General features: G+C 54.1%; 5 protein-coding genes across 7 annotated transcripts; 3 read left to right on the top strand and 2 right to left on the bottom strand.

Moving 5' to 3' along the window:
* The first annotated feature begins 1136 nt into the window (after positions 1–1136).
* On the top strand, positions 1137–13302 carry CCDC142 (coiled-coil domain containing 142). 3 transcript variants are annotated; one of them, XM_035134519.2, is made up of 11 exons: positions 1137–1193; positions 5396–5564; positions 6086–7498; positions 8279–8365; positions 9380–9544; positions 9654–9811; positions 10195–10335; positions 10572–10686; positions 10886–11063; positions 11152–11360; positions 12118–13302. In XM_035134519.2, the coding sequence occupies exons 2-11, from the start codon at positions 5444–5446 to the stop codon at positions 12378–12380; spliced, it is 2850 nt and encodes a 949-aa protein (XP_034990410.2). In that variant the 5' UTR covers positions 1137–1193; positions 5396–5443; the 3' UTR covers positions 12381–13302. The 3 variants fall into 3 exon arrangements, with proteins under 3 accessions (XP_034990410.2, XP_034990408.2, XP_034990409.2); XM_035134517.2 differs by lacking the exon at positions 1137–1193 and having other exon boundaries at positions 3047–5564; XM_035134518.2 differs by lacking the exon at positions 1137–1193 and having other exon boundaries at positions 3047–5558.
* Positions 13303–14866: 1564 nt separating this feature from the next.
* On the top strand, positions 14867–28315 carry LOC118094300 (programmed cell death protein 4). The gene is made up of 11 exons (XM_035134554.2): positions 14867–15025; positions 16616–16886; positions 17017–17114; positions 17947–18060; positions 19849–20070; positions 20195–20292; positions 21619–21733; positions 25988–26095; positions 26270–26380; positions 27001–27140; positions 27758–28315. The coding sequence occupies exons 1-11, from the start codon at positions 14954–14956 to the stop codon at positions 27807–27809; spliced, it is 1401 nt and encodes a 466-aa protein (XP_034990445.1). The 5' UTR covers positions 14867–14953; the 3' UTR covers positions 27810–28315.
* Positions 28316–30996: 2681 nt separating this feature from the next.
* On the top strand, positions 30997–36923 carry MOGS (mannosyl-oligosaccharide glucosidase). The gene is made up of 3 exons (XM_035134535.2): positions 30997–32334; positions 33219–33415; positions 34569–36923. The coding sequence occupies exons 1-3, from the start codon at positions 32119–32121 to the stop codon at positions 36292–36294; spliced, it is 2139 nt and encodes a 712-aa protein (XP_034990426.2). The 5' UTR covers positions 30997–32118; the 3' UTR covers positions 36295–36923.
* A 675-nt stretch (positions 36924–37598) lies between these two features.
* On the bottom strand, positions 37599–45944 carry WBP1 (WW domain binding protein 1). The gene is made up of 4 exons (XM_035136772.2): positions 45666–45944; positions 43395–43497; positions 42460–42621; positions 37599–41102 (listed from the first exon to the last, which is right to left on the bottom strand). The coding sequence occupies exons 1-4, from the start codon at positions 45738–45740 to the stop codon at positions 40450–40452; spliced, it is 993 nt and encodes a 330-aa protein (XP_034992663.2). The 5' UTR covers positions 45741–45944; the 3' UTR covers positions 37599–40449.
* A 2964-nt stretch (positions 45945–48908) lies between these two features.
* Positions 48909–54308, bottom strand: INO80B (INO80 complex subunit B). The gene is made up of 5 exons (XM_035134572.2): positions 54191–54308; positions 53038–53221; positions 52486–52604; positions 51566–51711; positions 48909–50801 (listed from the first exon to the last, which is right to left on the bottom strand). The coding sequence occupies exons 1-5, from the start codon at positions 54246–54248 to the stop codon at positions 50337–50339; spliced, it is 972 nt and encodes a 323-aa protein (XP_034990463.2). The 5' UTR covers positions 54249–54308; the 3' UTR covers positions 48909–50336.
* Positions 54309–62883: the final 8575 nt, after the last annotated feature.

Genomic DNA, 62883 nt, shown 5'->3' on the forward strand with positions numbered 1-62883 from the left:
TGTCCAACCATCTTGTCCTCTGTCGTCCCCTTCTCCTAGTGCCCTCAATCTTTCCCAACATCAGGGTCTTTTCCAAGGATTCTTCTCTTCTCATGAGGTGGCCAAAGTATTGGAGCCTCAGCTTCACGATCTGTCCTTCCAGGGAGCACTCAGGGCTGATTTCCTTCAGAATGGATAGGTTTGATCTTCTTGCAGTCCATGGGACTCTCAAGAGTCTCCTCTAGCACCACAATTCAAAAGCATCAATTCTTCGGCGATCAGCCTTCTTTATGGTCCAGCTCTCACTTCCATACATCACTACTGGGAAAACCATAGCTTTAACTATACAGACCTTTGTCGGCAAGGTGATGTCTCTGCTTTTTAAGATGCTGTCTAGGTTTGTCATTGCTTTTCTCCCAAGAAGCAGGCGTCTTTTAATTTCGTGACTGCTGTCACCATCTGCAGTGATCAAGGAGCCCAAGAAGGTAAAATCTCTCACTGCCTCCATTTCTTCCCCTTCTATTTGCCAGGAGGTGATGGGACCAGTGGCCATGATCTTGGTTTTTTTGATGTTGAGCTTCAGACCATATTTTGCGCTCTCCTCTTTCACCCTCATTAAAAGGTTCTTTCATTCCTCCTCACTTTCTGCCATCAAGGTTGTGTCATCTGCACAGTGACAATTTGTTGTTGACAAAGGACAGCTGGACATAGAAAGGGCCCCACTACCTACAGTAGCTGAGGGCCGCATCAAACCTAAATACGGCCCTGCTCACAACTACCCTGTGAGGTAGGCAAGCCTAAGCGAGGGTCAGGGTTTTTTTCGAACCCAGGCCTCTTAGCTGCTGCTCCACACTTTGCTGCCTCTACATGCTCCCCCCCCAGGAAAAAAAGAAGTGGGGGGCTTAGGACCCGCAGCATCTTCTTGGTTTTCTCTGTGCCCCCCCCCCCGCCTGCCATGGTACAGCCCGTTCCTTCTCCCCCCCCCGCCTGCTGCTTGGGTGGAGCAGGCCTCCCTTTCGCGCTGCGCCTCCTGCTGGCGGCTTGGAGAACGGCAGGGCTCGGTGGAGAACGGTCCCCCTTCCACGTGACTCCTGCGCTCGCTCCCATTGGTCGCCCGCTCGGTCCCTCAGGGCCGCTCCGTTGCCGGGCGCTGAGGCAGCGGCTCCAACGGCGGCGGCGGCGAGCGGAGCGGCTTCTTGGCGGGAGGCAGGCCGGTAGTGAGCGGAGAGGGCCGTGGGGGCGGGCAGGGGGCTGCTCCGGGGCCGTGGCGGCGACGAGCGGTCGGCCCCGCGCGTTGAGCTGGCTGTGCACGTGTGAACGCAGACAACCTTGCGTGTCAGAGGCCGCCCGCTGCTCTGGGCCTTGGCGGAACTCGTGCGGGGCTGAGCCTCCCCTGGAGGAGAGAAGCGGCCGCGAGGGGCGCCACGGCGGCGGCGGCGGCGGCATCAGGGCAGAGCAGAGTTGACCCGCGGAACTCCCTGCCACAGGAATAGCCGCGAAGCTGGATGGCTTTGAAAGAGGACAGGACAATGCAGAATTGGTTTTATAACTGGCATATATTGCAATATGAGTTGTAATTAGAGATTGACAAAATGTGGATTTTGTTGGATTTTAGTCACGGAAAATTTATTTAAAAAGTACAAAAAGAAAGAAAGAGGCTTCTGAATCCCAGTGACAGGGAAGCGCAGGAGGGGAGACAGCTGCTCTTTCTTGGGCTCGGATCCTGGCGCGGGTTTCCCCCAAGGGGCACCTGGAAACCCAGAATAGGAGGCTGGACCCCTTTGGCCTCATCCTGCAGGCTCTTCTGAGGTCCTCCTCTGCTGGGCATGGAGCAGAGGGAAGCCTTGGCAGCCACTTGCGGGGGCCCAAGCAGGCAGTCTTGGGGGGACAGAGGAGAAATGGGGGGGAGCCCCATTGGGGGCTGGATGAAGAGCAGGGTCCTGCAAGGGGGCGGGAAGAGGAAGAGGGGCTGCTAAGAAAGAGCCCCCCCTTCCTCAGAGCAGCAGGTCCGTCAGGAGGCTCAGCATCAAGGTGTCTTAAAAAAGTAAGCCTGGTTTTGTAATTCATTTCAAGTTCCAGTAGACTGCTCATGGCCAAACTTGGCCCTCCCGCTGTTTGGGGACTACAATTCCCATCATCCCTGACCACTGGTCCTGTTAGCTAGGGATGATGGGAGTTGTAGTCCCCAAACAGCTGGAGGGCCGAGTTTGGCTATGCCTGGTTAAAGAAATGAAAGTGGTGTACAACAAAAACCAGCAATGTAAACTATCAGTGAAATTTCACATGCAGTTTGAGACGGCTACAGTGGTACCTTGGTTCTCAAACACCGAAAACCCGGAAGTAAGTGTCTGGTTTCCGAACGTTTTTTTGGAAGCCAAACATCTGATGCGGCTGTCGGCTACTGTTTACGGGCGCCTGCACCAATAAGTAGTTCATAGAATCATAGAATCATAGAGTTGGAAGAGACCACAAGGGCCATCCAGTCCAACCCCCTGCCAAGCAGGAAACACCATCAAAGCATTCCTGACAGATGGCTGTCAAGCCTCTGCTTAAAGACCTCCAAAGAAGGAGACTCCACCACACTCCTTGGTAGCAAATCCCACTGCCGAACAGCTCTTACTGTCAGGAAGTTATTCCTAATGTTTAGGTGGAATTTTCTTTCTTGTAGTTTGAATCCGTTGCTCCGTGTCCGCTTCTCTGGAGCAGCAGAAAACAACCGTTCTCCCTCCTCTATATGACATCCTTTTATATATTTGAACATGGCTATCATATCACCCCTTAACCTTCTCTTCTCCAGGCTAAACATACCCAGCTCCCTAAGCCGTTCCTCATAAGGCATTGTTTCCAGGCCTTTGACCATTTTGGTTGCCCTCTTCTGGACACGTTCCAGCTTGTCAGTATCCTTCTTGAACTGTGGTGCCCAGAACTGGACACAGTACTCCAGGTAAGGTCTGATCAGAGCAGAATACAGTGGTACTATTACTTCCCTTGATCTAGATGCTATACTCCTATTGATGCAGCCCAGAATTGCATTGGCTTTTTTAGCTGCTGCATCACACTGCTGACTCATGTCAAGTTTGTGGTCTACCAAAACTCCTAGATCCTTTTCACATGTACTGCTCTCAAGCCAGGTGTCTCCCATCCTGTATTTGTGCCTTTCATTTTTTTTGCCCAAGTGTAGTACTTTACATTGTAAGTAGTTGGGCCTTGGTTTCCGAACATTTCGGAAGTCAAACGGACTTCTGGAATGGATTAAGTTTGAGAACCAAGGTACCACTGTCTTTGGCACTTTGGTTTTTGCTATTCATTTTGCGTTTTTGATTTTGAGGCTTTTTCGGTTAATTTGTTTTTGTGACTGTGTTTTTTATCATCTGCAATACTGTCTTATTCATTTTATAGTACAGTACATTGATTCTTGCCTTCATTTTATGGATCAATCGTCTCGTTAGAGAGTAAAATTCATGTTAACTTGCTGTTTTAGGGGTTGTTTTTAAAAGTCTGGAATGGATTAATCCGTTTTGCTTTACTTTCTATGGGAAAGCGCGCCTTGATTTTGAAACGATTTGGTTTGGGAACGGACTTCCGGAACGGATTAAGCTTGAGAACCAAGGTACCACTGTATAGGAACAGAGTGAATGATGAAATAGCAAGAACTACGGCCAGGTCACTAATCCAGTGAGGCTTTAACATCCCAATTTCACAGATGTGCTTGTGGGGTCTGAAGTGGTGGTGACTGGCTGGGACCTCGAGGTGGGCAGCTCAGGGAAGATGTTGAGCCAGCGTGTGGCAACTGTGCAAAGGGCAAATTCCATGCTAGGCATCATTAGGAAAGGGATTGCAAATGAAGCTGCCAATATTGTAATGCCATTTATACAAATCAGTTGTGCAACCTGTGTACAGTACAGTTCTGGTCGCCTCCCCTCCAAAAGGCTATTCTCGAGCTGGGAAAGTTTCAGAAAAGGGCAACCAAAATGACCAAGGGGGTGGAGTGACTTTTCTGAGAATAAAGGCTGCAGCATATTGCCAATGAACACATGACAAAGGTGTATAAATTTATGCACATTTTGGAGAAAGCAGATAGGAGAAGTTTCTCTCTCTCATACTAGAAGGGAGGGCCAGCCAAAGAAACTGAATGTTGGAAGGTTCAAGACAGACTTTGCCACACTGTGCAGAGTTAAAGCTCTTCTTCTTCTTCTTTGGCGATCCCTCGTAGCAGAGTAAGATTGTCTTCCGTGAACACAGTCTTAACAATGAGTCCGTACGTGACTGTGGAGGCCAATTCTGGATCCACACGTCCTTCCGCAGTGGGGACATTGGTTTCCAGGCGAGAGTTGATTTGCCAAGCGTGCCTTCCTCTTAGCACGTTTCTCCCTTGCGTCCTGAGTTCGAGTTTCTTCAAAGCCCACGACACCTTTGGTAAAAGCTGTTCTCCAGTTGGAGCGCTCATAGGCAAGTGATGATAGCTATCAAGATTATACCTCAACACAGGCTTCAAGGAAGGAAACCAAAGCATAGAATGAACACTCAAGCTCTTTAAGATCCCATTAAGCGGAATTGCTTCTGAATGACTCTTAAGGACCATCTGCCTTCAGTTAAAACTATGGAATTTGCAAGATTTAATGCTACCGGTAGCTACCCATTTTGGTATAGGGACGCGGGTGGCGCTGTCTAAGCCACTGAGCCTAGGGCTTGCTGATCGGAAAGTCGGCGGTTCGAATCCCTGCAACAGGGTGAGCTCTCATTGATCAGTCCCAGCTCCTGCCAACCTAGCAGTTCAAGAGCACGTCAAAGTGCAAGTAGATAAATAGGTACGGCTCCGGCGGGAAGGTAAACGGCGTTTCCCTGCGCTGCTCTGGTTTCACCAGAAGGAGCTTTGTCATGCTGGCCACATGACCTGGAAAAACTGTCTGCGGACAAACGTCGGCTCCCTCGTCTGTAAAGCGAGATGAGCGCCGCAACCCCAGAGTTGTTTGCGACTGGACTCAACTGTCGGGGGTCCTTTACCTTTACCCATTTTGGTAGCCACCAGCCACAATGGCCAGGCTCTGCCTATGTTGTGGGAATGGCAGGAAAGAGCCTCCATCTTGCTACTTTGAGAGCAGGTTGCTGCACGAGATGGGCACCCTTTGGCCTGATCCTGTGGCTGAGCTCTGAAGGGCTGCGCACACACTCTGGAAGATTCTCAGAGCCAAAGTCTGGAAGCAAATGGCAGCCCGTGAAAGGCCTCTGTTCTGAAAAGGCCCCTCTAGCTGCTCCTGGCCACGGGGGCTCAGACTCTCCCAGCGTGGCTGGTCCTGGATTGTGGCTTGAGGAAGCATTGCCCAAAGTTGGGGGGATCCGGGTGCAGTGGGGCTGCCTCTCTTTTGAGGCAGGGGTGGGTGCCGTTTCCGTGCTGACCCTCCTTTTCTTTCCCCAGGTGATTGGGGCTGAGACCGTGGGCTTGAACGCCATCTTTCTGCTCCTCATGTCCCGCGTATCACAGGCCTCGGGGGGCATCTTGCCACCGCTCAGCTCCCTGGTGGGGCCCAGGAAGGTGTTGCCAGCTGATGGAGGAGAACCCCTGGAGGCAGCGGACACAGGTACCGGTAGGTAGGGGAGAACATTTGGTTCCTGTCAGCCAGAGGCTTCCAGTTGCTTCTTGCTCTGCCCACTGCCCATAGCAGAGATGGTGCCCCATGGCAGCTCTGCTCAGGAGGACTGGAGAGCTCCCAGTCCTGCTTCCCACCCCTCGCTTGAGTGAAGGAAAGGGACTGGTGCTTTTGCACTGGAATGTCCTTGTCACAGAAGCGCTTCTGGAAAGCGGGGTGGTGGGTGGGGAGGAGCCAGCTGCCTCTCTCCTGTGCTGCCCCCCTCCTGCCTGCTTCTGGGAGATCCCTTAATTGCATTTGTCCTTCCTTCCTGCTGCTCGGCTGCTCCAGGCCGGGCAACTTAATCCTCAGCATTAGCAGCCTGCTGCAGGCAGACCAGGTCCCAGCAGGGGCAGCAGAGGTGACTGACCTGCTGGCACACCTTGGCAGGGCAGAGGGGAAGGGCATGGCATGGATGTGGCTGCCCAGGTGATGCCAGCCTGCTGAAGGGTTGGCACCAGACTCCTGTCTCTTTGCAGCTTCCAGATCGCTGACGCCGCTGGCCAAGTCCTTCCAGAAGGCGGAGGCTCTCCTGCGCCACTGCGTCAACCCCAGCCTGTGGCGCCTGCTGCCCCCGCGCACCAGCGAGAGCGCTTACGACAGCGAGGAGGAGGACTCTCCCGGAGGCCTGGCCCGCCTGGCCCAGGTGGAGCGCAGCTTCTTGGGGCTCAGCCGCTGCCTGTGCGTGATGGAGAACCCTCGGACGGAGACCTTCCAGGCCCATGTGCGCCCAGCCCTCCCGGACACGCCCCGGGGCGCCTTCACTTACCACGCAGCCCGGAGCAGCGTGGCTCGCCAGGGTGCCACTCTCCACGCTCTGCTGCAGCACCGCCACCGCCTTCGCCTCTCCCGCCACTACACCCGCCGCCTCAAGGCGGCTTCCGGCTTCGTGCAGCACCTGATGGCCGCCGAGCGCTGCCTGCCGACCCTGCAGCCGCTGGCCGGCCAGCCAAACGCCACCTGGGGCCGCCAGCTGCGGGGGCTGTGCGAGGAGCTGCGCACCCACGCCACGCACTGGGAGGGGCTGCAGCGGCGCATCCGCAGCGACCCCTGGCTGCGCCACATGCTGCTGCAGCGCCACGAGGTGGTCCAGCACATGAGGCGCTCCCTCTGCCTGCTGGCCCTCCACGCCGTCTGCCTCCTGGACCGCCACATCGAGGCCTTGCTCCGCAGCTTGGCCCATGCCCTCCCTGTGCCCGCTGCCCCACTGTCCGACTTCTTCCAGGGGCTGGAGATCTACAACCAGGTGGTGAACGACCCGGCACTGCAGCAGGCCTTCCTGGAGCAGCCGGGCCTGCGGAGAACAGCAAGCAGCTCTCCAGCCTTCCCCCTGGAGAGGATCCTGGGCATCCTGGCAGCAGAGAGGGGCAAGCGGGCCGCCCAGAGGCTGCACCCGCTGCTCCTCCGAGTGGGGGGTCTGGAGCCTGCGCCTTGGGGTGGGGACGCCAAGCCTGGGCTCCTGGAAAGGGCCTCCCAGGCATCTCCGTCAGGCGAGGGTCTTCCCAGCCTCTCGGTGGAGCTGCAGGCCTTGTGCCACGAGGAGGAAGAGGGCCTTCTGGTTGTCCTGGGGGAGCTGGTGGCTTCCACCGACAGCCTGTGGCATCACGTCCTGAACCGCCCCAAGCAGGAGAAGCCCCTCGAATGCTTGGAGCCGACTGACCTGCCTCCGGGGCTGGACTCTGCCTCGCTGCCCAGCTGGAAGTCTGTGCGCTGGCTGGACACCTCCTTCAGAGAGGCAGCGGCAGCGCTCTATGCCCAGTACTGCCCGCTGCTGTGGAGAGCGGCTTCCTCTTCCTTGGCCCACCGGCTGGAGCTCCACCCGCCCCTGGCGCACTTCCAACTGGGGGCAGCGGCTGCCTTGGCCCGGCGGCTGAGCCATGGCCTGGCACAGGGTAAGTCACACTGCTGAACTCCCTGCCACAGGAGGCAGGGAGGGCCGCCAACTTGGATGGGAGGAGAGGGCTCTCCATGGCCACTTGCCAAGATGGTTGTGTTGTGCCTCCCCAATCGGAGGCGGCAGCAGCAGCGTTTCTGAAGACCAGTTTCTGTGAAAACCACAGGAGGAGAGAGGGCTCCTGCTTGTGGGTATCTGGCTGGCCCCTGGGAGGGCAGGATGCTGTGCTCGATGGGGCCCCCCTTGGCCATATCTAAAAGGCTCTTATTAAGTGCAGGTTCTTGGCTGACGGTGGGGTTGAGACAATGCCCACGGGACCTGCTGGGATGGCGTTCCAGCCCCTTGCCTCCCTCCCTGCCTCTGCTTGGCATCTCCAAGGGGCTTTTGCCTTCTGTTCAACCCATTTCCCACCGCGGTGCCCCTCCTGGACTGCTGGAGCCTTGCCCGTGTGTGCTCTGACTCACCCACAAATGGGCTGCCCTGCTAGTTTGGCGTGGGGAGGGAGGCAGGGGAGCAGCTAGGGCTCCTGCCCCTCTGCATCTGGGGTGCTGAAAGGACAGCCATGGCCCACCCCTACCTGGGGCTGCAGTTTGGGAGCTCAAAGGAGAAATGGGGATCCTTGGATTTTCTCTTCTCATCACCTAAACCCCTTGGCATGGCCTCTAGGAGACTCCCATTCCTGCTCAGGATCTACGGCCTCCTCCCATTGGGCTGGGGGTCCCTGCCTGCCCCTTTGGGTGGGAACTCATGCTCTCTTGCCCCCTCTGTGCCTCCGCAGCCTGCGTGCCTCAGGAGAGCAAGGAGGAACTGAAGGATTTGGTGCTCCAGCTGCTGACGCGTGATGTCCTCCAGCACTGGGACCAAGGTAGGGCAGTCCCTGTTGGCGGGAGTGGGGGCTGTGGGGCAAGTGCTGAGTGAAGGGCCAGCCTTGTGGCAGGAGATAGAAGCCAAGAGATGCTGAGTTGGGAGGGACTCCCGAGGGTCATCTAGTCCAGCCCCCTGCAATGCAGGAATCTGAACTAAAGCATCGGTGAGTGATGACCACTCAACCTCCGTGTGGAAGCCTCCAGGAGCGTCCTCCACCTTCTGAGGGAGTCTCTTCCATGGTAGAACAGATGGTTTTTCCCCATTCATTTTAAATACATACATAAACGCAACAAAAAATAATAAATTATAAAATGATATAAAAGTAGTGTAGAAGGGGGATATCTGGATATCTAAAGCCAAACAGATAGCAACTGTTTTCCATGACAAAATTGAACATCATAATATCACAGAGTTTCAAGTAACAGAAATGGGTTTACATTCTCCTGTACCTTCTTCCTCCTGTGTGTTTGGAGGTCTTTAAGCAGAGGCTTGACAGGCGTATGTCAAGAATGCTTTGATGGTGTTTCCTGCTTGGCAGGGGGTTGGACTGGATGGCCCTTGGGGTCTCTTCCAACTCTACGATTCTATGATTCTATGAAAAGGCTCCATCTCTCAATGAAGACATTGGGTTGCCTGCCCTCTCTGGTTCTCACCATCTTTGTAAGCTCCATCCTACGCACTGTGCCCAGGTTTTAGTTTTCCATTCTCTCTCGGGTGATGCTCTCATTCCCCCCCCCTTCAATTCTGACAAATAATAACTCTGGCAGTCCTTAAGAGATGTTGCCTTGATTCCATATCATGTTAGTACAATTTCTGTAACCTACCAAGTAATACAGTTAGAGGATCCACAGGCGAAGTCTAGCCAGTTATTACTTCCAGTTCTGGGTGCAAGGGAAGTGGCAGGCAGCTGGGAGGCAGCTCCTCAGTCCTGTCCCTGCTCAGTGCTAGCCATGTGCCTTGCGCATGTGAGTCTTTGGGGATCCCATCAGGCCTTGTTCCCTTTTCGTCCCAGGTTTCTGCCAGGCTCTGGGCTCCAGCCTCACCGACAAATGCTTGGCCAAGCCCGCCCAGAGCACAGAGGTGGCCTGCAGCCGGACGGCTCAACTCCTGCAGGGCCTCTACCTGCCCTTGGCCTTCAGCCTGCAGTGCCTGGACTCCCAGCTCACGGAGAGCACAGGTGAGTGGGGGCTGCACTCCGTGGGGCAGCTTGGAGTCCCTTTGCCCTGGCCAGCAGCTGGGCCTCGACTCCCTCCTTGACCTCCACTGACCCCCTTTCCCCCTTGCAGCCGGCAACCTTGTCCCATCCGGCCTCCACCTGCGGCTGCTGTCCCTCTCGCTGGCTACCGCTCACTCCTCCTGCTACTGGGTCATGAGCAAGGCCTACCAGTACTTGGCTTCCTGGTCCCTCAACCAGTTCCTCCTTGTGACCCAGGGAGACTTGCAGGCAAGTAGAACCAGGAGTGGGGGACGGGGAGAGGGTTCCTTTCTGAGGTCAGCCAGGCACTGCAAGGGAGCAAAAGGCCCAGGATCCATCCCCAAAGCCAGTCCAGCTGTGGGCATGGCGTGTGTCTCTCTCGGCCAGAGAAAGGGGGAGAAGTCCTGGCCGGTGCAGAGAGAGGACTGGGGCAGAACAAGCTCCTGCCCTCCCTGCTCCTCGAAGGCAGGCTTCCTGAACCTCGGCCCTCCAGGGGTTTGGAGACTACAATGCCCATCATCCCTGGCCACTGTTCCTGCTAGCTAGGGATGATGGGAGTTGTAGGCCAAGGATAATCTGGAGGGCTGAGGTTGAGGAAGCCTGCTCTAAGGCCTCCTGACTCCTTCCTGCAGCTGCTGAAGGCAGAGTCCAGCAGGATGTCCACGCTGGTGAGCACAGCTTTTCCTGAGGGCAGGAGGAAGCAGAGCCCCCTCCTCTCTGGCCAGGAGCAGGAGCTGAGCCAGCAGATCCACTCCACAGCTTCCAGCGTCCAAGTAAGTGCCGGGGCTCCCAGCATGCCTTACCGCGTCCTCATCCCAGCAGCCTCCGGGAGAGATCCTCCTGGCTGACCTTGAGGCTGGCTTTGAGTACCTTTGAAAGGTACCTCTGCTTGCCCCCTGGCAGCCCTCCAGCCTCTTCAGTGGGGCTTGCACAGGAGAAATTGCTGGGGGCGCCTAGGTGCCTTGTCTCCCACCCCACCCCATCGCCCCTTTCCTCCTCTCTTGCACAGCTGTTTGCGAACAAAGTCCTGACGCTGTTTTCCTCGGACTGCAAACGCATGGCGGCGGAGATCTTCAGCCAAACCATGCCCCTGGGCAAGCACTGGCGCCTCGCCCTCCGAACAGGTAGGCCTGCAGGGCAGGGAGCAGAGCCCCCCAGCTCCTAGTAGTCCTCCACCGCTCTGCTCTTGCCACTGCTGCACTTCTTCTGTTTGTGGGCTCCCCACTGGGGCACCTGGTTGGCCCTGTGGGGCCAGCCAGCAGGCCTTGCTTGGGTCTGATCCTGCCGGGCTTCCCCCCTGAAGTTCTCCCATTGCCCTAGCAGAGCTGCCGCCCTCCCCCAGCGAATATGCCTCAGCTGCTGCTCAGAGCGTCCTGGGTCAGGTCTTGCTGGGCATCCAGCTCCTGCCGCAAGATGCCCAGGGGCCAGCCCTCAGCCAGGTGACGACGGCCTTCTTGGAAGCCTGGATGGACCACATCCTGGCCCAGAAGATCAAGTTCAGGTGAGCCTTGGTCCGGGAGGGAGGGGGCTCTGGCAGGGCTGCTCGTTCTCCCCTCTGACAGCCCGCCTTGCCTTCTGCGTCCCCTCAGCCTCCAGGGCGCCCTTCAGCTGAAGCAGGACTTTGACCTGGTGCGGGAGCTGCTGCAGTCGGAGGATTATGGCCTCTCCCCGCAGATCAAGGAGCTGGTGCTCTCCCTCCGGGTCTTCCAGCAAGTGGACAATGCCATCGCCTGCCTCTTGCAGCAGCCCCCCAAGACCTCCTTGCCCTCACCCACCTGGGATGCCTTCCACAAGTGCTGTGAGTGGGCCTTTGGGGGTCTGGGGGGGCCGCTCTGCGCTAGATGGCCCTTGGGGGTCCCTTCCAACAATCCAGTGGGTCTATGGGTGAAGGTGGGGGAAACCTCTGCCCCTTGAGGCCAGGACGTGATGGGGCAGGAAACTGAAAATGGAGTCTCTGCGCTCAGTGGCAGTCTACCTCTGAGCCGCCAGCAGAACTGGGGCGTCCGTAGAGTCCGAGGGAGACCCAGGAGGTCAAATTGAACCTCAGCTGCCCCCCCCCAAAGGAGACTGGCTTGTTTGAGAGGGTTGTTTGGAAGTCTTGGGGAACGCAAGCGAGGCATTTTGAGCGCTCTGAAAGGGTGCCTTGTGCTGACTACTGCGGCCTCGGGTTGGCTGCTGTCGGAGGTGGACTCTGCTCATTCCGATCCCGTCAGGCCTTTGCAAAGTGGCTCTCTGAGCAGATCTCCTCCAAGAGATCCGGGTGGGAGGGGGGTTCTGTCCTAAACTGCTGCAGAGCCCAGCACTGAGCTTGGTTTTCAGGGCAGAGACTCTGTCCTGGAGCATACGGAGAAGTTGCAAAGGAAAGAGTGCCTCTGAGCCTGCAGAGGTGCCTTTGACTTGCCACTGAGCAGCCACGGATTGGGACGTTTCAGGAGAGAAGGGCCATAGCTCAGTGGTCTGGGAGTGAGGGTCCTGAGGTGGAGCTGTCCCTGGCCAGCGGCTCCTCTCCCCGGCAGGCCCTGTCTCCTCCCTCAGCTGCTTGTCTTCCTCCCCAGGCTCCCATGATGGGATTCGCACGCAGGACGGCGGCCCAGGCAGCCTGAACAGCCTGGAGAGCCTGGAAGGGCTGCCCACGCAGGCGAGGGCCGCGCTGGAGAGCCAGGCGGGTGACCTGCTGAGCCGCATGCAAGGGGGAGGCTGCAGCCCCGAGACCTACCTCAGCCCCATGCAGCAGGAGTGGCTGGCGCTGCGGCTGCACGGGGGCCGCCGCTGGAAAGTCCCTGCCCTGCCCTGCATGAACAGGACCTCTGAGCCTTGACTGGGCCAGGTGGGGCAGCTCCAGCCTCGGCAGGATGAGTACCTGCGAGGCGCCACTTGCAGCGCGGACTCCTCAGGGCTCCCTCCGCCTGCCGCATGTGCCTCAGGCCCTGCACAGCAGCAGCCGTGGCGTGACTCTCCTCCCTGGGGGCTGGGGGGGGAGCCTCAGTTGCCTCCCGCCAGGCCTTGGCTGCTTCCGGGCAGCAACTCTCTGGCCGTAGACATTTTGGCTAAGGGGAGAAGCTGCTGGAGGAAGAGAAAGCAGCTTGTTGAGCGGCAGGGCCTGAAATCGCAAAAGGCGCTTCAGCACTCCCAGGCCGCCTCGGGGTGGTCAGCGTCACAAGGAAGTTGGAGAAGCACACAGAAGATCTCTGATCCACATTAAAGTCTCCTGATGTTGCAGCCGCTTGGCGTGTCTCTTGATTTGGGAATAAATCCATGAGAATCTCTCTGACCCACTTTCTCTGACCCTTTGGGGGAAGGGCTGCAGCTCAGGGGCAGAACATCTGCTTTCCTCCCAGCTGGCCCTCCCAGGCTCGGCCCCCAATGGCATCCGCACAGGGCAGGGAGCTCAGAAAGACCTGCCTGAAAGCCTGGGCAGCCGCTGCCTGTCAGTGCAGGCAGAACTGAGCTTAGATGGACCAGCGGTCGAGCCGGCAGCTTCTGAGCTTTCTGGGCGTCCTGATGTTTGGCCACAAAGTCCCTAGCTTGGCAGAAGTCGGGCTGAGGAGCGAGTAGGAGAACCTCGAGTTCCCTGCGAGTCAAATCCTGCCCCAGAGAGCAGCTCGCTGCTTTCCTGCCTGCCTGCATTACTCAAACGAATCCTGACAAGTCACAACAGACATGCATTCTGACGATATCCGCTGGGCTTCGAATGCTGAGCGCAGCCAGGTCCCACCCCTCCCTTCCCTGCCAAGTTGAAAGTGGCCCAGTCTGGCTCTGTTGTTTAACTTCATCAGGTGGATATTTTAGTTCTAAAAAGGTTTGCTGTAGATCTCTTAGGTGAGAGTCTCTGTCTGTAGAGTTGGAACAGATGTGGTTGTAACGTAGGGCCTGGTTTCAAAACCAACTGACCGACAAACATATCTACATGCTTCTAGCTACCATCCCAAACATACCAAACAATCCATCGTATACAGCCAGGCCCAATTTGGAAAGGGGTCACAGGAGGGTAATGAAGGGGGCCAGTAGTATGGGAAAGAAGGAGGGGGGCATGTTTAGCTGGGGAGAGGGGCTGCCTATGCAGTAGTGCATTTCAGAAGACAAATGGGCCGTTGGGAGATTCAGGGTGGCAGCACGTGGTTAAACTCTGGCCCTGCCACAGCATGCCAGGATGGCCACCAACTGGCTGGCATCCGTCTGTTTCCGGAGACAATGGAGGAGGGGGCCTTTTTTTGGTGGGGGAGAGTGAAGTCAACACTAGGAAGGTTGCAGTGCCAGCTGGGGCTGTAGAGGCCGGTAGGGGAGAGCCATGTTTTGTTGCAGCCGGGGCAGAGGAGGGTTGTCTCCTGAGGATCGGGCAAATCCAAAGAGGGCTCATCTTCATCCTGGAGAGTAGTGACTAGTGGGGTGCCACAGGGTTCTGTCTTGGGCCCAGTCTTACTCAACATCTTTATCAATGACTTGGATGATGGGCTTGAGGGCATCCTGAGCAAGTTTGCAGATGACACCAAATTGGGAGGGGTGGCTAATATCCCAGAGGACAGGATCACACTTCAAAATGACCTTAACAGATTAGACAACTTGGCCAAAGCAAACAAGATGAATTTTAACAAGGAGAAATGTAAAGTACTACACTTGGGCAAAAAAAATATGAAAGGCACAAATACAGGATGGGACGCTGGGCCCAAGGCATTTTCCATGAAACCTGCCTGGTCCTTTGAGAAAACTTGAAAAGTGCAGCGTTCGTTGCTGCTCTTGATACAACTTAAAATACGAGGCAGAAAGCAGGGAAGAGCCTGACTGCTGGATGAAGCCCCCTGTGTGATCCAGCCTGGGAGGCAGTTTGAGGATAGCGCAGCTGCCCTGCCGCTGCTGAAATTGGAGAGCCCAAAGTCGGCCCCCAGCATCCTGCCCCCCAGTTAGTGGCCATGCAGCTGCCTCTGGGGTGACCCCAGACGGGATCGAGGGGCGGGGCGGGCGCATTGCAGCCTTTTCGTGCTGTCCCTGACATTGAAAGGTACACTGCCTCTGAGCCGGGAGGTTCCATTTCGCCGCCCGGGGGTGAGACGGCTCGCCTGCCAAGCTTGGCCCATCGGTTGTCGGGACCTCGACTTCGGGGTCCACCGACCCGAAGGAAGCTGGAGCACCTGCCGCCCAGCCCCGCCGCCTTTCCCTGCGCTTCCTTGCGACGGGGCGGCTCCCCTTCGCGGCGCCGCCTCTGCCGGTCCTGCCTCCGGGGCGGGGCGAGCGGGGACTACGAGTCCCATCACGCCCGGCCCCGTCCGCCCCGCTCACTTCCTCCGCAGCCGAGGAGCCGAGCGCCGCGCCAAAGCCACGCCAAGCGCACGGACGGACGGGCTGCTCGACGGGGCCGCCGCACTCCCAGCCAGCGGGCTGCCTCCTTCCTCCGCAATGTCCGCCGCCTCGGCCGTCGCGGCCAGCTCGGCAGAGCTCCTGCGGGGCGACCGCGCCCCCTCCCTGCTGGCAAGTAGCGCGCGCGCCCCCGTCCCCGCCGCCGCCGCCGCTCCGGAGGGTCCCTGCGCCAGGGGTGAGGGACAAGACACGTGTCGGGGGGCGCGCACCCGCCTGCGAGCCGAAAGGACCCCTGGTGCCGAGACTCCCGACCCCACCCCGGCATCGGGGGGGCTCCGTGATCCTTGACAGCCGTCGGGGGGCCAGGCTGGCCTTGCCGCTGCCCGTCGGGGGCCGCGCGCCACGGTGCCAGCTGCCCCGCCCCTCGCGGCCTCGGGAGGAGGCTCCTCTGCCCGGGCGCGCCCTGGCGCAGTTCCCCAGGCCGAGTTCCCCAGGCATGGCAAGCCTCCGCCCGTCGGGGCCCGACGGACAGTGTGGAAAGACGGACTCGGACCTGGAAAGGCCTGGGTTCCCCTCGCCCCCGGGCCATGAAGCTTGCTGGGTGCCCTGGGGCTAGACGCTGGCTTCCCAGCCTGGCCAACCCCGCAGGGTTGTTGGGAGGGTAAAATGAGGAGAACCACTCGGCCGCCGCCTTGGGCGGGATATCAATGCAAGTAATAGTAACAACAACAACAGCATCAAGTTGGAGCAGGGTGCATGTTAAAGGCTGAGCCAAGGAGCCCCCTTGAGCTGGGGCTGCAAAGTCTGGCGGAGGTGCACCCCTCGGGTATGCCCCCCCCCTCTGAGCAGGAGGCAGCCCTGGGCGGCAGGGCTAGGGTGCAAACAGACGCCCTCCCTTCAGGGCAGGCCGCTGCCCTGCACCAGGAACCTTTTAATGCCAATGGATCTCTCTGGAGCAGCTGGCATTACAACAGGACCTGACTTTGGGCTTAGAGAGCAGCTTGGGGCAGGGGAGGAGCTTCGAAGCAGCTTTTCGTACAGACCCAAATGAAATGAAAAAGATGAAAAATGAAAAATACATTTTTGAAAAAACCAGAGGCTTTTTTACATGGAGTAGTGGGGGAAGAAATCCCCCCAAAAGATGTTAACTTGTTTATGTATGCCACCACAGCTGCGAGGATTTTAATTGCCAAATATTGGAAAAAAGAGGAACTGCCCTCTCTACAGGAATGGCAAATGAAAATGTTGGGACTTTATGGAACTGGCATCTAGGGTAATACAGAAGTTAAGGCAATAGGGAGAAAAGAGGAGAGTAAAAAGTAGGAAAAGTGAGATACAAGTAAAAGGATGGGATTAAAGGGAATTAAGAAAAATACAGGATGATGAAAATTAAAAGTAATGAAATAGAAACTGTTACAGCTGAATCTAAAAGGAAAATCAGATAGAGGGGAGTTGGGGAAGCAAAAGGGACAATGAGTTAAAAAGATGATATAAGATGATGTATGTGTTTTTTGTTTGTATTGTTGTGTTTTTGTTTTATTTTTGGTTATGTCTTTGATGCTATAAAAACTTTCTAATAAAAATATTTATAAAAAAACAAAAACAAATCCCGTTTGGGCATCGGGGGGGGGGCTCCTTGCCTCTAGGGCACCATGAGGCCAGGAGGCTGGGCCCCCTTTGGCCTGATCCCGCCACCGCCGCTGCAAGGCTCCTGTGTGGTTCTCAGCCTGCCTTCTTCCCCCCCCCACCCCCCCACTGCAGGGGGCGGACTATGAGGACGAGGACCTGGCGGGGGAGCTGATGGACGGGGGCGAGGAGGAGCCCCGGGCGTGGACCCTGCAGGAGAAGGCTCTGCACGAGGCCCGGCTGAAGGCCAAGGCCAAGCGGCGCCTGCGGAGAACGTCCTCCCGCGACTCCAACCGCGAGTCCCTCTCCGAAGGCGGGGAGCCGCTCCCCGACCCCAGCAGCCCCAAGGGCAAAAGCCACGACCGCAAATCCCGCATGGGCAAAGGCCGGGGGCTGCCCAAGAAAGGTAGGGCTCCCCCTCCGGCCTCCTTCGTTCCTGGCTCTGCCAACGTCTGAAGTGGCTGCAGCCCTCTTGGTGGGGGGGGGGGTTGTATGGGTGACAGTACTACTCAGCCCACCTCTCTCTGTGTGTCTAGGTGGCGCAGGGGGCAAGGGGGTGTGGGGGGCCCCCGGGGTGGTCTACAGCTACCAGGAGCCTGATGCCCGGGATCCCAACTACGACGAAGTCGCACAGGTACCCTGCGCCAGAGAAGGGGGGGCCGGGGGGGTCTTCCCAGGCAGATGTCCTTTCTCCCCACCCCGAGGCCACGTGACGGGAGCCACATGCCCCATTGTCCTGGGAGACCTTGTCCCTCCTGCCCCACAGCTTGCAGGCAGACCTGGGCTCCTTTGAGACCCCTCGGTGGCATAGAACTTGAACCATCAAACGCATGATGAAGGACCCCAGCCCCATTGCCAGGCAGCGGGCACGGAGATGGCCCAGGGTCCTGGGTTCAATCCCTGCCGAGATCTCCAGGCCTGGCTGGGAAAGAGCCCCATTTGGAAGCCCGGAGAGCCATTGCTGCCAGTCAGAGTAGGCAATAGTGAGCAAGGTGGATGCAGTGGGGGGGGGGGGAGGCGGTCTGACTCGGTGGCTTCCTATGTCCCTATGCAACCCCTTCCCTTCATATGCCAGGCGCAGCTGTTGCAGTGGATCTGGGAGGGGAGTGGGGAGTGCCGATTGGCAGGAGATATTCTGGGTGCTGCAGGCGAGGCGGGGGGGACAGGCACCCTCCCTTCAGTGCAGGCCTGGGACCCGAGCCAGGGGAGGAGGAGGAGGAGGGGGCAAGCCAGCCTCTTGAGCCTCTGGTGCTCCCCACCCAAAGCAAAGGCAAAGTTGCAATGAGGGTCCTTTAACTGGAGGGCCCCTCTGCCCCTTGGGAGGGGGGTCTTCGGAAGGCTTGAGGCTGCTCTGGCTTGGCTCCCTGCCCCGGAGCCTCCACCTTTCCGGGGGTCTTCTCTGGGTCCCCCAGGGTGAGGGGGTGGGCGCTTGGCAAGCCTGACCCTTGCCCTCTGGGTCTCCTCAGGGGGATACGGTCTACGCCACGGTGGTGCCTGAGCTGGAAGAGGAGGAGCTGGAGAAGGCAGTGCAGCCCATGATGAAGGAATACTTTGAGCACGGAGACACTCTGGAGGTGGTGGTGCGTATTCTCAGGGCCGGAAGCCGGATCCTGCACTGGAGGGGCGGCCGAGGCCGGGATTGGGGGGGGGCCCTCAGATTTGCCCCCTCGGTCACCAGGGAATTCTGTTGTGAGCCAGAGTGGGCTCTTTGGGGGGAAGGGAGGGATCATAGAATCATAGAGTTGGAAGAGACCACAAGGGCCATCCAGTCCAACCCCCTGCCAAGCAGGAAACACCATCAAAGCATTCTTGACATGTGCCTGTCAAGCCTCTGCTTAAAGACCTCCAAAGAAGGAGACTCCACCACACTCCTTGGCAGCAAATTCCACTGTTGAACAGCTCTTACTGTCAGGAAGTTCTTCCTAATGTTGAGGTGGAATCTTCTTTCTTGTAGTTTGAATCCATTGCTCCGTGTCCGCTTCTCTGGAGCAGCAGAAAACAACCTTTCTCCCTCCTCTATGTGACATCCTTTTATATATTTGAACATGGCTATCATGGATGTCGTCAAGGTGGACCATGGAAGAGGAATCCTAGAATAGTAGAGTTGGGCAGGGACCCCCAGGAATCATCCAGTCCAACCCCTTGCAGTGCAGGCGTTGCAGCTAAAGAATCCCAGGCTGGCAGCCATCTGACCTCTGCTTCAAAACCTCCATCAAAGGAGAGGCCACCCCCCCCCCCCGAGGCGAAAGAACGGATCCAGGGACAGGGTCACTTCTTCCTTGTTCAGGGGAGGAATCCGACACTGGATCTGGGCTCTGGCTGGGGAGGAAGGGGGGCATTTGTGAGGCCAGGGGGCCTTTGTTTGAAATGGCAGCTGGGGGAGGCTGGCCAGGATAGTCGGTTCTTGAAATAAACAGGGGGTGAGACCCTCCAGAGAGTGTGGGTGGCCTGGATGAATCCACTGCCAGGGGTGATTCCTGCACCACAGGACAGGACTAGATGCCCCTATGGGGTCCCTATGGGGGTGTGAGAGGAGCAGCTTGCCAAGTTCCTGTCTGCTGGGCAAAAGGGAGTCCCATTTGCAAAGGAGGCCGCCAGCCCCCCTTCTATCCTGCCCACCTGAATCCCCCACTGAATAATATAATAATTTATTATTACTACACTGCCCATCTGGCTGGGTTTCCGCAGCTACTCTGGGCGGCTTCCAACAAAATATTAAAATACAATAGTCCGTCAAACTTTAAAGCTTCCCTAACCAGGGCTGCCTTCAGATGTCTTCTTAAAAAAGCCTGGTAGTTGTTTTTCTCTTTGACATCTGGTAGGAGGGCGTTGTTCCACAGGGCGGGCGCCACCACCGAGAAGGCCCTCTGCCTGGTTCCCTGCAACTTGGCTCCTTGCAACGAGGGAACCGCCAGAAGGCCCTCAGCGCTGGACCTCAGTGTCCGGGCTGCATGATGGGGGTGGAGACGCTCCTTCCGGTCTACCCCACTGGGAGGGCAGCAAGGGCGTCTCCATGGGGCCTCCACCATGGACTAGCAGGTAGTGTTGACTACTAGGCAGGACGGCCCGCTCTGGAAGGAGGCAGTCGTATTTCCGAATATCCCTTGTCAAGAGGGGAGAGGTTGTGCTTGTGATCAAATCCTACTTGTGGGGTTCCCATCATGGGCATCTGGTTGGCTACTGGGAGAGAAGGATGCCAGGCTGGGTGGGCCGTTGGCCGGATCCAGCAGGCCCTCCTTACATCCTGCCCCCAGTGTGGCTGCAGACAGATCCTGCCTCCTTGCCCGTCTTGCTCAGAGCGGCCGGGGGGCCGCAGTGAGATGGGTGGGGTGCAAATAATAAAATGATTGTTCTTCTTCGTATTGTAGGAGCTTCTCCGCGAGCTGAACCTGGGTGGGCACAAGGCATCTGTGCCCTCCCTGGCTGTGGCATTGTCTCTGGAGGGCAAGGCCAGCCACCGAGAGCTGACCTCCCGCCTGCTCTCGGACCTGGTGGGGAAGGTGATGAGCTCCGAGGACATCGCGGCCGCCTTTGACCGGACTCTGAGCGACCTCCCCGACCTCATCCTGGACACCCCGGAGGCCCCGCAGGTGGGGGCAGCGCCAGCCAGCCCTGCGAGGGGAGGCTGGATTGGGGGGGGAACGGGGGATGGACTGACGGACAGGCTTGCATGACCCCTCCGCCCCCCGTGTCCCCCTTTTTTTTTTTTTGCAGATGCTGGGCCAGTTCATCGCGCGGGCCGTGGCAGACCATGCGCTGCCGCTGGACTTCCTCGAGCGCTACAAGGGGCGCGTGGACTGCGAGCATGCTCGGTGAGAGGGCTGGCCGGCCAGCAGCCACCGCCCCAGCCCCTGGTGGCTGCTGGGTTCATGGGGGGGGGAGGGCAGACGAGGGCCCTTGCCCGCCCCCTAGGTGTGTTGTGACCCACTCAGGGCCATCTTTAGCCTATCTGGCACCGTGGTGCAAAGCTCCCTCCGCCCTGCCCCCCCCCGTTTCCCAGAGTTGTTTTTTTTTAAAAAAAAAATATATATTTATTGAACAGTTTTTCCATCTACAGTACAGAAGAAAATTTTTTTACATTGCCAATATAAAAAGACGACAAAAAATAATAAAAAATAAAAAATAAGAAAAAGAACACCCCCCCCCAAAAAAGAACAATCCATAGAAGGAAAAAAGAGAAAAATAGAAAAAAGGAAAAAAAAAAGAAAAAATAAACATTCTAATTTAATAATCATAGTTATTACCAATACTGACTTCCTCGACCCCTCTTTCCCGAGCTCCTTATTACTACCCAAAATATACAGCTTCCAATTAATTTATTTTTTAAAACACCGCTTTTTACTTTCATTTTCCAATATAAATCAATATCATTTCCCCCGTTATCAAAACATACAAATCATAAATATCTATTTGTTATACCCATTAGCCTTTAATTTCTCCTCAAAAATGGTTCCGAATTTATCAACTCTCATTTTCTCCTTTTGTTCCTTATTTGCTTCTAAATCCCAACCCACCCACCCCCACCCCGGTTCCGTTTTCCCCTAATATTTACTTTAATTCCTTAGCATTACCCATTTCAAACCAAGTTTATCCGTCCCAAATTCAAATTAAAAATAATTTTTCATCCAATCCCGGCTCTGACCCACTCCAATCCATTCCTTTCCCCCCCCCAACCCCGTTTCTTTCATCCTGTAGCTTTTTGTTGTACGTTCCTTCGTCTTCCAAAGAGTCTCTGTCTCTGGTGTAAAATCCTTTGACGATGCTGAGGCCAGAGTTTTTAAAGGAGGGCGGCTCCTCTGGCGGGGAAGAGGCGGAGGCTGGACATGGCAACTCCCAGATCAGCTGGCCGCTTTGTGCCGCCGTGGCCACAACAGATGGAGGCTCCAGGCGTGGCGCTGCTTGGGCGCGGCACGGCAGAGGCGGGTGAGAGCAGCGAGCTGATGCCGGGAGGTGCCCCGTCCAGCCTCCGTCTCTTCCCTGGCGCCCTCCACCGCTAACCTTTATGGGTAAGACGCCCCTGGAGCCCCTCGCCCTCCCTCTTGCCAGGGGCCCCCTCTTCCCTGGCGCTGGGCTGCCACCTTCTCTACAGCGCATGGGGGGGTCCCTCCCAACTCCGCAAAACCGTTTTCCGTTTCCAGGGCTGCTCTGGACCGCGCTGCTATCCTCCTGCGCATCAAGCGAGATGTCAACCGCCTGGACAACGTCTGGGGCGTGGGGGGCGGACTGAGGCCCGTCAAGCATCTTATCAAGGAGGTGAGGCGGCGAAATGATTTGTGTCGAGCCGGAGAAAAGGCTGAAATGCGCCATGTTTGGTGGGGGTATAAAAACAGAAAACAGCTTTGGATCAATAGATGTGAAAAATTAAAGAAGATATTTTAAACCTCAGTTAGGAAGAAAGCAGAAGCATATCTTCTGGGTTTGATAACGGAATACACCCCCGAGAATATGATAAATATATTCTTATATGCAGTGGCAGCTGCCAGGACACTGATTGCAAAAAATTGGAAAGGGGAATATGTACCCTCAATAAGAGAATGGCAGAGCCAATTTTGTGAATTCATAAATATGGGGAAATTAACGGCAATAATAAGAGGGAAATCGTACCAAAAAGCAAAGAAAGAATGGAGTTGTGTAAGAGAATATATAAAGGAACATTGCTTCAGAATAGAGATATCGATATGAAGAATAAGAATGACGCAAGGATAAGAGAGAGGGTAACAATAAGCAAAACAGAAATAGAAATAAATAACAACAGTGGAGCACAACGAAAGACGACAAATGTAAAAAAAGGAAGTCACACACAGGTGAAGGGAAATTGGGTTTATTCTATGTATTGTTTATTTTTGAGTTCTTTTGTATGTTTATGAAGCCATAGGTTTTTCTTTTTTCTTTTTAATGTAAATTTATTTTAGTTTTGTATGATTCAATAAAAATAAAATCTAAAAAGAAAGAAAAAAGAAAATTATCAGATGCTCCTTCCCAAAAAAACATGAAGCCTTCCTGCTAGGAGGGATGGGAAATGAAATCCCCCACCCCCCCAAAAAATACAGGAGAGAGTCTTTATGTCTGTTACAGTCGCTGCTAGAATTCTAATCGCCAAAGGTTGGAAGGGAGAAGATGCCCCATCTAAATCAGACTGGCAGAATAAAATAAGAGAGTATGCCGAACTGGCAGGATTATCAGCAAGGCTAAGAGAACATTACAGAAGGAATTTTTTCCAGAGAGTGGGACGTATACAGAGTTTACGTAAAAGAACATTGTCAAAAGTTCAATCCGTTGGCAGGGTTTGATTGAGCTTCGGTGTGTAAATCGGCTAATTGTATAAAATAAAATGGATAGAAAGTCAAATAATATGTAGAAAGTAAAGTTTAAGTGTGTGTTTAAGGAATTAAATTCGGGGATGCAATGGGGAAACAGGAGGTCTTGAAAATTTTAATCACAAATGGATGTACAAAGCATGCGTTAGAAATAAAAAAATCGTCCAGTCGCACCTTAGAGACCAACTAAGTTTGTTCTGGTGCAAGAAAGAAGATTCCACCTAAACATGAGGAAGAACTTCCTGACAGTAAGAGCTGTTCGGCAGTGGAATTTGCTACCAAGGAGTGTGGTGGAGTCTCCTTCTTTGGAGGTCTTTAAGCAGAGGCTTGACAGCCATCTGTCAAGAATGCTTTGATGGTGTTTCCTGCTTGGCAGGGGGTTGGACTGGATGGCCCTTGGGGTCTCTTCCAACTCTAGGATTCTATGGTGTAAGCATTTGTGTGCATGCACACTTCTTCAGATACCAGAACAAACTTAGTTGGTTTCTAAGGTGCTACTGGACAATTTTTTTTCTCGGCTGCGTCAGACCAACACGGCTACCTACCTGAATCTCAAAGCAGACATTAGTTAAAGAATGAAGAACCATTTATTTTGCATTTATTTATTTTCATTTATTTATTTTGCATTTCTTGCATTTCCTTGGGATGCCTCTGGGCCAGTTGTCAAGGGTCTCTGTGTGAGGCTTTGTTCCAGGCTGTGAGTTGCGCCCCGAGATATTCTGATGAGGTGCGGTGTTTTAATAACAACCATAACAGTCATTATTCAGGGCCGCGTCCAAGTTTCGCTCTGCATTTCCTTCTCCCGGCCAGGACTCTGCTAAGAGAAAGATGACGTGCCTCTGGCCATATGCAGAGTGCCCCTCTCCCCCGTGCGCGACGCTCTTGCATGGCGGCCCTGAGGAGCCACTCTGAGCTTTGCAGTGTTAGAAGAGGCGATACGGTGGGGCCTTGGTTTACAACAGGCACCCCCAACCTGCGGCCCTCCAGATGTTTTGGCCTACAACTCCCATGATCCCTAGCTAGCAGGACCAGTGGTCAGGGATGATGGGAGTTGTAGTCCAAAACATCTGGAGGACCGAAGGTTGGTTTACAACCATAATCCATTCCGGGGGCCCGTTTGTAAACCAAACAGGTTGTAACCCAAGGCGTGCGTTCCCCAATGGGGCCTCCAAAAAACAATTTGTTCCTAATCTCCCCCCCCCCAAGAAAAATGGGTTGTCATCCCAAAAAAGGTTGCAAACCGGGACACCCACTTCCAGGTTTGACGTTTGCAAAGCACTGTACAAGTCTTCCAGGGGCTCAAAGGTAGAGCAGCCTTCTGGTCAGAGGCTTCTGGTCAGGATGCAGCCCCTCTGAGCCCCCCGGTTGCGGAGCCGAGTCTCCCCTTCCGTAGACCCCACTGAGTGGGGGGTGGGATGGCTGTCCTTTCCGGGACCAGCCCCACTGAGCAACGACGCTTGCCAAGCTTTCGTCTCCTGGCCTTGAGCCCTCGCCGGCTCTGCCAGTCACTGTCTGGGGAGACACACAGCCGTTTGTGTTGTGCACAGCTTGGGGGGGGGGGGCGTTGGCAGATAGGGGGCTGGAATTTTGGCTCGGTGGGGGACTGGAGAGGTGCTGCGTCCTGCCTGGGCCCAAATTAAAATGCCCAAGCCTGAGCATTGTGTTTCTTTCTTGGGGGGGCGGCAGAATTCCTTGCAAAACTTGGAGGGTGTCGATGCCCCACAACAGCAGCTGGGCGGGGGGGGGGGGGAGCTGTTCTGAGCTGCTGTGGGGCTCAGTGCTTCTTCTCCGCTCTTCCTTTTTTATTATTTTTATTTTTATTGAGATATTCAAAAATTCAAATTACATTTTAGAATTTCAATTAACAAACACCCCCTCCCCGCAACTTCCTTTTCTGGTTTATAACATATTTGTTTGTTCTGCTTATAATTTTATATCCCTTATATGCTAAAATTGATATTGTCTTCTTAATCTCTTCTTAATATTTGTCGATTGTGTATTACTCAAATCCCGCCAGTGAGTTCATTTCAATGCATTGCTTCAGTATATACATCCTAAAAGGTTCCCAATCTTTTTTAAAAGTCATTATCACCCTTCTCTTTAAGTCTCTCAGTTCCTTCTACTTTTCTTGCCAATGTTCTTTCGTTGGTATTTCTTTTTTATATATAAATAATTTAATAAAACAACCTTATATCTCTTCCTCTGCTGGGCTTCCGACTTCCCTCCTTCCTTATTCTGGTTTTATTCTTTTCTCACCTCTATTTCCCTGCATTTTTAACTTCAGCCTCCTGATACAGGTGAAACTCGGAAAATCAGAATATCTTCAAAAAGTGCATTTATTTCAGTAACGCAACTTAACTTAAAAGGTGAAACCAATATATGAGATAGATGCATGACATGCAAAGCAAGATATGCCAAGCCTTTATTTGTTGTAATTGTAATTACTTGTCGTTAGGCGGGTCAATTATAAATGGAATGGAATTAATGAAAAGTCATAGCGATGTTTGTTTTTGTTTATTTTTGTATTTTTTTTAATTTTAAAATTTAACTTTATTGGAATTTAAATTAAAATACATTCACACACAAAAAGAAAAAAGAAAAAAAAACACCAAAAAACCATATAGAAATAATGACATACATAAAAACCAAACAATAATATAAAAATCATAATATACAAAATCATATATAAATAATAACCATAATAAAACATATAAAACCATACCATATAGCTTCTACTACAAATAATATAATGTAAATGATAATAATGATAATAATCATAAACATAATAAATAAAGACAATACAATCAGAAAAAAATAAACACTCATTCAATTATTCAATCATGTCCGAAATCATGAGATCAGCATACGCTTCAACTATATTCCTAATTCCTTATTTACCTTGTTTATTTTAATCCTTCCCCTATACCATCTTTTTGTATTATTGTAACTATTTGTTTTATTACTGTGGAATTTCCAAAAGAAAGCATTTGTAAAAATAAAAAATAAGTTGCATTAATGCACTTCTGGACGATATTCTAATTTTCCGAGTTTTACTTTTTAACTTGAACTTGCTTTTTAACTTCGCATCGAAAGTTCTTTCCCTAAACGTTGTCGGTTTCGTCTTCCTCCTGCCCGTGTCTTTCTGTGTGTTTTGTTTGTGGGTATCCCATCGCCCTCTCTGCTCTTTCAGATGAACCTCCTGCTCCGCGAATACCTGCTTTCGGGCGAAGTCTCCGAGGCCGAGCGCTGCCTTCGCCAGCTGGAGGTGCCCCACTTCCACCACGAGCTTGTCTACGAGGTAGCGGAGGGCACTCCTGGGGGGGCCCTTGGGTGCTGCCTGGGGACGGGCAGCGCCCACTTCCGGGAGCTTGCCGGGCTCTTGGCCGCTGGGCACGGCTTCCGGGCTGGCCGCCAGCCAGAGCTGGGCCTCCTCCAGTCCCCTCTGAGCCGTATCCTGACCTTCTTCCCCCAGGCGGTGGTGATGGTGCTGGAGTCCACGGGAGACATGGCCGTCGCCATGATGGTGCGGCTGCTGAAGGTGCTGTGGGAGACGGGTCTGGTGACGCTGGACCAGATGAACCGGGTGAGGGTTGCCCCCTAGGCTGGGCACAGCGGGGCTGCCGGCCAGAGTTCTACAACACAGGCCCAGAGGGGCCAAAGAAGGGTGGTTTTATGTGGCGCAGCGCCCTGAGACCCGCGGGCATTGGGTGCTGTGCCAATTCAATTAATAATAATAGTGAGGAAATTCTAACCAGAAATGGAGTAAAGATTGGCTAACGTTCAAAGAATATCTTAGAAAGTTCGGTAAGAACACAAATCTCCCGACAGATTTGGATTGAATCTTGAAGTTTAAGGGAATTAGAAAGTCAACCTTTCTCCGGATAATTAACCGAAAAGAATAATAAAAATGAAGTGAGGTGAACGGGTATGTCATGTCAAATGAGGTGGCGGCGGTCAGTGTCTATGGTCCGTTTATATGGTTTTTTGTTTGGTTTCATGTTCTATGTAAATTGTTTTGTAATCGAGGGGGGGAAGTGGAAAAAAGAATTACGAGATGATAATAATAATAATAATAATAATAATAATAATAATAATAATAATTGTGCTAATGCATTCCGGCAGGGAGGCAGTCGTTCTGCTCTCGGGGGTTCCCCCCCCCAGACCACCCCCTGCGCTGACACCTCCTGCTTCCCCCCCCCCCAGGGCTTCCAACGGGTGTACGATGAGCTGGGAGACATCAGCCTGGACGTCCCGTTGGCGCACAGCATCCTGGAGCGGCTGGTGGACCTTTGCTTTGAGGAGGCCGTCATCACCAAGCAGCTGAGGGACGCCTGCCCTGCACGGTAGGCCAGGCTCTGCCCTTCTGCCCTCTGGGGTTCAGGTGGGAAGAGAGCAGAGGCCCAGAGCTCCCTGCTCTCTCAAAACGGCCCTCGCGGGGTCAGATCCCGCGGGGGGCCAAACTGCGCAGCCCCAGTGAGAGCAGGTGGCTGGGCTGGGTGGCCTGATCCGGCCAGCTTTCCTGATGTGCTCCTCGCGTCCGATGGGCGGCGGAGCCCTCTCTGTTCCGCTACCCCAATTTCCGGAAGGCTCCTTGGTTCACCGGAACCGGAGACGGAGCTGTTTGCTTGGTCCCTTCAGTCCCCAAGCCTGCTCGTCTCTTTGCTCTTCTTTCGAGGGTCAGAAGAAGAGAATCGTGGCGTTTGGGGGGACACCCAAAGGTCCTCTAGTCCACCCCCTGCAGCAGGAATCACAGCTAGCTAGTTTCTCTGTCTGTCTGTGCGGCAGGATGCCTGTGGCTGTTACAGGTCTTTGCAGACTGGAACAGGAGTGGATTTTGGGGTGGGGGGCAGCGAGGATCCCAAGGCTTTGTGTGTGGTTGGTTGGTGTGTGTTGTGTTGTGTTGTGTTGTGTTGCTACTCTCCTTCCCCCCCCCCAACTCTTTCTCTCCTTCTTTCCTTAGGGGCCGGAAGCGCTTTGTCAGCGAGGGAGACGGCGGCCAGATCAAGCCCTAGACTGACGCTTCCAGCCCTGGCCTCTGCCCCTCGCCCCCTGCGATGCCCCCATCAGAAGGGAGCTTAAGCTGGCGAGGGGGTCAAAAGAGGGAGCTTGCCCTCCTGCAGGGCACCCCATCCGGGTCTTACCCCCCTTCTCCAGCCCCCTCCCCATCCCCACAAACGCATCTCAGGAAGCAGAAGGAAGCCTGGCGTCTCGTTCCAGCGGGGATGGCCGCCACCTTGGCGTTCGTGGCCCTATAGGGCTCGAAGGGGCCCAGGCTTCCTCCAACAGGTCTAGCCCCTTGCTGCGTCCTGAACGGGCACAGATACCTTCCCCAAAGCCCCCCCCCCACAGTCCCCTAAGGTCTGCGTGGTGGGGAGGTCTATCCTTGCTCCTTGAGAAGGATCTCAAGGTCGTGGGAAGCGGCTCTCTCGGGTATCGGGGAGGGCAGAATGGCATCTCGTGAGCACGGCTGGGAGATAAGGTGGGGGTGGAGAGGGGGAGGGAGCTGGTGTCCTTGCAGGCGGCAGCGGTGGGGGGAATGGGTGGCTCGGGGGAAATCTAAAAATAAAAACTTATCCAAAGGAGCTGGCTGTGCCTTTCTCTTCCTGCGACTGGTTGGGGGCAGTTCAAAAGGCTCGTGGGGGCAAAATGGCCCTGGCAGGGGCACGGGTACCACAATTTGCAAAAGGTATGACCCCACCCCCCCGACACATAATAATAATAATAATAAAATTATTATTTTCAGGTAGGCAGCCGTGTTGGTCTGACGCAGTCGAAATAAAAATAAAAAGTTATCTGAAGAAGTGTGCATGCACACGAAAGCTTATACCAATGGCAAACTTAGTTGGTCCCTAAGGTGCTACTGGACAATTATTTATTTTTTATTAATAATAATTTATTATTCATTACCCCGCCCATCTGGCTGGGTTTCCCCAGCTACTCTGGGCAGCTCCCAACCGAGTATTAAAAACACAATACAGCATTAATCATTAAAAACTTCCCAAAAGAGGTTTGCCTTCAGATGTCTTCTAAAAGTCAGATAGTTGTTTATTTCCTTGACATCTGATGGGAGGGCTTTCCACAGGGCGGGCGCCACCACCGAGAAGGCCCTCTGCCTGGTTCCCTGTAACTTGGCTTCACGCAATGAGGGAACCGCCAGAAGGCCCTCGGCGCTGGACCTCAGTGTCCAGGATGGACGATGGGGGTGGAGACGCTCCTTCAGGTATACAGGACCGAGGCCGTTTAGGGCTTGAAAGGTCAGCACCAACACTTTGAATTGTGCTCGGAAACGTCCTGGGAGCCAGTGTAGGTCTTTCAGGACCGGTGTTATATGGTCTCTGTGGCCGCCCCCAGTCCGCAATCTAGCTGCCGCATTCTGGATTAGTTGTAGTTTTCGGGTCACCTCAGAGGGAGCCCCACAAAGAGCGCATGGCAGTAGTCCAAGCGAGAGAGAACCAGAGCATGCACCACCAGGGTCGCCCCTACGTGCAGACTGGGTGGCGCAGGGCACCACGGTGCCGGCCCGCCAGGAGGGCGCCGCGAGCTGCGCCCACCCGCTGGCTGGCCGGCCCGCCGTGCACCAGCGCCTGTGGCAGCCGCGCTGTGCGCAGCACCCACCTGCCCACCACGCTGGGAAACGGGGCAGGAGGGCGCTGGAAGGATCCAGAGGGTTTCAGCCCCATGGAGAGTTGGGCTTCACCACCTGCAGAGAACCAAGCAGGGCGACTTGCCTTTCCTGTGGTCCTTTTGGGCGGCAAAAGGGTCAGAGAAGCTCCGGGAACCTCAAAGCAGCTGGAGGATTTCCTTTATCTTGCACTATATCCCCCCTTTCCACCCCCCCCTCCAAGGGGCTCAGGGTGGTGCTTGTGGTCCTCCTCCTTTCCTCCTCTAATCTGCACAACAACCCTGTGAGGCAGGCAAGGCTGAGAGGCTTCATGGGAGGCAGTGGGGTGCAGTGGTCAGAGCATGGGTAGGCAAACTAAGGCCCCGGGGGCCGGATGCGGCCCCGTCGCCTTCCAAGTCCGGCAATCAGCGTGCTTTTACATGAGTAGAGTGTGTCCTTTTCTTTAAAATGCATCTCTGGGTTATTTGTGGGGCATAGGAATTCGTTCATATTTTTTTTCAAAATATAGTCCGGCCCCCCACAAGGTCTGAGGGACAGGGGACTGGCCCCTGCCGAAAAGGTTTGCTGACCCCTGGGGCAGAGGGGAGACCTGGGTTCAAATCCCCAGCAGCCACAAGGGGGCCCCTAAACTAGAGCTTGTTTCGCTTCTGCGTCAATCCGGCGCCCCATTGCAATGCAGATGCCGCCCCCCCTTTTGCTGCATTCCTGCCCCATCGCACCCTGCCTGCCCGCCCAGCGGAGGCGCATGCGCGGGATGCCCACCTCTCGCCGGGCGCCACGGCACCCTTCGCCACCACTTCCGGGGTGCGCGCGGGGAACGAAGCCCGAGCAGCGCCTGGTGGAAGGCGGGGAACCGGCAGGGACTACAGCTCCCAGAGTGCACCGGGGTCCGACTCCGGGCGCCGCGGGGCCTGCTGGGAAAGGTAGTCCTGGCCGCGTCGGGGAGCCGCGTGGAGTCCAGCAGGAGGAAGGGTGAGCCAGGAGACAGCCTTGCTGCCCCGGCGGCGCTTGGGGGGAGGGAGGGAGGGAGGGGGACCCTGGGCAGCAGGTTCCTGCCCGTCGGGGGCCGGGGGAGTCCCCGGGCGGCCCCCGATCTCCTAAGCGACTCGTCTCTCCCCCCCCCTCCCGCCCCGTCGGGGCTGCAGGTGCGGCGGCGGCGCGGAGGATGGCCCGCGAGCGGCGGCGACCAGGACCCGAGGCGGGGCGGCGCTCGGCGGAGAAGGGGCCCCCTCGGGCGGCGGCGGCGGCGGCGGCCGGGGCGAGGAGGCTGCGAGGCGGCGGCGGTGGACCCCCGGGGCAGCCTCGGGCTGCTCGATCGCGGCTGGTGGCGCTGCTGGCGCTGGGCTCGCTGGCGCTGGGCTTGGCGGCCGTGGGCTACGGCGTCGGGGCGCGGCGCTGGCGGGCGGCCCGCGTGCTCACCCTGCACCCGGCCCCCCGCATCCTGGACGCCAACAGCAGCGGCCCCGCGGCCGAACCCCGCCGCTTCTGGGGCTCCTACCGGCCGCAGGTCTACTTCGGCATGAAGGCGCGCAGCCCCCGATCGCCCGTCGCAGGTGAGAGGGAGGGGAGGAAGCGCCGCTGGCAGCGGGTCGGGCTGGATGACCCCGGGGGGGCCCCGTCCAGCTAGCTCTGTGCTTGGGATGCCAAGAGGGCAGGCCGGCCGGGGGAGGGCCTTGCCGATGGACCCGGCGCCACCGGCACCCTTGGCCGTCCAGGTCCACGTGGCAGGTGGCACAAGGCTTTGGCAGCCCGGCGCTTGGAAGTCTGGAGTCTTTGGGGTGCTGCTGTTGGCATCCCTTTGTCTCAAGAGAGCAGCCTTGGGGTCAAGTCAGATTGGGACAGGTGTCAGAGCGTGCAGAGAAAGGGGCGCTTTCAGCCCACTTCCAGCGCAAAACAGACCCCAGGTGGAAAGACCCCCCCACTGCCCCCCCCTAGCAAAGGAGAGAGCACTCAGGATGCTACTCCTGAGGAGCTGGTGTGTGTCACATGCTGCTGGGACCGGGGAGGAGGTTCTTTGTCCCAACAGCTGTTCCTTGGCAGCTGTTTTGGAATATGTGGCCCACTAGTTCTGGTGTTGGCATAAGGGTTCCTTCCAACCCTCTCCAAAAATCTGGGTGTCTTCAGTGCTCCTAGAGCAGGCATGTCCAACAGGTAGATTGTGATCTACCGGTAGATCACTGGACGCCTGCGGTAGATCACTGGCTCCCCCCAAAGAAGCTGAACAACTATGGCTCCCTTTAAAAAAGCTCAACATTTTACGTCCTCCCTGAAAAAACTCAACAACTTTGACCCAACACCCCCCCCCCAAATGGGCCTTCCTTCTTCCTAAAAAAAAGACCAACAACTTTGACCTGAACCCCCCCAAAAGGGGTTAGATCATTGCCAGTTTTTAACTCTGTGATTAGATCGCAGTCTCTTGGGAGTTGGCCACCCCTGTCCTAGAGGAAAGAAGGGAGCCAGTGTGTTCTGCAAGTCCGGAACAGATTGGGCTTGCAAGGCTGCCGTCCAGGCCTCTGTCCTCGTGGAGCGTGGCCAAGAGATGAGGAGGCAACGGGGTCTGTGCCTTTGCTGTCCCTGACAGAGTGGGTCTTGCCCACCCTCTCTGCATTGCAGCAGGGGGTTGGACTAGATGACTCTGGAGGGCCCTCCCGACTCTGCCATTCTGTGGCTCTTCCTGCTCTGCCTTCCCCGCAGGCCTCATGTGGATGCACCAGCTGGAGGGGGACGTCCGGCTGCGTCACACCTGTGAGCAGAGTGACGGCCTCCCGCGCTACGGCTGGCTGCTTCACGACGGCGTCAATTTTGGGGTGCAGGAGATCCAGGACGTTGGCCTCAGCCTGCAGACGGAGTTTGTGAAGCGGCCTGGGGGTCAGCACGGGGGAGACTGGAGCTGGAGGGTCACGGTGCGGCCCGAGGTGAGTGGGGAGGAGCCAGCGGGAGAGACGGGCACCTCTTAAGGAATGCACCCGTAGCCCTTCGTGGAGCTGGAGGGGAGGTGCAGGGGGGCTCCTGCTTAGCTGTTACCAGACCCAGGCATGCTTGCACCCAAAAAGAGCCTGCAGGATCAGGCCAGGGGCCCATCTGAACCGTTGGCTGTGGGAAACTCGCAAGCAGGATCTGAGCCAAAGAGCCAAGCTTTGCTGCCTCCGAGCATGGAGGCAGAATGCAGCCGTTGTGGCTCGTAGCCACTGCTCGCTCCCTGCTCCGTGGCTTGGGCTCCTTCTCAGGCCTTCAGGTGGCAGCCCTGGGACCCGCTTGCCAGCAGACCGCAGCCGGGTGGGCTGCACAGCGTAACTTCATTTTCAGCACAAGGAAGCCTCTGGTTTCCTTGCCTTGTTCGTTCCAAAACACGCACAGCCCTTGAGGACATCAAGATAACACCCCCCCCATAGTTCTCCTCCTTCTGCTTCTTATCTTTCCCCGTGACCTCGAGACGGCAGCAGAGGCCCCAAACTCTGTCCGAGGGGTGGAAGGGAACCAAGTTTCTCCAAGGCTTAGAATGCATGGGGCTAACCGCCCCCCCCCACTGCCCCAAGATGCTCAGCCAGGATGCAAAGGCCTGCTTCAAATCAGGTTTCCGAGGCTTCGACCCACAAGTCTCACCCAGAGCAGGGCTCTCAAAGACTTAGAAGCAGATAGGCAGCCAGGCAAACAGAATCCTAGAATGGTAGAGCTGAAAGGGGTCCCAAAGGTCCTCTAGCCCAACCCCCCTGCAGTGCAGGGACCACAAATGAAGCATCCATGACAGAGCCACAGAGAGTAGTCTTACGGCTTCCTGACGCTGCTTTCTTGTCCTCAGAGAACTGGGCCCCCGGCTCCCTTCATCTCTCTGCTCTTCTACATGGCGACGGATGGGCAGGGGTCTTTGCAGCCTGTGGTAGAGCAGAAGACGGGCCGCTTGGCATCCCTGACAGGCACAACAGAGGAGCTGGGCCACTTCACCATCACCTTCCAGCAGCCCACCAATGAGGCTGGCACAGCACCTCTCTACGCCAGGTACCCTGCAGGGCGGAAATGCCACCATTTTCAATCCTAGGGGGCGGGTGTGGGGATGTGATTGTGTCTCCCTTAAGTAAGAACCTAAGCCGAGACGGATGGATCAGGCCCATGGCCCAGCATCCTGCTCTCAAGAGTTGCCAGCCAGATACCCATTACAGGAAACACACAGGCAGGATCCGAGCACGAGGGCAACTCTCCCCTCCTGCGGTTTCCAGCAGCTGGCATTCGGAAGCATTGAGAGGTCCCGAGGGTGGCAACACAAGGACGGGGCCTTCTCTGCACTGGCTCCCCTTTTGTGGGATGCTCTTTCCAGGGAGGCTCACCTGGGGCTTTGACTATACATCTGTAGTGCCAGGCTAAACGTTCCTCTTCAACCAGACCTTGGGCTGATTTATATACCACCCTTCAGGAAAAGATCTCGGGGCGGTTCATAAGATATTGGGTACGGGTATTGTATCCATTCCGGTTGGCCAATTTAACTTGCATACCGTTCAGTCATGATGGTACCAATTTATGATCAATGCAGTTCTAAAATTAATCTTAAAATATTAAAATTAATGAATCCTATTCTACGGCTTTTAAACTCTATATGTGGGAAGGCGGGTTATGTTTAGTTTTGCTTTAATTACCGCATTTTCCCGTGTATAAGACTAGGTTTTTTTCCCTTTTAAAAAATGTCAAAAATTAGGGGGCGTCTCATACATGGGGGTGTCTTATAGACAGAAAAATACGGTATATATTTTGTGCTACTATCCCATTTTTATCTTAGAATAGAATAGAATAAAAACTTTATTGTCATTGTCCCCTTGCGGGAACAAGAAAATTTCTCGCTTGCTGTATCAACTCAGATAAGACACTCCACATGAATTAAAATACTAATAAGTGCAATACAATACAGAACAATAAACAAATAAATAAAATGACTTCAAAGTCCAGAATTTCCATTTAAGGCCAAAATTGCTCTTATCTTGTGAACCGCCCTGAGATCTGTGGGTGAAGGGACACTATATAAACGAAATAGATAGATAGATAGATAGATAGATAGATAGATAGATAGATAGATAGATAGATAAGATGATAGCCGCCTCTTCCCGTGGAGGAAGAGCAGTAGTCCTTGGCGGTGATTCTTGCTCCCTTTCTCCCTCTCCAGTTACAACTACCTGCAGGCACAGGCCGAAGGGCTGGACCGCCTGAGCGACGTGGTGAAAGCCAGCCTGACCCCTCGCTTCACCTTTGCCCCGCCAGGAGCCCCCAAGCGCCGCTACTTTGGGGTGGAAGCCTACCACCCCCCGGCCGGGGAGAGGGGGCTGCTGCCTCACAGCCAGCTGTTGGTGCACCAGGTGACGGTGTCGCTGCCTTGCCGCCTGGAGGTGCTCTTTGAATCGGGCAGCGTGGGCGGCCGTGCCGGGCGGCTGGCGGGCGAGGCTCTGTCGCAGGAGCTGGGCCGCCACACGGCAGCCTTTGAGCGGCGCTTCGAGGAGGCCTTTGGCCTGGCCCGCAAGGGCTTCTCGTCGCCGGAGCAGAGCTTTGCCCGAGCCGCCCTCAGCAACATGCTGGGTGGGATGGGTTACTTCCACGGGCGCTCGCTGGTGCAGTCGCCCCATGCCGAGCTCCCCCAGCCCTACCCGGAGGCGCCGCTCTTCACAGCCGTGCCCTCGCGCTCCTTCTTCCCGCGGGGCTTCCTGTGGGACGAGGGCTTCCACCAGCTGCTGCTGGCCCGCTGGGACGCGGCCCTCAGCCGAGACGTGCTGGCGCACTGGCTGGACCTCATGAACGCCGAAGGCTGGATCCCACGGGAGCAGATCCTGGGCGCCGAGGCCCGTGCCAAGGTGCCCGCCGAGTTCGTTGTGCAGCACAGCAGTGCCGGAAACCCCCCGACGCTCTTCCTGGCGCTGCGGCAGCTGCTGGCCCAGGAAGCTCTGGGGACGGACTACCTGCGGCGCCTCTACCCGCGGCTGCAGAGCTGGTACGATTGGTACAACAGCACGCAGGCCGGGCCGCTGCCCTTCACCTTCCGCTGGCGCGGCCGCGACCGGGACACCCAGGCGTTCCTGAACCCCAAGACGCTCACCTCCGGCCTGGACGACTACCCGAGGGCCTCGCACCCCTCGGAGGACGAGCGGCACCTGGACCTGCGCTGCTGGATGGCCGTGGCCTCGGGCGTCATGGCGGAGGTGGCCATGCGTCTCGGGGAGCCGGCTGAGGAGTACCGTCACATGGCGGAGGTGCTGTCGGACGGGCAGCTGCTCGACCGGCACCACTGGGCCGAGGCCCTAGGCACCTTTGCCGACTACGGCAACCACACGCAGGCGGCGGCCCTGGAGCGCGAGAAGCTGCGCCCCCCTCCTCCGGGGCAGCCCCTGCCCACGCCGCGCCTGTTGCGGGTGGTGCGGAAGCCGCCCCGGCTGCAGTTTGTGGGGGGCGCTTTTGGCTACGTGAGCCTGTTCCCGCTGCTCCTGCAGCTGCTGCGCCCCGACTCACCGCGCCTGGGCAGCCTGCTGACCGACCTGCGCAGCGAGAGGAAGCTCTGGACGCCCTTTGGGCTGCGCTCTCTGTCGCGCTCCAGCCCCTTCTACCTCAAGCACAACACGGAGCACGACCCCCCGTACTGGAGGGGCCCGGTGTGGCTCAACATCAACTTCCTGGCCGTGCGGGCTCTGCAGCACTACGGCCGGCTGGAGGGGCCCTTCCGGGAGCAGGCGGCCGCCCTGTACCGGGAGCTGCGGGCCAACGTCGTGGGCAACGTCTACCGGCAGTACCTGGAGAGCGGCTACGTCTGGGAGCAGTATCACGACGGCACAGGCAAGGGCCAAGGGTGCTACCCCTTCACGGGCTGGTCGGCCCTGGTGGTGCTCATGATGGCCGAGGAGTACTGAGCTTCTGAAAGTGCCTGTGCCACGCTCTTGGTGGGCGCGGTGCCCGCCTCCTCCCCTCAGGTGTTTTGAATCCTGGGCAGCTGGCCGCAGCTGCTCTCCCTACACCTCCCTCCAGGATCGGACTTCTGATTTTCTAGCGAAATAAAGCTGTGAAGCTGGATGTGCCAGTGGCCTCTTGCGGGAAAGGAGCTGGGCTGTGGGAAGGTGCCTCCATGGTCTGCTTTGGCATTCCCTTGGGCTGCCACCTCTGGAGTTTGGAGCGGGGAGGGGAGATAGATGCCTTGGAGTCAGAAGCAAAGGCAACAGGAAGGGGGTTTGTGCGCTCAGAGTGGCTCACCCAGGGGCTGCTGGTGAATCTGCACTTGGGATTTTATTTATTGTTAATTTGCAAAATTTATATGCCACTTTGTTGTTTTTTTGGGGGGGGGGAACCTCAAAGCCTTTTAATGTTTTTAGCTCCTGGGAGGGAGGATTTTGACTGGGCCCGTTGCTTACGATTTGGGGAGTGCAGCTACCCAAAGGCAAACGTGCTGCAAGTTAACAACTTTTTGAAGCCTTGGGGATTAACGAGTTTATGGTGCTACTAGTGTAATTCAGCCCGTTGAGTAAACGGGCGCAGCGCTTCTCCAAACCCCAGGATGTCTCCTTCCTGTCAGCGGCAGGGGGACAGGAACGAAGGAGGAGAAAGCAGCCCTTTCTCCTCCTTCCTTCCTCTCCCCCAGCCGCCGACAGGAAGGAGACATCCTGGGGTTCGGAGAAGCGCTTGCGCAGCGCTTCTCCGAACCCCGGGACCTGTCCTTGCTGGATGGACGCACACACACACACTCTCTCTCTCCCCCCCCCCGCCACCAACGCTCAGTCCGGCTGGGAGCAGCGGTTGGCGGCCGCAGGGAAACGGTAGGTTGGGGGGGGGTGGGGAGAGCGCGTGCATGTGTGCATGCAGTCTCTGCATCCAATCCCTGTGTCCGTGGGGCACATGCGCAGTAGCACGGACACAGGGAATCTGGACGCAGAGACACTTGCACTTTATTATATAGGATAAGGTGATGTGAACTGGGACCAGCTGCTTAAGGGCCACAGCGTGTTTCTCCACACTCAGAGAATAAGAGAGTTGTAAGGGGGTCCCGAGGATTATCTAGCCCAACCCCTCTGCAATGCAGGAAGAGCCAGCTGTCCCAAGTGGGGATCGAACCTAGGCATGCAGGTATATGGAGCCACATGGGCCACCAGCCTCACCTGAATTCCATCCAAGTGCCAACATTTAGGTGGGCAAAATGGCACCTTCTGCCCACAGGAGGGAGGGAACACCCCCCCCCCCCAGCCTCCAAATTCAACCCCAGGGGACAGAGTGAGCTGAGCGCCACAGGATCTTGCCTCATTGGTTGCTGGGAGATATGGAAAACTCCAGAGGCAGAAATCCACCCCCCCCCCATTCATCTGCTACCAGAGTTTTTTCCGCGAAGCTGCCCAGAGCTTGAACACCCTGCCTCCAAGGAGGCTGCTCTGCCCCTGGACCACAACATCTCTCGCCAGGCCATCGCAAGGCACCCAAAATACTTCACGGCTTCACCATGCCATCACCTTTCCTGGGCTGCAGGCCACTTCAGCAGCGACAGCTAGAGGGGAGGGGAGGGCTCTTGTGCTTGGATCCTGCTTGCTGCTTTCCCCCAGGTTGGCTACTGTGAGAACAGGAAGCTGGTCTAGAGGGGCCGTGGCACCGATTGAGCAAGGCTCCTCCTGTCTCCTCACAGAAAGGGCTGCCCTCCGTTAGCAGCTGCGTGGAAATCTTCATTGCGACTTGCAAGAAAACTGTTTTGGCACAGGGGGCTACAGCCGGCCATTCCCCCTCCCGGCCAGATTCCCAGAGTCCCCCCCACCCCCAGGACCCAAGTGTGGCCCCGCTGCATGTGTAGACTTGGGGTTAAGGCAGATTCCTCAGCTCTTGAACCTCTGGTTTTCAAGTCCGCAGCTTGCATATGAGGTGGGTCTCCCTGTCTGGCCACATGGATTTGTGGACAAAATGGCATCCTGAAGGTTTGCCCCATCTCCATTGCAATCCCCCCCCAATGAGTGGCCCCTGCCATAGTTAGGACGCAATACACCAATGCAGCCCACCATTCATTTGACTGTCTTCTGATTCTCGGGCCACATTTGCCTTGCCTCCTCATAGAGGCTGGCTCACTTGCTTCACTATGTAGCCGGGATATTGCATGACTTACTCCCTGTGCAACAAATCACGCGCAGGATTCCCACTGCTTCCCGGAACAAGTCACTTTACACACTTGTACTGCTCCCACTATTTATTTTATTTTATTGCAACCCACAAGTCCAGCTGCAAACTCTGCCCCCAAACACAAAAGATTTGGATTTTTTAAAATAAAAAAATCAGCTCCAGCTCAAAAGGAGTTTTGCAAGAGTAACAACCTGTAGATTCTCAGTCAAGTCACAGTCTCCAGGAATTCCTTAGCTGAAAGACGGGCTACACAAATGAATGAATGGTTTAAAAGTTTGGGATGGTGGGAGCTGGGGACCAGCAAAATATGGAGGGCAGCAGACAGAAGAAAACTACTTCATAGAAGCATAGAGTTGGAAGGGACCCTGATGATCATCTAGTCCAACCCCCTGCAAGGCAGGGATAGGCAGCTGTCCCATATAGGGATCGAACCTGCAACCTTGGCGTTAGCAGAACCATGCTCTAGCCAACTGAGCTACCCAGCCTTAAGGAGTTGTTGCAAGAGCTGTGTCTGGTGTTTGGAGCACACTAGTGTGATTACTACTGATGAAATGGAGGTATAAATAAGCTAAGAATGTGCGCTTCAGTGGGAGAATTCTAGTACAGTGCTACAGCTCGGGAGCAAGCAGCTAATTTTGCTTCCAAGACACGCTCAGATCTCAGCCAGGAGTGACAGGTCCAGTCCTGGGCACTGAAACTCAGACGGAGACACAGAGGAATGCTGCAAATCTTAAGGGGGCCGTGTTTAGATTAGACACAAAGGGGGGGGGGAGAGACAGACAGACCCTGTGGCATTTGTGCTGGCTGTTCTCATCCAAATAGGATGATGGCAGTTAAAAAAATGGGAGCCACTACGGCACTGCCCCTAAGAACAAAACCCCAATCGACTTCTCAAACGCCAGGGAGGTAAATTCAGAATGTGTGCCTTCATCGGAGACAGGGCATCTTTGCTGAGATGGGAGGATGGGCCACAATGAGCCAAGTCCCCCTTCCCTGCTGCAGTTGCGCATCTCCTGACCTATGGAGAGAGAAAGAAAACGGCTTCTCCCAGCCCCCGCTTGGAACCCTAAGAGGGGGCTGAACTTACAAGATGCAGCTGTCTCAGCCTGCAAGTTTCCCCAAAGGAGAGCTGCCATACCCAGCCCTGCAACACACCCTCCAAACAAGAGCCTCTGAGCCGGGGGTGTTCACATCTCTTTAATAAGAAGCACGCACTGCTGCCCCCCCCCCAGCCTCCACTCCCAAGGCTACCAGGCACTGGTATGGCAAGGACCCCACAAGCTGCTTCGAGCAGCCTGCCCAGGGAAGGCCAGCTCCCCACTCCCAGCCCAGCTTGGTTGGAGCGAGGAGCAGGGGTCGCGAGAACCGTTTCATCCAGGCAACCAGCAAACCCCAAACCCAGCGCAAATCCCGAGGGGGGAGGAAGGAAGGAAGGAGGCAGCCCCCCCCCCCGAGGAAGAGCCACACCTTGTCCCCAAAGGTTGCAGAGCGCAGCGGGAGACACGCACGCACGCACACACACAACTGCTACGGTCGTTGGGGTCTGGCAGGTAGTCCAGGCCCACCCCACCCCCCAAGAGACAGGACACTCACTGTACAAGTCCACAGAAGGCTCCTAAGGAAGCGCCCAACCCGAAGGTGGGAGGGGGAGCAGACCTTTGGTCACAAAGCTGGAAGAGAGCTGGGGGGGGGGCGCTTACTACGGATGGACTGGCTAGGCAGGGAAACAAGAAACAGAGCGTGAGATCTGGCTATGGGCAGAGGGCAGTGTTGGTGCTAAGGCGGTAATTCTCCACAGTGAAGTGCAGGGCGCAGGAGCCCTTCCTCCCCCCCTCCTGCTGCTGCCTGGCGCCAGGAGGGCAGGGGCAGCGGAGTCCCAGGGGTCAGGAAAGGGGAAGTCAGCCAAGCAGGGCAGGCCCTCTTCAGACAGGCAACGTAGGTGAGGAGGCGGCCAGTTCTTCGGGGTCCCCTTCCGCTTGCCCCGCACACAGACTCTGGGCCTCGCTGCCTGGGGGAGAGCAGGGGACCCCTTTGCCCAGCAGGTGGGCCGCCTCCTCCTCGCTGTCCTCGCCAGCCGCCTCGTCCTCGTCCTGCCCGCGCCCCACCTCGATCCCGGAGTCGCCCGTCAGCCGGCGGTGGCGGAAGTGCTCCCCCTCGTCCAGGGCGTCGGGCCCTTCGTCGCTGTCCGAGACTCGCCGGGAGTCGCCTTCGAAGAGCTCCACGCTGGAGGAGAAGAGGGCGTGCTTGGGGGGCGCGGGGCGGGGCGCCAGCTTGCCCGCCAGCTCCCAGCTGCCCCCCGTGCTGCTGCTGCATCCGCCGGCCCCTTCGGCATCCGCCTCGCCCTCGCTGGGGGTGCTGGCCTCCGTGGCCGACAGAGAGGTGCTGCTGGGGGACGTCAGGCAGCTGGACTCGCAAGAGCAGCTGGTATAGTTCTCCGAGCTGCCGGTCAGAGTCAGCGTGCTGGAGCCCAGGCGGCTGGTGGAGCCTCCCAGGATGGCACTGTAGGGGGGTGGCGGGGTGGTCGGGCGATGGGCCACCTCTTCGTAGGCAGGCAGCTTGAAGGAAGCCAGCATCCCTGCAGAAGGAGGGCAGAGAGACGGACTCAGCACCACCCAGGACCGCAGAAGCAGGCGGACTTCTGAGAGCTGGGCCAGCAGGAAGGGGTGGCAAAGTGGCAAAGCAAACTGCTCTGCATGCCACAGCGTCTGGGCTCGATCCCTGGCACCCCTGGATTGTAGAAGACCTGGAGAGGCCCTGCCAGCGAGCGAAGATTAGGGGTAGCTGGCTTGTAGGCCGCTGGATGTTGCTGGCCTCCAGCCCCCATCAGCCCCGGCCAGCACGGCCAATGGTCAGGGATGACGGGAGTTGTAGTTCAGGAAAAGTTCTGCAGTCTAGGGTGTGTGTGTGTGTGTGTGTGTGTGTGTGTGTGTGTGTGTGTGTGCCAAGTTCTGAAACTGACAAAAAACTTGCCACCTTCACATCAACGGAGGGGCACCAACATGGGGCTCAACTGCTGGCTCTGAAGGTTTCCCATAACGTTTCTCCTTAAAACAGCATCAGCTGGATATGATTTAAGCAAAAAAACACCCAGAACTAGATGTTCTGGCCCAGCTGACCCAATCTCCTCCAATCCCCTAGTCCACAAGCCTTAGCTCGCGGCTTTACATTTCTGAGGCCCGCCAGCCGCAACAGGACGGCAAAGGGCCAGCACCGGTTTCAAGATGGGGGCAGGTGAGGCTTTGGGCACCGTCAGTGGCCAATTACGGACACTGCTTTCTATCAAGACCTAATCCATCTTTGGAGATGGCAGAATTCTTTGCCATGTGTTTCCCTTGCAGCAAGGAAGTCTAGAGTTCACGCTTCCTCAAGCTTCTCTGGGAGTTTGAATGACAGCCTCCACAATTGGTTGATCCAGGTGGAGAAGCAGTCTTCTCGTATATTTTCCCTTTCCCACCCCACATGCCTCACAAAGTATTCTTACCCATCTTCTGTCATTTATTCTCTGCATTCAACTTGTACCTCATGCCCACCTCTGCCCCTCACAAATCGCTGCTAGTTCCTTTCACCCTTTGTCCTTTGATATTTGTTTTTTGCTCCTGTAACAACCTTCCTCTCTTATCCCTTTCCTGTCTATTCCCTATTTACCATTCTTAATATTTAGTATTGTTCCTGGTTATCCTTATACCCCCTTCCCCTCGGAAAGGGGGTCGTCCTTCCCCTGAACTGCCTTTAATCAGCAGGCAAAGGGGTGGCCCAGAGGCCTGCCAGCCGGTCCCAGATTCTCATTTGAGAAGCGGAGATCTCTGGGGTTCTTGGCTCAAGGTGCCCTCCATTTTTGCTCCCCTCCCTCCCTGCCAGCCTCGTGGCACTGCCTCACCTGCTGCCCACACAGGGGCTGGGTGAGGCAGAGCCCCAAGAGAAAAGGCACTCACTGAGATCCATCATGGACGGGGGATAGTTGCAGGCACCGTGGTAGGCAATGAGGTTGATCTCCCGCTGCCGCTGCTGCTGCTGAAGGCGCAGTTTGGCGCGGCGGTGCCTGTAGGCGCAGCAGCAGCTGAAGAGGATCAGGACGGTCCACAGGAGCCAGAACCCTGCCGGGGGGGAGAGGAAGATCAGCTAGGGAGGAAACAGGCTCGCTCTGGCACTCCTCTCCTAGGTAGTTGGGGGAGACAGCTGCTGCTGCTGCTGCCTGTCAGTGTAGACAATATTGACCAAGATGGACCAAGGCTCTCTCTCTCAGGAGAAGGCAGCCCGTTCATAATCACGGGGACTGGAATCCTGCTTTATTTGAAGGTTAAGAGCAACAGGTGCCAGTCAGCGTAGACAACATAGAAAGCTGTTGATTTGCCAATTCCTGTTTCCTTTCTGCCTCCTTTTCTCTGTGCGTGTTTATTTAAAAGAAAGACGGTAAGCCTGTGGGGGGAGGGCCTGCCTGCCTTGTTCTGATTGTACGTAGGCGCCTTGGGGAGCTTGTTTGCCTGAAGAGCTCCTTGGGGAGGCCGACAGGGATGTCAAGGCATATGCGCTAAAGAAATAATACGCAAGCCAAAGTGAGCTGCAAGGGGCAATGGGTCTAACTTGGAAGGTGGCACTTTCCAAGGTTTCTGTTCAATACAGCCTTTTCTATGGAATCACGAGGACTAGAATTTGCTTTAAGGAGAACCACAGTTCAGTGGCTGAGCATCTGGTCTTCCAAGCAAGAGGGCCCATGCTCCATCCTCAACGTCGGACCGGGACAGCCTCCCTGCCTGAAATCTTGGGAGTTGCTGCTGCCAGTCAGTGTTGGATTTCCTGAGCTAGATGGGTCAATGGATCCGACTCAACCTAAGGCAGCTTCCTCCTCCCCTCCTTCCATGCTACTCACACCAGAGCTCATAGTAGTAGATACAGCAGCCCGTCTCCCCGCAGCAGTGACCCGTCTCGCACACGTACGGCTGGTCGTTCACCCCGGGGCAGAACTCGCGTGCCTGGACCAGAGAGAAGGCGGCGACCAAGCAGCGAAAGGTTCAGGAAAAGGGCACCGAAAACGCCCAAGGGGAGAAAAGGCAAGAGGTGACATGAGAGAACTGTATAAAATGATGCATGGAAAAAGGCAGAGAGAGAAAAATATTTATCCCTGTCTCATCGTTATCATCAGCAGCATCAGCATCATAATTTATTATTTATCCCCAGCCACTCTGGGCAGCCTCCAACCGAATATTAAAAACTCCTTCCAGTAGCACCTTAGAGACCAACTAAGTTTGTCATTGGTATGAGCTTTCGTGTGCATGCACACTTCTTCAGATACCCGAAGAAGGTATTATGCACACAAAAGCTCATAGCAATAGCAAACTTAGTTGGTCTCTAAGGTGCTACTAGAAGGATTTATTTATTTTTTTGGACTACGGCAGAACAACCTGGCTACCTACCTTTAATTAAAAGCACAATACAGCATTAAACATTAAAAACTTCCCTAAACAGGGCTGCCTTCAGATGTCTTTTAAAAATCAGATAGTTGTTTATTTCCTTGACATCTGGTGGGAAGGCATTCCACAGGGCAGGCACCACCACCGAGAAGGCCCTCTGCCCGGTTCCCTGTAACTTCACTTCTCGCAGGGAGGGAACCACCAGAAGGTCCTCGGAGCTGGACCTCAGAGTCCAGGCTGAACGATGGGGGTGGAGACGCTCTTTCAGGTATACTGGGCCGAGGCCGTTTAGGGCTTTCCAGGTCAGCACCAACACTTTGAATTGTGCTCGGAAACGTACTGGGAGCCAGTGTAGGTCTCTCAGGACCGGTGTTATATGGTCTCGGCAGCCACTCCCAGTCCCCAGTCTACCTGCCGCATTCTGGATTAATTGTAGTTAACACTAGAATACGTTTCTGGGCTTGTTTTAACCTGTAATGCCTTAAATGGCTCAAGACCGCCATACCCCACGGACTGCCAATCCCCACCTGAACTGACCTGCACACATCATCTGAGGTCCTTCTTTGTGTGCCTCCTCCGTGAGAGGCCCAGAGGGTTGCAACACAAGAATGGGCCTTTTCTGCGGTGGCTCCCCGCTTGTGGAATGCTCTCCCTAGGGAAGCCTGCCTGGTGCCTTCATTACATATCTTTAGGCCCCAGTCGAAAACATTCCTTTTCTCCCAGACCTTTGGCTATCATCTAAACAAAGTAACAGGTATGTAGCTGTGTTGGTCTGAGTCAAAGCAAAATAAAAAATTCCTTCAGTAGCACCTTAAAGACCAACTAAGTTTTTATTTTGGTATGAGCTTTCGTGTGCATGCACACTTCTTCAGATACAAAGAGTATGGTCTTTTAAAAGGTGCACGCGCGCGGGGGGGGTGTTATTGGTTTTTGTTTGTTACTATAGTATGTATTTTTTGTGCTTTTATATTGTAAACAGCCCTGTGATCTTCAGATGAAGGGTGGCATAGACATTTAAATAAATAAATAAATAAATAACGGTAATGATAATGGAACTCCAATTGACATCCTATGAAGCTGTTTCCACACCCACACACACACACAAATTGCATGCTGCCCTTTATCTGTCAATTCAGTCCTTGTTCATGCACCACATAGTCTATGAAACTCGCTGCCACAGGAGGCAGCAACAGCCATTGACCTGGCTTCAAATGGAGGCTGGGCAAATTTGCTCCGCGACCCACAGCTGGAGGGAGCCAGGCTTCTACATCCCAGGACATATTCTGCACCGGGGCATCTGCTGCTGCTTGACAGAGAGGGCTCCCTTTTTCATATTGTGTTTTTTTTAAATCGATGTCATTTTAAATTGCTATTGATATCAATGCTGTGTTTTTAGTTTTAGATTTTATGGTTGATGTGGAAATTGGTTTCCCATTTGGTTGTGCACCTTCTGATGCGCTCTACTTATTGCTTATGACTTTTGTGATGTTGGCCATGGTGTAAATCTCGTCCTGTCGTGAGCCGCCTTGAGCGTGGCTTTAAGAATGGAAAGGCGGCATACAAATAAAACGATGATGATGATGATGAAGCTGCTGATCTGTTTGGCCGCCCTTGGGAAGAGGCTGCTCTGCTCGATGCCCCACGCGCCCCGCCTGCAGATCCCTTCCGGTCTTCCGGTGGAGCCTCCAGGGCCAGAGGCAGTCTATCTCGCGCTCCCCGCGGCTCCCTACCTGCCGCTCCCGGCCGAGCAAGGCGGCCCAGCCGGCCTGCGCTTCTTTCCCGGGCGGAGGCCTCCTCCGCTCCATGGCGCCGCCGCCGCCTACAGGCTTCGCGGGCGCCCAGACGCTGCCGCCGCCGCCGCCTCGGCCTCCTGGGGCCCGGCCGCTGCTGCTGCTGCTGCCGCCGCCTCCGCCCGCTGCCTCGCGGCGCCTCCGGCCCTCATTGCCGCCGCCGCCGCGGCCGCCTCGGGCTCCGGCTCCGCCGCCTCAGCCCAGGCAGCCGCCATCACTCTGGGCCGCGGCTCCCGCCCCGGCGCACCCAGCCCTCCAATCGGCGCCTTCCGCGGGGCTCGCGCCCAACCAGCGACCGCGCCTCCGTCAGGCGGAGACCAATCGGCGGCCGACTTCTCCCCTAACAACAGCAGACAAAGAGGCGAGGGGCCCGCCCTCCGCGGCGACGAAAGGGGCCGCCCGCCAACGAGCGTCGACGCCCGAAGCCCGCCTTCATAACTGGCAGCGACCCTGGCCAAAGGCAGCGCGGGAGGCGGCGGGCCAGTCCAAGGGGCGGCGGAGCTTTGCGGAAACAAGCCAATCGCCGGGCCCTCCCCTCCCTCGGGGCGCTCTCGGCCAATGCGATGCGGAGGGGGGAGGCACGTGTTGCGGGAGCCGGCCAATGGGAAGCGGCGACTCTCGCCTGCCCCGTGGAGCGCGTGAAGCTGCGAGAGGCTCGGAGGGGCATTTCTGCGCCTGCGCGGAGAGAGAGAGTCTGTTCTTTAAGAACTTGCCATAGTTTGCTGTGGTCGACACAGTCAAAGGCTTTTGCATAGTCAATGAAGCAGAAGCAGACGTTTTTCTGGAACTCTCTAGCTTTCTCCATAATCCAGCGCAGGCATCCCCAAACTTCGGCCCTCCAGATGTTTTGGACTACAGTTCCCATCATCCCTAACCACTGGTCCTGTTAGCTAGGGATCATGGGAGTTGTAGGCCAAAACATCTGGAGGGCCACAGTTTGGGGGTGCCTGATCCAGCGCATGTTTGCTATTTGGTCTCTGGTTCCTCTGCCCCTTCGAAATCCAGCTTGCACTTCTGGGAGTTCTCGGTCCACATACGGCCTAAGCCTGCCTTGTAGAATTTTAAGCATAACCTTGCTAGCGTGTGAAATGAGCGCAATTGTGCGGTAGTTGGAGCATTCTTTGGCACTGCCCTTCTTTGGAATTGGGATGTAGACTGATCTTCTCCAATCCTCTGGCCATTGCTGAGTTTTCCAAACTTGCTGGCATATTGGGTGTAGCACCTTAACAGCATCATCTTTTAAAATTTTAAATAGTTCAGCTGGAATATCATCACTTCCACTGGCCTTGTTATTAGCAGTGCTTTCTAAGGCCCATTTGACTTCACTCTCCAAGATGTCTGGCTCAAGGTCAGCAACCACACTACCTGGGTTGTACGAGACCTCCATATCTTTCTGGTATAATTCCTCTGTGTATTCTTGCCACCTCTTCTTGATGTCTTCTGCTTCTGTTAGGTCCTTACCACTTTTGTCCTTGATTATGGTAATCTTTGTACGAAATGTTCCTTTCATATCTCCAATTTTCCTGAACAGATCTCTGGTTTTCCCCATTCTATTGTTTTCCTCTATTTCTTTGCATTGCTCATTTAAGAAGACCCTCTTGTCTCTCCTTGCTATTTTTTGGAAATCTGCATTCAGCTTCCTGTATCTTTCCCTGTCTCCCCCACTATTTGCAAGGCCTCATACAGGGCATACCTATGACAAACTTAGTTGGTCTCTAAGGTGCTACTGGAAGGAATTTTTTTTATTTTTTGTTTCAACTGCAATATTATTTATACCCCGCCCATCTGGCTGGGTTTCCCCAGCCACTCTGGGTGGCTTCCAGCAAAATATTAAAATACAATAATTCATCAGATATTAAAAGCTTCCCTAGACAGGGCTGCCTTCAGATGTCTTCTTAAAAAGTCAGAGAGTTTATTTCTTTGACATTTGGTGGGAGGCCGTTCCACAGGGCAGGCACCACTACCGAGAAGACCCTGTGCCTGGTAAATCCTTGTAAATCCTCCTGAGCCTGGAGGATCCTCTGCTGGCCCAGGTCTGGGGTCTGAGCAGGGCCGCATTTAGGTTTGATGAGGCCCTCAGCTCCTGAAGGTAATGGGGCCCTTTATACGTCCAGCTGTCCTTGGTCAACAACAAATTGTCACTGTTTTTTGTGTTGAATAGATGCTATATGGTCATTTATAGACCTAATAGGTATCTAAAGCCATTTGTACATAACAAAATATGTATTTTATCAAAGTAATACAATGCAAAAACAATAACATCAGTATTAATCATCACTGTAATACTGGTCTGCCTTACAAGGGCTATCACAGGGATTACCGAAATGTGTGCGCTTTGAAGCCCCAAAGTATATGTTAAGGATAAGGTAAAGGTAAAGGGACCCCTGACCATTAGGTCCAGTCGTGACCGACTCTGGGGTTGCGCGCTCATCTCACATTATTGGCCGAGGGAGCCGGCGTATAGCTTCCAGGTCATGTGGCCAGCATGACAAAGCCGCTTCTGGCAAACCAGAGCAGCTCACGGAAACGCCGTTTACCTTCCCGCCAAAGCGGTCCCTATTTATCTACTTGCACTTTGACATGCTTTCGAACTGCTAGGTTGGCAGGAGCTGGGACCAAGCAACGGGAGCTCACTCCGTTACAGGGATTCGAAACCGCCGACCTTCTGGTCAGCAAGCCCTAGGCTCAGTGGTTTAACCACAGTGCCACAACAATAAAGAGTAGTGTGTCTTGAAAACTGAAGGACGGAATCATTCATTTTTTTTGCAAACACAAAATTAAACTTATTAACAATTTCTATTAAAATGTGACATGACATGTGGTTATTAGTTCATGCTGCCGGGGAGCCTGGTTAGTTTATGGTGGTTTAAGGAGTGCATTTTAAAGTATTCTCTACTTCAGACTCTCTCAGCGGTGCTTAACATCTAAACAAATTTTGGAGTGGGGTCATTGAGGGACACTGAAGTCTTAGGTTGTGCGAACTGCACACTCCAGGTGACTGTCTCTGCCATCAGTTGTGTAGGTCTATAATGTGTGTTAGTTGTGCTAGAAAAATATTAGTGTTTAGTGTCAGGAATAACGTAAACCCGGACACAGCAGAGTACACACAAGTTTTTTCGGAAGCTTCTGGCTGTAGAGCAATGACTAGACGTCTGGACGCAGGAATAGACAACTTCACCAGGATAACTATATACAGTATTTATTGGACAAACAGTATCCAGAAGTTACTATGTACAAACTTCATAAAATAAATGAAATAAAACAGATCCTTTCCTCTCTGTCTCTCTCACAACCACCTGTTACAAAAACAGTCTTTCCACACAACACCACACAGAGCTTTTTTTTCTTTTAGGAACTTCTTACTCAATAATCAGAAGGTCGTTACTAAGGCTCTTGTCCCCATGCAGAGAGAGATCAGGCCTTGGCTTTCAGCCAATAGTTAATTGTCAGAAGTGGATAGCTGACTTTCTGCACGCATGCACTTTGAAATCTCTAACAAAAAATACAGGTGAGCACATCCCAAGACTGGTAGTTTGAAATTTGGTTGGCTTCTAACACAGTAGCTCCCACACCTCTTTCCATTTTGCCCCGCTGCTGCTATCATCATCATCATCATCATCATCATCATCATCTATTTATTTATTTAAAATATATCCACAGTTCTTTGAAATATAAGAGCCTTGCAGCTGGATCAGGCCCAAGGGCTTGTTGAGGACAGTATTTTCTTCTCACAGCAGCCAACCAGATTCCTGTGAGACACAGATTTCACTGCATCTTCCCAGATTTGACTCCTGGACCTCCGTGCTTGGCTCTAGATAGACTGTGGAGTTAGTTCCATGACCTAACATGGGAAGGGGAGACTAGAGACCTGGCATCCCTGCAGCAGTCCTTTCTAAAATGGTTTGTGAAAAGCACACCAGTGTCTCCCCCCCCCACCCCACCCCTGGTCTGGCCACCGCCACCACTTGCATCTCTAGAGCTCACTGTCAAAGGGAGGGATGAAAAAACAAGCAAATGATGAGACCACCTTTATGCACTTCTGGATATCTTTTACCTTCGCTGTGTCTTTCAAATAAATAAATCGCCAGTGGAATCGTGTTTCTCTGTAGGGCAAAGTACGGTAGATCTGGGCAAGGAAGCCAAGATCGAACACCTGGTTCCTTCCTGCCGTTACGCAGGCAGGAAAAGAAAGGAGAGGCTCCGGTTTGCAACTGGGAAGGGTTTTTCCTCCTTCCCCAAAGATCCAGCTGCCGTCGCCTCCTGCCAATGTCAACTTCCTGTGCCACCATCGTAGCTGCGGCAGGAGTGATGCTAAGTCTCCTCTGTCAAGAGGAGCTGCCAGGAGTGCGGGCTGTGCTAGGTCCCACATGAGAGAGGCACTCGTCTCTTGGTGCCACAGGGCCAGCTGCCTTGCCACCCTCGGTCACTTGGCCATGTCTGACCATCACTACAGAGACACAAGCATCTTCAGCGCCATCCCACAGCTTGGAGAAACAGCCTGCCTGAACCCATCTCCACCTGAGGGGTGGGGGTGAAGGTCTGCCGCATGCTCCTTTGGATCACAGAGGTGGCATTCCTAGAGGAGTTCCAGGCACACAAGGATGCTGGTGCTTAGGCTGCCACCTGCTGGAGCAGCAAGTTCTTCTTGTAGCAGGCCAGGCTGCAGAGCGGCACCCCAGTGAGGGAGCAGGAGTACCGCTTGAGGTTGGGGCACCCACCGACTCCGCAGGGGGTGGGCAGAGGCACAGCAGGCGGGAGGGAGGGCAGCAGAGGTGCAGGGACCCCCAGAGGGAAGGAGACCGTAATCCCGCCGGCAGCGTTGCGGTAGGAGACCATCGGGGCGGCCGCCGCTCTGGCCTTCCGCTCCCGCAGAGTTTTCACCTTGGCCTTGCTGGTCTTGGTGAGGCGCTCAATGGTTTGGTTCTTGTTCTCCTCCGCCTTCTTGGCCGCCTGGAGGCGCCGCTTGCGAGCGCGTTCCTCTCGCTTCACCAGCATCTCCTCCGTCAGCTCCTTGGCCTTGTAGCCCATCGGAAGCTCCAGCAGCGGCTGGCTCTGTTGCTTGTGCAGGAGGGCTTTCTGGAGGGCATGGAAAGAAAGAACAAAAGAGAGCATGGACTCATGGAGAGGCTGGCAGCCAGCAAGGCCCAGCGGCAACTATCAGGGGCCACGGAGATACAACGGATGGTAGATTTTATTGCATCAATGGATCAGGCCAGTGGGGGCCCATCTTCTCCATCATTATTATGATGGCTGAGGGGTTTCTTGTGGGAAACCCACAAGCAGGACCCAAGCACAAGAGCATCTCTCCCCTCCTGTGGTTTCAGAAGTCTTACTGCCTCCCACCATGGAAGTACAGCACAGCCGTTGTGAGAACAGGATGCTGGACTAATGGGCTCTGGCCTGACCCTGCAGGCTTTCCTTAGATGCTTATGGGACAAATTCCTTCTCCCACCCCATGCAGAAGCATCAGTCCCCGACAGACTGAAATCAGAAGCCCCATCTCCCTTGCAGGCTGAAGGCAGGTAGGCAGGCAAGGAGCCACAGTGGAAGCAAACCTGCTTGGGAGGCTGAACAGGCTGATTCCTAAAGGAAATACCGTCACAACTGTCACTTTCCAGACAGATCAAGGTCATGGATACTGCCCTTTGGTCTGGCCCTGTTTTCCTTCTAGATCAAGTATTCCATCAGTTTAAGCTGCTCCTTTGGGGCCTCGCAGCCACCACATAACACATTCACTCTGGGAACAGAGCACCAGAACAGAGCCTCCCTCAGTTTCCCCTGCGCAGAGTCCCACCAGTGCTCTCCAGCGAGGGCGGCCCTAACAGCTTCCTCCTCCTTACCTGCCTGGCTGTGAGCAGGGATTCGTCCACCTCCTTCTTGAGCTCCCCGTTGTCATCCAGTTCCCCGCGCTCCAGGGCATCCAGCCAGCGCTGCTCCTCAGTATCGAGTTCCGGCAGGGGAGACGGCTCCAGGTTACTGTCCTCATCTGGGTTTGTGGGCAAGAAAAGTTTGCCTTAACTTTGAGTTGCAACATTGGAGAACTGTGGGGGACGCATCTTATATCACTGCTCCACCTGCACCTCTCGCATCCCGTATCCCGCACCAGGGCTGTGAGGGACAGCAGTAGCAGCCGCCCAGGAAGGACGTCCCGGCCTTTGTGGGACAGACATGCAGCTGCTTCAATAGTCAGGGGCGGGGGGCTTTTATGCACCTTTGACCCATTTTAGTGACTATTGTATCACTGCCTGTTTTATTTTGTTATAAAAGTTTCAGCCACCTTGGGAAATCTGGTTAGGAGGAAGGGTATAAATACTCCTAAAGAATGAAGCTACTGTTAATGAGAGTAGAAGGTTTTCTGCAGTCTTACAGGCCATCACAAGATGACGTTTCAGTTCATTTTGGAAGCAACTGATGAAGAAACTGGGACGATAATGTAACAGAAGGAAACTTACCATGAGTGAGCGGACAATTGCCTTGCTGATTTGCAAATTTAAAGTGCTTTCATACTCTAACTGTGCTTATAGCCGTGACCAATCCGTCGCAATCAGGCAGCTAATCCTCCTGTCCTCTCTTGGGGACCATATTGCAGCACAGCCTTGTCACCTTACTAAATAAGCAGCCCTACAGCTGAACGAGCTAATGTAGAGAAAGAAACCACACTTCTATACACCAGCAAATCTAGAAGAACTCCAGTAGCATCCTCCAGCTGTGGCCTCTGCCACACCAAAGGGTTTCCCCAGGAAAAACATCGCTCGCTTACCCAGCCATGCACGATATTGTTCAATGGGCACCCCTTCCATCGGCTCATCTTCATCATCCACAACCATCAGTGGGGAGGGAGAGCGCGGCCTCTCGGGAATGACGGTGAAGGTTGGCACACTGGGAAGACAAGAGGAAGCCAATGAATTCATCCCAATAAACTGGAGGACCCAGAGATTAGCCAAACCCAGCTCTGATGGGTGAATGGGTGGTAGGGAGGGGGTCTCCAAGCAAAGCAGTTATGGATCAGAAAAAGCTGGAGGGCACAACTGAGCTAAGTCCCTCCCCCCACCCCTGAGGGGTTTGAGGATTCTTTCTAGAAGCAGTGCAAAATTCTCTCTTCTAGGCTGTGTGGCACTGGTGGTTTCAACATCACTTGGAGTCCTATGTTTTATCTGAATGGCTCAGATTTTACATATATGTTAGATATGGCATCCACCGTATGCCAATGGTTTGCCTACAACTCCAAGCAATAAATGCAAAGGAGTTAACTGCCCACCTTCCCCCACCAACCCGCCTCTGCTTGTCCCATTCTGGAGCTCCTTCTACATACCTCTTAGTGCCCAAGATCTGTCCTCCAAGCTTGATCTTGAGCTTCAGCTGAGGCTTGGGCAGGGCAGCCAGGGGCTCCACGGCCGGCATGCCCGCCTCCTCGCGGTGATGCCTCTTCTTGTGCTTCTTCTTGTGCTTCTTGTGCTTCTTCTTGTGGGATCCATGGTTGCTGGATTCATCATCTCCTGCAAGGGACGGAGAAAGCAAGCAGGACACCATAGCAGTCAGCTCAGCATCTTCACAGTGCAACAAGCTCCCTTTTTAACCAAGCCGTTGGCTTTTAATTATCCGCAGCCTTTTAGAGTGGGTGGGCTGTTGAAATGTGTTCCCTCCTCTTTCATGGTTTTCATGCATTATGATTCATGTGGAAATTGTTTTCTATTTGGCTGTGTACTTTTTGATGTGTTTTATTTATTGTTTATGACTTTTGCTATGTTGGTAATGATCTAAATCAGGCATCCCCAAACTTTGGCCCTCCAGATGTTTGGGACTACAATTCCCATCATCCTTGACCACTGGTCCTGTTAGCTAGGGATCATGGGAGTTGTAGGACAAGACATCTGGAGGGCCGCAGTTTGGGGATGCCTGATCTAAATCTTGTCATGTTGTAAGCCGCCTTGAGCATTGTTTTAACCATGGAAAGACAGCATACAAACAAAAAGATGATGATGTACGTTTGCTTGTTTGTCAAATCATTTTGCAAGTTGCTTTGAGCGCCCGTTGCGAAAAAGTGACTTATAAATTTAATAAAGGACAACGGCCCTGGCCATAGCTGCCAAGTTATCCCTTTTTTAAAGGGATTTTCCCTTATGCTGAATAGGCTTCCTTGCGAGAAAAGGGAAAACTTGGCAGCTATGCCTAGGCCAGACATAGGCAAACTCGGCCATCCAGCTGTTTGGACTACAATTCCCACCATCCCTGGCCACTGGTCCTGTTAGCTAGGGATGATGGGAGTTGTAGTCCAAAAACAGCTGGGCGACCAGTCCCTCGCTCGCTCGCTCGCGGGCCCGACTCCCTGGCAGGGCTGTTGTGAGGCTGACACGGGGAGCGGGAGAGCCAGAGCCGCCCCTTGGGGTTCCCGGGCCGGGAGGAAAGGAAGGGCTCCAGGCTCCAGGCCCCAGGCAGACCAGACCAGGCCTCGCTCGGCTACTCACCCCGCGCGGCGCCTTCCATCCGGCCTCCGCCCTCGGCCCTCCGCCACGCTTGGCTCATCCAGCCGGCCCGCCAAAGACGCGGCGGCTTCCCGGGGGGACGCAATTGCGGACGGACAGGGCCCGCTCCCGCGCGCGCAAATGACGCACTTCCGCTCCGCGGGGGCTGGCGCGGCGAGAGTGACGTCACGCCATAGCCAGACAGGCTTTGCAGGAACCGCCTGCGTTGGTTCACCTGCCCATCAACTGGCATGCGGACCCCGGAAGATTGTCCAGGAGGGAATGTGGCCCTCTAGCTAGCCGACAGAGGTTTCCCACTCCTGCTTTCAGGGGCGATGCAAGGAAAATGCAGAAAATGCAGGCTGGTGCTTCAGAAGGTCCTGGTAGCCAGAAGAAACACCCGCGCAGACTCTTTCCTGCTAAACCTAAACCATTCCCTGTTCCCCATGAGGCAGGGAGTCCCGTAGGCAGAAAAATCCCCCTGTGCAGCTATCAGCTTCAAAAGAGGGCAGGGCAAATTCATGGAGGAGCAGAGGGCTGTCAGTGGCCACTGGGGGGGACAGGAGGCTGGCCTGATCCAGCCAAGGGGCTCTTCTGAGGCTCACTGAGGTGAAAGGTTGTTTTCTGCTGCTCCAGAGAAGCGGACACGGAGCAATGGATTCAAACTACAAGAAAGAAGATTCCACCTAAACATTAGGAAGAACTTCCTGACAGTAAGAGCTGTTCGGCAGTGGAATTTGCTGCCAAGGAGCGTGGTGGAGTCTCCTTCTTTGGAGGTCTTTAAGCAGAGGCTTGACAGCCATCTGTCAAGAATGCTTTGATGGTGTTTCCTGCTTGGCAGGGGGTTGGACTGGATGGCCCTTGTGGTCTCTTCCAACTCTAGGATTCTATGATTCACTTTCCTGCTGGGCCCAGGCAGGAAGTCCCACTTTTCTGCCAAAGGAACATTCTGCTGCACCAAACCGGATGAGCAAACCGGAAGCAAACCCCAAAGGGCACCAGCCCCCCCCCCAAAAAAAACCCGCCTGTGGAGCGAGGCTGGACTCTGGCACAAGCCCAACGACAGCCTGGCCAGGTGGACTCCCAGCAGAAGCCCTGGAAAACAGAGAGGCATTGAAACGCCACAATACTACACCCGTCTCCCAGTACGTTTCCGAGCACAATTCAAAGTGTTGGTGCTGACCTTGAAAGGCCCAGTAGACCTGAAGGAGCGTCTCCACCCCCAATCGTACAGCCCAGACACTGAGGTCCAGCTCCGAGGGCCTTCTGGCGGTTCCCTCCCTGCAAGAAGTGAGGTCACAGGGAACCAGGCAGAGGGCCTTCTTGGTAGTGGCGCCCGCCCTGTGGAACACCCTCCCGCCAGATGTCAAGGAAATAAATAACCACCTGACGTTTAGAAGACATCTGAAGGCAGCCCTCTTTAGGGAAAGTTTTTAATGACTGGTGTTTTAATGTATTTTAAATCTTGGAAGCCGCCCAGAGTGGCTGGGAAAACCCAGCCGGATGGGTGGGGTATAAATAATAAATTACTACTACTACTGTCTGGAACCAAGCAGAGGGAGACTGGGTGTCCCCCCTCCCACTGGGGCCGGGAAGCTCCTGCCCCCCCAGGACTGATGCAACCACACAGCCCCTGGAGGCTCCTTGGAAAGGGGCCAAAGAAGCAGCAGGTGGTCCCAGAGGGGCAACCTCAAAACTTGGCAACGTCTCACTCTTGCCACCCAAATGCTACACTGCAACCATCAGGACGGTCCAAAAGATCCTTTCCAATGATGCAAGAGGATGCTGCGGTTGCGCCCCGCTCAGACCACCCACGCTTGGGCCTGATCCTGCATCCTCTACAAAGAAGGAAACACCCCTTCTCGCCTTGCGTGGCGGAGCTGCTTGTGGAACAAGAAAATGTTTCAGGCTGTCTCTGGCTGCAGATGTTGCTTTACATATGCTGTTGCCGAGGGACAGGCATTCTCCCAGAATCTGCTTCTTGATCCAGAGCCACTGGAAGGAACCTCAAGGGCAATGAGGGCCACCCCACACGAGCCCCCCTGCCCTGCCCCAGAACATAAGAACCATAGAATTGCATTGTTTTTATATGGGTTTATATCCCACCTTTCCCCCCAGTCTGGGCTGAGAGGCAGTTAACACAGATAAAATAAAACAAGCTAAAATATTTAAGAGATAATCATTAGCATGTGGAGAAACACTAATAGAATTAAAATAATATAATAAGATTCATTAAAAACACAGGCAGTAATGATAGAAACATCACAGCACCAGCCTTTTCCTCAAAAACGTCTGGAATGGAAAGGTCTTCACCGGCCGGCAGAAGGACAGCAAGGAGGGAGCCAGTCTAACATCTCTAGACAGGGAGTTCCAAAGTTGCCTGCGAGGAGCCACCACCAAGAAGGCCCTCTCCCATGTCCTGGGAGGGTGGTGGGATTTCAGAGGCTGAGCAGGTTCCTGTAAGAGCATATAGTCTTTCAGATAGCCTGGACCTAAGCCTAAGGATTGTCGATTTGGGTGGGACCCAAAGCTTCATATAGTTCACCCCCCTAGAGCTCTTTTGTGCTGGATCCATGCCAGGCTCATTGAATCCAGCACGTTTTCTACCTGGAAGCACAGCTATGGGAATTCCTAGGTCTATTTCCTTTGCATATGGAGAACATTCAGCCCCCTCTGACGCTTCCAGGAAGGGATCCCCTTTCATCCCTTCTGTGCCATCCTGAGAATCTTCCTCTCTCAATCTGGCTGCCTCACAGCCTGGTCTGATGCCAAATTTGGCACACCTTCTTAACCCCTTCATTTAAATGGGCTCGGGTGCGGCAGACGGGGGTTTGGCTGGAGAGGAGGCAAAGAGGTGCCTCTAGAAGAACGAGAAATTTACAAGATTCAGGTAGGTAGCCATGTTGGTCTGACACAGTTGAAATATAAAAAATAAAAATAAAAAAATTGTCCAGTCTCTTACAAGTCCCTTAAAAGGTTGCTCTTCGCATGGTTACATGGTTACAAAAACGACTGGAAAATATTTGACCGTAAAGTACTATGGAGTTCTTTTTGTAAGAGATATTCAAAACCCAGCTCTGATTCCTGCCTGGCAGTGCAGTGGACTACATAACCCGTAAGGGTCCCTTCCAACGCTAACATTCTATGATTTTATAAGGTTGAAGCGGCCTCTGCTTCAGAGGATCTGACGAAGTGTGTATTGCACACGGAAGCTCATGCCTTGAAAGCTTATATTTAGTTGATCTTAAAGGTGCCACTGGAATTATTAAAAAAGGGTTTTCATCTTTCATCTTGCTATTTATTATTTTATGATTCTGTGACTGGAGGAGAGGAAAGACGACTTTGGGCTACTTTTGGTAGGACTGAGAAGCAGGACCGGGGGAGGGGATAGAAATGCCTCGGCCAGTTCACTGGCTGGACACCAGACAGACAGAAGCAGACCAAGTGTCTCCAAAGCAAAGCAGACAGTTGACCCCAGGTGACTAAGCCAAGGCACACTAGAAAGGGAGGCCAGTGCCTCCATCAGCTAATCTGATTTCGAAGGGGAAATTCTCTCAAGGGTCAGCGAAATGCTGGTGCAAAGCCCATCCCTCAAACCTCCACAAAATTAATCTTCATGGGGCCTTCATTCCAGTCATTTCGGACCACGACTGCTCAGTCTAAGAGACAAAGAGCTTTCATTTCCGAGGGGAAATTCTGGGTCGTAATGTTAACCCACAGAGAAGGTTTGCACCACCCAGGGCCTGGGAAGACTGGGTTGTCTCTTGGTTCAGAAATCAAAAGCCAGAGCAGAGAGATTCAGTCCAGGGCCCCCTTTTTCTTTCTGTCATCAGAGTTCAGAGGAATAGATCACAGCTCATTTAAAGATGTAGCAAGACCAGTAAAAAAAAGGACATGTATTCTAAACATTGTAGGCATTTGGGTCCATGGTGTTACCAAGTTTATCTCGTGAAGCAGCCCCGGGTTTGGTGGGTGTTCAAAACCACTGCCCAGAGAGTGGGAATTTGATGGAGAAGGGAGACACACAGAGTTCCTTTTGCTTTATTAACATCGAAAGGAGAACAGCAGCTTTTTCTGCACTTCATGCACCTTCACACAAGTATACAGCGGGGGGGGGGGGCAACCAGGGTGCAACGATCTGGAGCAAAATTCTGGAACCTGGAAAAAGCAGGACCATTTCTCTCTGTCCTGAAAACAGGAACTCCATCAGTTTGGCCCCACAATCATCCCCACGGAGGTGTAGACATGCCATTAGTGGCAGGCATCCTTCTAAACAGCACCGGGCATGTCGGTTTCATGATAAATTTCAGAATTAACTAGTTTAGTGTGGCAAAGGGCTGTGAAAGGGAGGGCGACTTTTGCAATCCACTCTGGTTCCCCCCAGGTCTGTTTATTTGCAACACAGTCATGACAGAAAAGGGAAAAGCTCTGGCAGGAATTTCAGCACCCAAAAGCATGCAAGCAGGAAAACATGCTCAGACACGAGGCGGGGAGGTTGAAGGCTAACTCGCGCCAAGAGCTCCCGAAGCACTTTGGAAAAGTTCCCATTTCCCAGGTGAGCGAAGCTGCAGGGGAGGCCAGGGCTTCAGCTCAGCAGAGAAGCTCAGCCTGGAGCATTTTCTCAGCACTGTGGAAAACATGAAGCACTAAAGCGCTTGTGAATAAAGGCGTACAAATAAAAGAATTGAAAAGAAGCTGAGCTGGCCGGGTTCTTTCTTATAAGAGAAGCAGGAGAGGCAACTGTTATAATCTGGAGGCTTCCCCCCCCCCCTGTGTTGACACCTCTTGACACGTCTCAAACGCTGGAGACACGTGGCTTGCCAGTGGTACATGTGTAAAGGATCTGGGTGTCTTAGTAGATCCATGTGTAAAGGATCTGGGTGTCTTAGTAGACCACAAGCTGAACACGAGCCCACAGTGTGATGCAGCAGCAAAAAATACCAATGCAATTCTAGGCCACGTCAACAGAAGTCGTGTCCAGATCAAGGGAAGTCCTAGGACCTACCGTAGTCCCTCTCTGTTCTATGGCCTTGGTCAGACCATACCTGGAATCCTGTGTCCAGTTCTGGGCACCACAATTTAAGAAGGATGTTGACAAGCTGAGACTTGTACAGAGGAGGGAGACCGAGATGATCAAAGGTCTGGAAAACAAGCCTTAGGGTGAGCGGGTGAAGAAACTGGGTGTGTTTAGCCTAGAGACAAGGAGACCGAGGAGATCTATCTAGAGGGCAGTCTCATGGAAGAGGAAACAAGCTTGTTTTCTCCTGTTCCTGGGGGCAGGACCCGAACCAATGGTTTCAAGTTACAAGAAAGGAGATTCTTCCCACTAAACAGCAGGAAGAACTTTCTGACGCTAAGAGCTGAATGGTTTCCCCTCTGGAGGTTGTGGACTCTCCTTCCTTGGAGGATTTTAAGCAGCGCTTGGATGGCCACCTGTCATGGATGCTTGAGCTGAGATTCCTGCATTGCAAGGGGGTTGGATCAGTTTCCCAAATCTGGGTCTCCAGCTGTTTTTGGACTACAACTCCCATCATCCCTAGCTAGCAGGACCAGTGGTCAGGGATAGAATCATAGAATCATAGAGTTGGAAGAGATCACGAGGGCCATCCAGTCCAACCCCCTGCCAAGCAGGAAACGCCATCAAAGCATTCTTGACATATGCCTGTCAAGCCTCTGCTTAAAGACCTCCAAAGAAGGAGACTCCACCGCACTCCTTGGCAGCAAATTCCACTGCTGAACAGCTCTTACTGTCAGGAAGTTCTTCCTAATGTTTAGGTGGAATCTTCTTTCTTGAAGTTTGAATCCATTGCTCCGTGTCAGCTTCTCTGGAGCAGCGGATGATGGGCAATGTAGTCCAAAAACAGCTGGAGACCCAAATTTGGGAAACACTGGACTAGATGATCCTTGAAGTCCCTTCCAACTCCATGATTTTGACCTTTTAGGGACCACCAGCTCCGCGCAGCGCCAACCAGAGATAGGCAGTCCAGCCGCACCTGCAGGGCCCGCCGGCGGGGCTTACTCGTGAGTAAATGCCCGCGCTGAGGCCGGCGTGGCTGCGCGACTCCAACCACCCGGCGGGGCGGAGGACGAGGCTCGCTCCTTTGGATCCGGGCCTGACTGCTTTCTCTCCAGCAGGCTCCGACGGGGCGCACGCGGGCAGAGAGCGGTGCAAGGTTGCGCAAGCCGAGGGAGCTCTTGCGCAGCCTGGGAGCGGCTCGGTTAGCCCCGCCGCCCAGACGGGGTTTTCCCAGCGGGCCGGACGGAAGGAGGCTCCCCGTGCGCTCAGAAGGGAGGGCCGCGCAAGGCGGAGGCGCGCCCGCGTGCCCGCGGCAGGGAGCGGTGCGCAAGGCTCCTTGCTGGCCTCGGCCTTAAGGCATTACGGATTTATCTCGCCAGCCGGGTGTACATGACATCCCGATAAATAAGGGTGCCCCAGAGCATAAGCAGAGTGCATTGCAGGGGGTTGGACTAGATGGCCCTTGGGATCCCTACGATTCACTCCCTGAAGAAGCCTATGTGGCTGGACTGTGGCACTTTGGGGCTGGCTAAGATGGAGCAAGATGAAGATTTTAGATGCAGAAATAGCAAAGGAGCAGAAAAGACTGTTCATGGATGCAGTGACAGAAGGGACACCCTCTACTGGCCCAGAGATGGAAAGAAGATAAAGTCCCGGCCAGAGACGAATGGTTGATAAAGTTGATGGACTACGCCAAAATGGCAAAAATGACCGGGAAAGTCAGGAAGTTGTTGTTGTTGTTTAGTCGTTTAGTCGTGTCCGACTCTTCGTGACCCCATGGACCATAGCACGCCAGGCACTCCTGTCTTGCACTGCCTCCCGCAGTTTGGTCAAACTCATGTTGGTAGCTTCGAGAACACTGTCCAACCATCTCGTCCTCTGTCGTCCCCCTCTCCTTGTGCCCTCCATCTTTCCCAACATCAGGGTCTTTTCTTTTTTTTAAAAAAATAATAATCTTTATTCAGTTTTTTTTTTAAAAAAACACATACATAACAAACAAAAAACAAACAAAAGTAAAAAGTAATAAGAATATTCAAATTATATATATACAAAATGAAATTTACAAAAAGCAGAAAACAAAGAAATTCATAAACCAAATATCACAGATAAAGTAAAAGGAAAAAAAAGGAAAAAAAATACAGATAAAAATTCACTTCCTGTTATTTACAACACGCGTTCCTTTATTTATTCTCTTCTTCTTGCTGTTCCTCCTAATCTAATCCAGATCATATTTTCATTTTAAATTTAATTTCTTCTCTCCTTTTATATCCTAATCTAAGCATTTCGCTAAATTAATTTCTATGGTCTCTTTCTCCAAATAATCTTGAACATACTTCCATTCATCTATTAATCTTTGCCTCAGGGTCTTGTCCAAGGATTCTTCTCTTCTCATGAGATGGCCAAAGTATTGGAGCCTCAACTTCAGGATCTGCCCTCCCTTCTGAGCGCATCTGTCAGGAAGATAGAAACTTTAATAAGGAATGGGAAAAATTTATATGTTACTTAAGAGAACACTGTAAACAACTAAATACTTTGGCAGGATTATAACAACACTTGTAATGTAACAAAAACTAAGATAAAAATGGATTTTTAAAGAAAGGTGGAGAAACTATATGATGCAGTAGAAGAAGATTGACAATGAAGCCCATGGAAGGTGGAGGGAAGTCTGAGGTTTCAGGGAATCCTATATGATTATGATTATTGTTTGAATTCAAATGTGTATTGAAAATGGAAAAATAATTACAAAAGGATGGAGCAAGAAGAGTCTTCTGCAGAGGGAACCTCTTGCCATTTGTGGACACCCCCTTCCTCTCAGGCCCAAGAACGCAGTCAGCCCCCCTATGGCCACCTCTAAGAAGCCAAGATGAGCAAGTGGCAGGAGGGCAGGTGGTCCCCATCCACACTCCAGGCTGATCTGGAAGGAACAGACCTCTCTCTCTCTCTCTCTCTCTCTCTCTCTCTCTCTCTCTCTCTCTCTCCAGTACTCTTTATTTATTTCATTAAAATTATACAATGCTTGATTATTATTATTTTTTAAAAAACCCACAACCGTCAAAGCGGTCTACAAAAAGATCAAACGATCAATAAAATATTGCAACAACAGTTTAAATACAAAAAGTTAAAATACTAAAACAGGCTAAAATTCACACCAACCTCCTAAGTGTCTGCGTTGGCTTGTCTAAACATGAAATGTATTTAGCAGGTGCCCGAAAGAATACAGCAAAGGCGCCTGCTGGATATCAAGAGGCAGGGAGTTCCAGAGTGTAGTAGGTGATGCCGCACTAAATGATCTGCCTTCCATCACCTTCAGCCCTTCTCTGGACAGGGACAGCCTAACTACAGTCTATGCCAGGCATCCCCAAACTGCGGCCCTCCAGATGTTTTGGCCTACAACTCCCATGATCCCTACCTAAGAGGACCAGTGGTCAGGGATGATGGGAATTGTAGTCCAAAACATCTGGAGGGCCGAAGTTTGCGGATGCCTGGTCTATGCTCTGGTAACCTCAAAGTTAGATTACTGAGCAGGGGTCAGCAAACTTTTTCAGCAGGGGGCCGGTCCACCGTCCCTCAGACCTTGTGGGGGGCCGGACTATATTTGAAAAAAAAATGAACGAATTCCTATGCCTACAAATAACCCAGAGATGCATTTTAAATAAAAGGACACATTCTACTCATGTAA

Source organism: Zootoca vivipara, chromosome 9 (assembly GCF_963506605.1).
Source record: "Zootoca vivipara chromosome 9, rZooViv1.1, whole genome shotgun sequence".
NCBI lineage: Eukaryota > Metazoa > Chordata > Lepidosauria > Squamata > Lacertidae > Zootoca > Zootoca vivipara.

Coding starts and splice junctions, on each gene's coding strand:
- LOC118094300 (XM_035134554.2), top strand. CDS start 14,954: ATGTCCGCCGCCTCGGCCGTCGCGGCCAGCTCGGCAGAGCTCCTGCGG. Junction 26,381..27,000: donor CGCTGGACCAGATGAACCGG/GTGAGGGTTGCC, acceptor CCCCCCCCCCAG/GGCTTCCAACGGGTGTACGA. Junction 27,141..27,757: donor AGGGACGCCTGCCCTGCACG/GTAGGCCAGGCT, acceptor TTCTTTCCTTAG/GGGCCGGAAGCGCTTTGTCA.
- CCDC142 (XM_035134517.2), top strand. CDS start 4,925: ATGAGCGCCGCAACCCCAGAGTTGTTTGCGACTGGACTCAACTGTCGG. Junction 10,336..10,571: donor CCACAGCTTCCAGCGTCCAA/GTAAGTGCCGGG, acceptor TCTCTTGCACAG/CTGTTTGCGAACAAAGTCCT. Junction 11,064..11,151: donor GCCCAGAAGATCAAGTTCAG/GTGAGCCTTGGT, acceptor GCGTCCCCTCAG/CCTCCAGGGCGCCCTTCAGC.
- MOGS (XM_035134535.2), top strand. CDS start 32,119: ATGTGGATGCACCAGCTGGAGGGGGACGTCCGGCTGCGTCACACCTGT. Junction 32,335..33,218: donor GGGTCACGGTGCGGCCCGAG/GTGAGTGGGGAG, acceptor TCTTGTCCTCAG/AGAACTGGGCCCCCGGCTCC. Junction 33,416..34,568: donor ACAGCACCTCTCTACGCCAG/GTACCCTGCAGG, acceptor CTCCCTCTCCAG/TTACAACTACCTGCAGGCAC.
- INO80B (XM_035134572.2), bottom strand. CDS start 54,248: ATGAGCCAAGCGTGGCGGAGGGCCGAGGGCGGAGGCCGGATGGAAGGC. Junction 52,605..53,037: donor CAGATCTTGGGCACTAAGAG/GTATGTAGAAGG, acceptor TTGTCTTCCCAG/TGTGCCAACCTTCACCGTCA. Junction 50,802..51,565: donor CCCTGCTCACAGCCAGGCAG/GTAAGGAGGAGG, acceptor CATGCCCTCCAG/AAAGCCCTCCTGCACAAGCA.
- WBP1 (XM_035136772.2), bottom strand. CDS start 45,740: ATGGAGCGGAGGAGGCCTCCGCCCGGGAAAGAAGCGCAGGCCGGCTGG. Junction 43,498..45,665: donor TGCTCGGCCGGGAGCGGCAG/GTAGGGAGCCGC, acceptor TCTCTGGTCCAG/GCACGCGAGTTCTGCCCCGG. Junction 41,103..42,459: donor CCCGTCCATGATGGATCTCA/GTGAGTGCCTTT, acceptor CTCCTTCTGCAG/GGATGCTGGCTTCCTTCAAG.